General features: G+C 46.2%; 4 protein-coding genes across 5 annotated transcripts; all 4 read left to right on the top strand.

Moving 5' to 3' along the window:
- Nucleotides 1-5,639: 5,639 nt before the first annotated feature.
- On the top strand, nucleotides 5,640-7,565 carry LOC127312580 (putative F-box/FBD/LRR-repeat protein At1g78840). Its single transcript, XM_051343107.2, has 3 exons — nucleotides 5,640-6,621; nucleotides 6,757-6,891; nucleotides 7,025-7,565. The coding sequence occupies exons 1-3, from the start codon at nucleotides 5,671-5,673 to the stop codon at nucleotides 7,424-7,426; spliced, it is 1,488 nt and encodes a 495-aa protein (XP_051199067.1). The 5' UTR covers nucleotides 5,640-5,670; the 3' UTR covers nucleotides 7,427-7,565.
- A 25,522-nt stretch (nucleotides 7,566-33,087) lies between these two features.
- Nucleotides 33,088-41,105, top strand: LOC127312581 (putative F-box/FBD/LRR-repeat protein At1g78840). Its single transcript, XM_051343108.2, has 3 exons — nucleotides 33,088-34,083; nucleotides 34,190-34,324; nucleotides 34,439-41,105. The coding sequence occupies exons 1-3, from the start codon at nucleotides 33,121-33,123 to the stop codon at nucleotides 34,838-34,840; spliced, it is 1,500 nt and encodes a 499-aa protein (XP_051199068.1). The 5' UTR covers nucleotides 33,088-33,120; the 3' UTR covers nucleotides 34,841-41,105.
- A 1,670-nt stretch (nucleotides 41,106-42,775) lies between these two features.
- Nucleotides 42,776-45,818, top strand: LOC127312582 (uncharacterized). Of its 2 annotated transcripts, XM_051343109.1 has the most exons (11): nucleotides 42,776-42,931; nucleotides 43,043-43,136; nucleotides 43,243-43,292; nucleotides 43,366-43,415; nucleotides 43,511-43,619; nucleotides 43,697-43,757; nucleotides 43,848-43,900; nucleotides 44,284-44,376; nucleotides 44,772-44,835; nucleotides 45,029-45,136; nucleotides 45,230-45,818. In XM_051343109.1, exons 1-11 carry the CDS (start codon nucleotides 42,905-42,907, stop codon nucleotides 45,475-45,477), a joined length of 957 nt encoding a protein of 318 aa, XP_051199069.1. In that variant the 5' UTR covers nucleotides 42,776-42,904; the 3' UTR covers nucleotides 45,478-45,818. The 2 variants fall into 2 exon arrangements, with proteins under 2 accessions (XP_051199069.1, XP_071679431.1); XM_071823330.1 differs by lacking the exons at nucleotides 44,772-44,835; nucleotides 45,230-45,818 and having other exon boundaries at nucleotides 45,029-45,130.
- Nucleotides 45,819-51,408: 5,590 nt separating this feature from the next.
- Nucleotides 51,409-54,580, top strand: LOC127312583 (glycosylinositol phosphorylceramide mannosyl transferase 1). The gene is made up of 5 exons (XM_051343111.2): nucleotides 51,409-51,911; nucleotides 52,017-52,425; nucleotides 52,632-52,795; nucleotides 52,917-52,987; nucleotides 54,090-54,580. The coding sequence occupies exons 1-5, from the start codon at nucleotides 51,655-51,657 to the stop codon at nucleotides 54,248-54,250; spliced, it is 1,062 nt and encodes a 353-aa protein (XP_051199071.1). The 5' UTR covers nucleotides 51,409-51,654; the 3' UTR covers nucleotides 54,251-54,580.
- The last annotated feature ends 16,249 nt before the right edge of the window (nucleotides 54,581-70,829 follow it).

The following is a 70,829-nucleotide window of genomic DNA, read 5'->3' as shown; positions in this document are numbered from 1 at the left end:
CCCCTCCTATGGAAGGTTTTGGTTTCGGGTCTTATTCGAAGACTTGGACACCAACACTTGGGATCCACCTATATAATGAGGGGCCAAGGGAGGGGGCCGGCCACCCCAAGACCATAGCTTGGCCGCCCCCCTTGAGTGGCCGGCCACCCCCTCCCAAACCCTAGCTTTGCTCCTCCACTTCATATTGTCCGGTTTGCTTAGCGAAGCTCCGCCGGACTTCTACACCGCCACCGACACCACGCCGTCGTGCTGTCGGATTCAAGAGGAGCTACAACTTCCGCTGCCCGCTGGAACGGGGAGGTGGACGTCGTCTTCATCAACAACCGAACGTGTGACCGAGTACGGAGGTGCTGCCCGTTCGTGGCGCCGGAACCGATCGTGATCAAGATCTTCTACGCGCTTTTGCAAGCGGCAAGTGATCGTCTACCGCAGCAACAAGAGCCTCATCTTGTAGGCTTTGGAATCTCTTCAAGGGTGAGACTCGATACCCCCTCGTTGCTACCGTCTTCTAGATTGCATCTTGGCTTGGATTGCGTGTTCGCGGTAGGAAAATTTTTGTTTTCTATGCAACGTTATCCTACAGCCACGGGGCGCCGCCACAGTAGGGCGGCGCGGCCTACAGGGGGCCCGCGTGGCCCTGCTGTGTGGGCCCCCCGTGACGCCTCCTGACCTGCCCTTCCGCCTACTTAAGGTCTTCGTCGCGAAACCCCCAGTACCGAGAGCCACGATACGGAAAACCATCCAGAGCCGCCGCCGCCGCCAATCCCATCTCGGGGGATTCAGGAGATCGCCTCCGGCACCCTGCCGGAGAGGGGAATCATCTCCCGGAGGACTCTTCACCGCCATGGTCGCCTCCGGAGTGATGAGTGAGTAGTTCACCCCTGGACTATGGGTCCATAGCAGTAGCTAGATGGTCGTCTTCTCCTAATTGTGCTTCATTGTCGGGTCTTGTGAGCTGCCTAACATGATCAAGATCATCTATCTGTAATGCTACATGTTGTGTTTGTTGGGATCCGATGGATAGAGAATACTATGTTATGTTGATTATCAATCTATTACCTATGTGTTGTTTATGATCTTGCATACTCTCCGTTGTTAGTAGAGGCTCTAGCCAAGTTTTTGCTAGTAACTCCAAGAGGGAGTATTTATGCTCGATAGTGGGTTCATGCCTCCATTAAATCTGGGACAGTGACAGAAAGTTCTAAGGTTATGGATGTGCTGTTGCCACTAGGGATAAAACATCGATGCTACGTCTAAGGATGTAGTTGTTGATTACATTACGCACCATACTTAATGCAACTGTCTGTTGTTTGCAACTTAATACTGGAAGGAGTTCGGATGATAACCTGAAGGTGGACTTTTTAGGCATAGATGCATGCTGGATAGCGGTCTATGTACTTTGTCGTAATGCCCAATTAAATCTCACTATACTCATCATATCATGTATGTGCATGGTCATGCCCTCTTTATTTGTCAATTGCCCAACTGTAATTTGTTCACCCAACATGCTTATTCTTATCGGAGAGACGCCTCTAGTGAACTGTGGACCCCGGTCCATTCTTTTACATCGAATACAATCTACTGCAATACTTGTTCTACTGTTTTCTGCAAACAATCATCATCCACACTATACATCTAATCCTTTGTTACAGCAAGCCGGTGAGATTGACAACCTCACTGTTACGTTGGGAGAAAGTACTTTGGTTGTGTTGTGCAGGTTCCACGTTGGCACCGGAATCCCTGGTGTTGCGCCGCACTACACTTCACCGCCATCAACCTTCAACGTGCTTCTTGGCTCCTACTGGTTCGATAAACCTTGGTTTCTTACTGAGGGAAAACTTGCCGCTGTACGCATCACACCTTCCTCTTGGGGTTCCCAACGGACGCGTGCTGTACGCGTATCAGAAACCCCAAGAGGAAGGTATTATGAGCACAACAGAAAGTTTCCCCTCAGAAAGAAACCAAGGTTTAATCGACCAGTAGGATAAAGAAATCACTTATGAAGGTTGTTGTTGGCTGACTTTAGCAGGGCGCACTACCGATGTCAGCAACAACGTAGAACCTGCACACACCACAACCAAACTACTTTGTCCTAACTTAGAGTGAGGTTGCTAATCTCACTGGTTTTGCTGAAAACAGAGGATTGGACATATAGTGTGGAAAGAGATGTTTATTTGCAGTAAAATAAAGAGAACAATACTTGCAATAGATGGTTTTATCAGTGTAAAAGAAAGGACCGGAGTCCATAGTTCACTAGAGGTGTCTCTCCATAAAGATAAATAACATGATTGGTAAACAAATTATAGTTGGGCAATTGACAAAATAAAGACCATACATGACAAGATGATTACTATGAGATTCATTTGGGCATTACAACAAGATTCATAAACCGTAATCCAACTGCATCTATGACTAATAATTCACCCTCAGGATATCATCCGAACAACTTTGGGTATTAAGTTGCAAGCAACAAATTATTGCATTAACTAAAGTGTGTAAATTAAACAATAAAATTATCCTTGGATAAAGTATTGTTGATTCTCCCTAGTAGCAACAACACATATACAACCTTAGGAGTTATTGTCACTCTCCCAGATTTCTAGATGCATGAACCCACTATCGAGCATAAATACTCCCTCTTGGAGCCACAAACACATACTTGGCCAGAGCATCTACTAGAAACAGAGAGCATGCAAGATCACAAATAACATATAAAACATGTCTATAATCAACTCAATCATAGTATTCAATATTCATTGGATCCCAGCAAATACAACATGTAGCATTACATAAAGATGATCTTGATCATGTTAGGCAGCTCACAAGATCTAAACATGAAGCATAAGGAGGAGAAGACAACCATCTAGCTACTACTATGGACCCGTAGTCCAAAGATGAACTACTCACACATCACTTTGGAGGCGGGCATGGTGATGAAGAAGCATCCACTGATGATCTCCCTCTCCGGCAGGATGCCGGGAAGAGCTTCAGAATCCTCCGGAACTAGGGTCGACGATGGCGGCGACTACGAAACTTTTCATGGATGCAGGATCGGGTCTTTAGGTTTTCCCGAGGATGTAAATTTATAGGCAAAAGGGCAATGTCGGTGGGCGCCGAGGGGCCCACACCACCCCTAGCGCGGCCAGGGGCCGCGCCTAGGGGTGGTGTGGCCGCTTCCTGGATCTTCCCCGTCTCCCCTTTGGACTCTGTCTTCGTGACAACAAAATAGGAACTTCGTCTTTCGTTTCGTCCAATTCCGAGAATATTTCCAGAACAACTTTTACGAAATACAAAAACAGCAAAGAACAGAGGCCGACGCCATGGCATCTTGTTAATAGGTTATTTACAGAAAATGCATGAAAATGCCACGAAGTATAAACAAAACATATAGAAATTGGTGGAAAACAAGCATGAAGCATAAAAAATTATAGATACGTTTGCAACGTATCAGGCCTCCCGTCGACCACTGCCGGAATCTACAACTTTGTCCAGTGGCTACAATTAGTTTGAATGTTTTGTTTCTCCCGAGCGTGCAAGCTTTGTTTCTTGGTGGTCAGATGTTATGATGTTATTTTTGGGGAAGCCGTGTGTGCCTTGTATCACCGTTGTCTCTTGCACGCTCGTAGGCGCGATATGTATTGCTGAATATGGATTCATCCTGCGGGCACTGTTTCCATTCGAAAGCCATAGTCGCAAACAACTAAGTCCGCCATCATTGGCATCGACGCGGATGGTTGTTGCCTACGTGGGCTGGGTGGAGAATAGTCGTTCGCCATCGATGTCCACCCCATCATGCGTCTGTGCCGACTGATCATGCGTCCATGTCCCAACGCCACCTTCGCCGAGGAAGCCGTCGCCGAAAATTATGGCCTGGATATCGCCCTCATTGCGTCCCGTCCAATAGGCCTACAAATCACCGGACGTCAGACGAATGACACACGACAGAGCGAGGCACTGAGAGAGCAAACATACCGGGTCGTCCATTGTCGGGGCAGATGGTGTCATTTACCCAAACAGGGTGCGGGGCACTGGCATGCTCTCCTCCGGGACCTGTCGCATCTTCTGTGTTGCGGCCGGGCACGAGTCACCGCTCCTCGGCGTCCGGTTCAGGTCGGGAACCGGGTCCCCGTTGAAGTGCACTGGGGCGGGGCCGGAGGCGAACCGCGGCGCCGTGTGGACCTACGAGGGTGCATGCGTTCTAGGATGCAACTGGGAACTTACCGAGCTCACCGACGAGGCCGGGGGAGAGGCACCCACGATCATCTCTTGCTTGTCGAAGATCATGACCTCCGCTAGGCTCGGATGGAGGCCAGGATGGAGGCATACATGGGCGCTGGCTTTCACCTGCATCTGCCACGCCATTTGGGCAGCGGCCTGCGCCTGCTCGATGGCCGCCGCTGCTGCATTCCACTCCTTCAAATTCTTGCGCCTGCCGCGACGCTTCGTGGCCTGGACGTCTTTCTCCTCCTTCGACAACAGCTTCTTTGGCGCCTTCGGCTTAGCTTCCCGGCCGCCGGTGACGGCACGCTTTGAGTCGGCCGGAGATGCGTCTCCATTGGAGCTGTGGTGGTGGCTATGGGGGAGTCCGGGACGGTGGCTGCGAGGGTTCCCTCAGAATCCATGATGGCTGTAGCGACGAGGACGTCCATCGCAATTGGCTAGAGTGTAGCACCGGTCAACTGTGACTTTTCGGGCTGGGAATGGCCACTGGCGGGAATGTTAGCGGCGTCCCAGCCATTGACACGCGGGTCCTACGTGAGATTCGGCGGTTACTCAGCGCGTCCGCGGAGACGCAAACTCGACGCATATTTGGGTCAGGTTTGCGTCTCTGCCGACAACCCGACACTATGCGTCGGGCCGCTGGACCTGCTCCCAGATATATTTTTCGACCGCACAAACGCAAAAGGTCACTTAACATCGCCCCGTTGGAGATGCTCTCAACAACACGTGACAAAGCCGTCCGCGCAAGGACCCACGATGCACGCTGATGTAGAAAAAGGAACGTACACCGACACAAACCGACAGCTTGCACAAATCTTGGCATAACATATCCAAGGGCTAAGTAGATGGCTGAGATTTATTAAATCTTAGGCAACTTAGAATTAGCAATTCCCTAAATTAAAATCTTTAAAATTATCAAAGAGAGTAAGAGGTTATGCAGAGGCTGGATGTAATTGCTTCTTGAAGTAATAAAGCATCCTTTATCGAAAAAAAATTAAACAGAGTAAGAAGAAAATCTTTGGAATGTAAGTCTTGTATAAGTTAGAGCCCAATTAACTTGACGAATGTTAGATTTGCATCGTGATTTATACATACGAGAATTACATATGTATGTGCAATTATATATCCTTTACCATAGTTGCACGTGAATTACACATGAAATCAGGTTGATTCCCGATCGACCGGGCAGCATCCTATGTTCTTTTGTTGTTTTTGTGCCAAAAAGTGTGATCTAAAATTCAAATTGCTGTGGTGCTCAAACAAAATTTGAATCGTGTTCAATCGCCGCAAAAATTAATAAGAGAGCATTTTGTTTTCTTCCGGTGCCTATCGTTTTGAAGAACAAAAAAGAAAGTCTCCAACTCCATATTTGCCAACTGAAATAAAAGCAGAAAAACTGAAACAAACGCAGCCTCCTCTTTCAGTGTCTATTGAGGGCTGGCGGCGGCGATGGCCACCCGTAGAGCCAAGAAGCGAAAATGGCCCGAGGCCGAGTTGGACGCCGGCGTCACACCGCCGGCGAGCGAGAAGACCGAAGCCGGAGAAAGCCCTGACCAGATCAGCAACCTCCACCCCGACGTTCTCCGCCGCATCGTGTCGCTCCTCCCTACCAAGGACGGCGCCCGCACGCAGTCGCTGTCCACCCGGTGGCGCGGCCACTTCCGCTCCGCCCCGCTCAACCTCGGCGTGGAGCTCCGCCGCGAAGACGAGCCCGCCCCCTCCAGCCTCGTCTCGCGCATCCTCGCCGACCACCAGGCGCCTTGCCGCCGGCTCTCCCTTACCTGGTACGGCTACAAATCTGAGTTCGTCTCCACATTATTGAGCCGCTGGCTCCAGTCGCCAGCCCTCAATGGCCTCTCCGAGTTGGATCTGTGGCAAAAGCGAAAGAGACGTGACGAGGAACGTCGGGAACTGCCCAGGGAGGAGGACCCGTATGCCCTGCCGCTGTCCGTGCTCCGATTTTCGCCCACCCTGCGCATCCTCAGCATCAAGTGCACCGGCTGCATGATCCATTTCCCCTCTGTCGGTGATCTACATCTCCCCATCCTCAAGCAGCTCACCCTTAAAGGTGTCGTCGTCTCGGAGGGCGTCCTCCATGACGTTCTTGCTGGATGCTCTGTGCTGGAGAGCTTGGTGCTTAGCGAATTGGATGGTGTTCGTGCCGTTCGGATCAACTCTTCCACCCTTAGGAGCCTAGGTGTGTCGTCTGGTTGGAGAGATGAACCTGAGGAAGTATTGCAACAAGTGATTGTTGAGGATGCCCCTCTCCTAGAGAAGTTATTCCTATCTGGATTGGATGACCACTTATCAATCCATGTGCTTTGCGCGCCCAAACTGGATTTCTTGGGTTCTCTGCCAGAAGGGTTCTCTAAAGCCAAGCTCGAAACCACATTTGTTCAGGTAACCGCAACTTTTTATTTCTCTACAAAGGAGACATCTCATCATGTTTACTCAATCTTGCAAATCTTGTGCGATGACCATTCATGTGGCTTATGAATTTGTGTGCTAATCATTCATATTTCTTGCTTACTTTAGAGAACTGTTGTTGCCAGTTTGATGAGTGTGGTGCCAACAGTTAAAGTTTTGGTTTTGCGCATGTCACCTCCCAGTGTTGATGATGCCATTGACTTTGTGAAATTCTTTCCTTGCTTGGAGAAGTTATATGTCTTGGTGAGAATATTTTGCACTCCGTTTATTTTATAGGCCTCTTTATCCTATAGCTAGTTGCTTCGCTGTCTTCTTATGCAATTAGCCCATCAATCCCTACATTCAACCATATCTCTAACTACAAATCGTATTTCAGTTATACCGGGACAGGGCATCAAAAAGAGCACGTCATCATTTTCCACTTGGTTATATTGAATGTTTGGAGCTCCATCTCAAAAAAGTAATGCTGATAAATTATCACGGAACACCGAGAGATGTTGATTTTGCAAGGTTCTTTCTTTTGAATGCCAAAGTGCTAGAACATATGGAGTTTGCATCACGCATTTCAGGAAACCGGAAGAAATACATTTCTGAATGGATAGCTGCTCAACCCAGAAAGCTACAGCTGGATAACAGGGCTTCTGAAGGTGCTCAGTTCAATTTTATCCCTGATTCTGACTACTGTGATGGTATACATATTGGGCACATCCATGATCTTACTACTAGTGACCCCTTTGATAGATCATTATGTCGATGTGATAGCATCAATTTCCTTTGAGATACTTGCCTAACTTATTTCATGTTTTGGGGAGAATTTAGATCAGATCTGTAATATGTGACGTTTACTTTTGTTGGAACATCTGTGTTTCATTGCCCATTAATGTTGCTAAATCACATGCAGACTTCTACAATTTTCATTCAGTTCTCCCAATCCATTTTTATCTTTTAGACAAAATGGAGGTCTTTGGTTCATGTAATGGTTGTTCAATGTTATCTAGATAGCGTCGTATGTTCATCCAAATGACTTGGGAGACATAAGTATCATGGTTCTGGCTTTCTCAGCTAAATCAGATCCTCATCTGAGCTTGAAACTGCACACTTTGTTGCTACCTTCAGTCATTTAGGTGATTACCCACTTCCTGACACTTATTACCATTTCAGTTACATGCTTGATTTGTAAAATGATGGCCGTAAGTTTGGTGGTGGGCATGCATAAGTTTTTTCTTCTTGCAATTGCATATTCGTGTATTCTTCACTCCAGTGGTCACTGACTAAATGAAATTATGGAATGTGTTCCCTCCTTAGAAAGATAAAACCAGTGTGTAGGTGAAGTCTGCATCATTGGCAGAAAATGTAGAAATATCTAAGTCTATGGTATGATCCTAGCCTTATAGCGAAGCTTGTTGTATGTTATGCGAGAGTTGTCATCAATGCTTTTAGGTGATCGCCTTGTTGGGGCATGACTTAGTATTATGTTTGGAGACTCCCTGATTAGGTCTGAAACTAGAGCTCCCCAAACTCTAGCTCTCTCCCATTGTTGCATTGGATGGGTAGTGAATGAGTTTCCACCCTTTTGGTGGAGTGGGGAACTGGAGCATAGATTTTTGTAGGGTATTCTTGACTTGGCTTTGTTCAACTGTTGTTCATGTAATGTCCTAGCAGGTCAGCACCCCTTCACGTAGCCAATATTTTTCCCCACAACAATACTTTACTTTCTCCAAATCGGAAGCAGTAGAACCCACTCATGTCACCAAAAACCATAAAACTACTGTCCTATGTACATGTCTACGATCAAAGTGCTCCCTTAGCTAGAGTTGAGTACACTGATGGTGTGCCAAGGGAGGTAGAGGAGGTGGCTGTCTAGATCTTGCTGGCGTCGATGGTGACGATATAGTGGTGCAGCAGCCGTCAGTTGAAATAGGAGATTGAAAGATGAGACGAGTGGGTGCAAATTGCTCAATACAACCATAGAATTAGACACAATCATTTGTTTTTTTCCAGAAAATTGTACAGCATCAGGGACAAATCCAATTCGTTCATCAGACAGCCTGGGCTGTTCAACAAGATGGTGCCCAGCTCAAATATATTCCTGAAAGAGAGAGACCATACCAAACCTACCCTCCGCCGCCACCACTACCACAACTCCACAGTACTGATAGCCCCTTGCTTTGGTCCTGGAAAGCCGGCGGCTATGGCGGAGGCCGCAGGTGCAGCAGAAGCGGCGCCTCCCCCCGCAGCCTCCCCGATGAGATTGTGGTATGGGAGATCCTCGCCCGACTGCCCCCCAAAGCCCTCCTCTGTTGCCGCGCCGTCTGCCCCGCCTGGCGCCGCGCCACCTCCACCTGCCGCTTCCTCCTGGCACACCAGGCCGCCAGCCCACTCTCCCTCTGCTATGCGGCTTCAATCACCTCGGCGACATTGACGACAGATCCGTAGACATCACCCCCTTGGACCACCGGGCAGGGCTCACCACCGCCGACCAGCTGCAGTCCGTCGCGCGAGTTGGCCCGGTCTACTGGTTCTTCCGTGTGGAGGCCCCTGCGACGGCCTCCTTGTCCTCTCCATCAACTGCATGGGCTTGTGCATCTGCAACCCGACCACTCTTCAGTATGATCCCCTCCCGCTGCTCTATGGCATCCAGCCATTGGGAATGTACCTGCACGGCTGCACCCTCCTACCGGCCAGTACCGGCTACTGCTGAACAGCCATCATCTTGGGATGGTGATGTGCTTTCTACTGGTTAGATACGGCGACTGGCTAATTCAGCTTGACATCAATGGCAAGTTGGTTGCCAGTTTCCATAGCAAAGTCCTCTGGCCTACTCAACAACAGCTCAAAAAAACTCCTAGAGGGATATGTTGTCAAAAGCGTTTGACACTAGTGGATAAGTGGAGATGTCGCGAGTAGTCCGGTTAGGTGTGTGTGCTACCTCCCCGCGGAGGTAGCGGGGTTTACGCTCCGTAGGCATCTGTGCCTCGAGCGTGTTGTATCTTGGCCTTCTGGCCGCTCTTCTTGACTCCGATACGTCTATCCATGGCGTATCCTTAAAAAAAAACGCTTTGCCTTTTATCTGACAACTTTTTAGTGAGTTGGTGATTCGCCAAAAAAAGCTTTGCCTTTTATCTGACAACTTTTTAGTGAGCTGGTGATTCTGAATGGCCTAACTATCACTATCCGTATGATCTGTAGTGAGTGTGAACTGGGTCCAGTATGAGCTGCCTTGTTTCTTTAGGGTGACTTCTTTTGGGCTTCTGGACAGGCTTATAGGTTCCCCACAGCAGAAGCCCAAAAGATGTCTCCAGATTCTCCCCACCGAGAATCTCCCCAGAAGCCCATTTACATGCAGTGGAGAGAAGCTGGTATCGACCAGTTTCCCGAGCTTCTCCGCTCTGGCCCTAATCGTTTTCTTCAAATGGTCATGTTGTTTGCAGTATTTACACGAAAATGCCACCGCTGAGGCGAGCCAGGAAAGAAAACGAAACGAAACGAAACGCCCTCCCCGCTCGTGCTCCAGCTCGCCCTCGATCTCGCCACAGCCCGCGGCCGAGCCCCCCCCCCCGCCGTCGCCGACGCCAGATCCCGGCGGGGAACGGCCGGATCCCGCCCTCCCCGCCGCGGCTCACCAACCGCTCGTGCTCTGTCCCCGGCTCGTGCTCCAGCTCGCCCTCGAGCTCGCCGCCGCCCGCGGCCGAGCCCCTGCAGCCGCCGCCGAGCCCCCCACCGCCGCCACCCCTGCGCCGCCGTCGAACCCTGCGCGGCCGAGCCCCCTGCACCGCGCGTCCTCCAGCTCGTCCTCGAGCTCCTCTGCCCTGCCCCAGATCTAAGGGCATAATAGACATTTAACAATTTAGGGCAGCAAATAAGCTAAATAGCACAAGCCCAAAAGAAGTCTCCTAATAGTTTCTGTCCACAGCAGTTTCGCCCCACCAAAATCTATAAGCAGGCTTATGCAGAATCACAAGCCCAAAAGAAGTCACCCTTATTGATGCATATGAAGTTTATTACCAAGAAGCTTTGCGGGGAATGTACTTTTGGATCTAAAGGGACTACTATACGAGTCAATACTAATTTTGGTCTACGTCGTGTATCTGTTTTCTTCAACCGTAGATATATGCCTTTGCTTTTTTATCTAGCGTTCTTCCTTGAACTTACTAGTTACCAACCTACCTGCCTCTAAAGAATTTACTTTGCCTCTGTATCTATATATATGTCTTTTTTTCTTTTTTTTCAAGGAGATTGTCTAGTGGCCTTCTTAATGCTCAAGGCATAGTAATCTACATGTGTCCCCTGTTTCTATGTTTTGTTCTAGCTGACAAATGTAATGTGGCACTCAATGGTATCTGTTGACATCAAACTTGTACCTGTTTTTTAGAAAAACTTGGAGCACTTCTCCTAACTTGATGCATGCAACATAGTTAATGTTTTCTTCATGTATCCATTGCATCTGGTTAAGTTTGGAAACTATGCTCACCACTATAGCAGGGCTCCACACAATGCAGACATGCTTATATTTATCTCCCTGGCAAAAATTGATGTACTAGGCATTTATCTCCTTGCAGACCCTAGTTAGGTAAGAAATCATCGCCCATGGATAAATCACTTATAGGTGCAAATTTATATATTCAGATAGTTGGATAAATCAAGAACACAACAACTCTAATCAGGAATTTGATAGTCAATATTTTGCACATGCCCTTTGTTGTAGTTGAAGATGAAAAGAGGGAGCATTTCCTCTTTGTTGACTTGCAAGGTGCATCTGATTTTTGGAAGAAGGTTGGAGAACTACTTGTTGATAACTTAAAGGGTTGCATCATAAGTCAATATCTCAATGAAACGCTCTGTTATGATTTATTTTTCTTCATGATTCTGTTGCATCTGGTGAGGTCGTAGGTCTTATGGAGACTAATAAGCTCACTGTTATAGCGGGAGTTCTATTTATCTTGTTCAGAGGAGTTTTAGCATTCATATAGAAATGACTTGTACTACAGCCAGAAAACAAAATCTTGGAGTACCTTCTTTTGCTTCCATCCTTACACAGTTTTTCTGTTTCATTGTTTGGGAGTTATTTTCACTTTACCTGCTAACCATGGTAAGGCTTCATGCTAAACGTGATATGATAAGAACACATGAGCTTTGTCATGGCCAGGCTCTGGTCTGTCCATCCAGTTCATGGAGGCAAGGCGAAGAATAAGGGAAGGGACTGAAGATGAGGAAAGGAGAAAGTTTTTTAAACTGAAGGCCTCAGCCCTGCTTTAAATTAATAAAGCGCCAACACACCATACAAAGTCAGGATACATCACGAGCAACCGCTCCCACACCGTACAAAACGAAACACAGGTCCCCAAACCTAACAAGAGCTACAGTTCAAGGATGTAATACAGCACCAGATAAGATAAAGTTCAACACCACAAGAAGCACCATCCCCCTGGTACAAAGCAGATAAAGGAAACTCGGCGACATCAGGAGCCCGCCTGCACCACCAGATCCGCATGCATCCGCCTAAGAGAGTCCATCGCCGCATCCACGAGGCCTCTATCCTTCCACTTCACCAGCATCCTCCATTGCTGCATGTAGATAATCATTTTGAACAAGGCGTCAGCTGGTTTGCTAATGATAACGCCTTCCATAGTTAGCTTATTACGAATATTCCATAAGGCCCAAGCTAACGCCGCAAAGGAGAACCAAACTACTCGTCTATACGCCCCAGTCAAGCCATGAGAGATAGCAAGGAAATCGCCTGCCCCTGCAGGGTTCCAGGAGCAATGCAGGAGCTCCCTAACTCCCGCCCATAAGAAGCGAGCCAATGGACACTTGAAAAGGATATGATCGCAGTCCTCAGGCTCACCACAGAGAGAACAAAGCCCATTAGACGGGCCTCTCCGTTTGGCCACCTGCATAGAGCAATGCAGTTTACCCCAAAGGAGTTGCCACAAGAATACCCTTATCCTCGGAGGCACCCTCGTCCGCCAGACTTCTCTAAAGTGCGTAACCGCCGCTCCCTGCGACAGCCGGCAGTATAGGGACTTAGCAGAGAAGTCACCAGAAGCCTCCAAGCGCCACGAAACCACGTCGTCATCGGCGCTGGCCTGGGTAAAGTCTAGCTCCCTAGTGACATTGTCCCATTCAACCGTCTCGGCAAGGGAAAAAGGGCGCCTAAACCGCAAGCGCCAACCCGGGCCGTCCCTAGCCCCCAGCACCGTAATGAACGGTGAGTCACAACAGCTGAACAGCACCGGATACCTATCTCTGAGCGGAGCGGTGCCCAGCCACCAATCCAGCCAGAAGAACGTCCGTTTCCCATTGCGGACGCAATGCTTGGCGCCAAGCTTAAAATACCACTTGACTCTCTGGATGGAGTTCCAGAATTGCGAGCCCTTGGTGGGTACCAACGGCGAGAAGAGGTCATGCTCCCCGAGGTACTTGGCTCTGATGAGATCCGCCCAAAGCCCATCCGCATTGTGGTAGAGCTTCCAAACCCATTTGAGCATAAGCGCGATGTTCATATGCCTAGTGTTGAGGATACCCAAACCCCCAACCTCCTTAGGTCGGCACACCGTTGCCCAATCAACCATGTGGTACTTGCGCTTATCCCCCACCCCTTCCCAAAAGAAGCGGGAGCGAACCTTGTCAAAAGCCGCATGCGTCGAGTCAAAGAGCATGAACAAGCTCATTGCAAACAACGGGAGGCTAGACAAGCAAGAATTCGTCAGCTCCAGGCGCCCCGCCGAAGCCAAGAAAATTCCCCGCCAAGGGTCAACCCGTTTGGCCACTTTCGACGTCAGGAAATCCCAGTCCGAGGCGCGAAGCGTTTTGTTACTCAAAGGCAGACCCAGGTATTTGATGGGGAATTTCCCCAAGCGGCAATTCAGGAGCCGAGCCACCCGCTCCTGCTCCTGGGGTGTGGTCCCAACCACAACAACCTCACTTTTAGCAAGATTGATCTTAAGTCCAGACATCAGCTCAAAACTAAGCAAAACAAGCTTAAGATTGGCAATACCCTCATCTGACGGCTCAATCATCACCATAGTGTCGTCCGCATACTGCAGGTGAGTGACTCCCCCAGGAATCAAGTGCCGCACCAGGCCCACAATGTGACCAGCCTCCTTAGCCCGTGACAGCATGGCTGCCAAGGCATCGACCATGAAGTCGAAGAGGATGGGCGACAGCGGGTCTCCCTGCCTGACCCCACGCGCGTTCCGGAAGAAAGGGCCGATTTCCCCATTGACGTTCACCGCCGTTTGGCCACCTGAGACCAGCTGCATCAAGCGGTGAACCATAGTGGCTGAGAACCCTTTCCGACCAAGAACTTCGCGCAGAAAATCCCAGTCCACGCGGTCATAAGCCTTCTCAAAATCAAGCTTCAAGAAGAGCCCCCCTAGCCTTTTAACCCGCAGTTCGTGAGCAATCTCATGCAGGGCCAACACTCCCTCGTGAAGGGCCCTGCCCCTGATAAAAGCAGTCTGTGAGCGGTCAATCGTCCTATGTGCTAACGGCGCGAGGCGAGACGCATAAGCCTTAGAGACAAACTTAAAAAAAACATTGATAAGGGCGATCGGTCGGAATTGCTTAACGGAGTCAGCCCCTTTAACTTTGGGAATCAAGGAAAGGATCCCAAAATTCAGCCGTGAGATATCCACCCTCCCTAGGGCAAAATCATTCAGAATCTGGAAAACCAGGGGTCGCAGGTTTCCCCAGAACCTCAGAAAGAAGGCCACAGGCAAACCATCCGGTCCAGGAGCCGAATCCACCTTCATATCATGAAGGACGGCATCCAGCTCCTCTATGGTAAACGATCTCTCCAACTCCCAGTTTTCAGCAACGGAGATACGTTTGGAGGCTGGCCAGAGGTCTTGAGCAAGGGTGAAAGCCCTAGCCTCGCCGGCTGTGCCCATCAGCTGGCGATAGAAGTCGTACACGTGTCCCATGATAGCCTTCTGATCCGAAAGCTCGCCCTGTTCCGAGATCAGGCGAGGAATTCCGCACTTTCGACGCCGCCCATTAGCGATGGCATGGAAATACGCCGTACACGCGTCCCCTTTGAGCAGCCATTGAATGCGGCTCCGCTGGCGCCAATATTCCTCCTCTAAGGAGTCAAGCATAACCACTTGGTCCTCCAGGTGATAGCGGAAGGCCCATCCTTCCTCGTCCAGCCCGGAGGAGTCAGCCAGCACATCCAGTGCCGCAACCTGAGCTAAAAGCCCAGCCTTACGGTCCCGCTTCTCCTTCCCGAGGTTTGCCCCCCAACCCTTGAGGAACTGACGCGACAACCTGGCCACACACATCCAGAGGTCAATCGAACCCCTATGAGGACCAAAGTCAGTCAAAAAGGATTCCAGTTTACCCTTAACTAGATCCAGGAAACCCGGGACCCCAAACCACCAAGTCTGGAACATGAACCTAGCTGGCCCGCATCGCTCATCCTCTCCACTATTAAGAAGAAGAGGGGTGTGATCCGAGCCAATGCGGGTGATCGCCGTCAAGGAGCAGAGTGGGAACCAAGCCTCCCAGGCCGGGGACACAAAAACTCTGTCCAGCACACATCTCACCGGCGACAACTGCTTGTTCGTCCAGGTGTACCGCGCCCCAACCCTTGCCACCTCCCTAAGTGACAAGTTAGCAATGATGTCATTAAACCTATGGACCCTGGGCCAGTTAATATTGGCATTATTCTTATCCCCAGCCCGGCGAATAAGATTAAAGTCCCCACCCAAAACCACCGGGTCCTGATAAGAGCTAACTTCCCTTGTCAGCTCTTCCAAGAACTCGTCAGTACGCCGGTGGTCTGCTGGTCCGTAAACCAGCACAAACCACCACTTCTTGTTAGACCTCCGCTGGAGGATATGAGCGCTGAGGTAGAAGGTACCCTTCCTCCACACCCCAACTTCAAAGGTCTCGTCCCTGAACCCTAGCAACAGGCCTCCCGAGTGCCCTGTCGCTGGCAGCCAATTCCAATTAAATTGGCCACCGACCTCTAACCTGCGTAACTCAGAGGCCGAGAACTCCTGCCTAATCGTCTCTTGGAGACCCACAAAATCAACTTTCTCCGACCGCAGATAATCAAGCATTTGGGTGCGTCTCCCAGTCGCCCCGAAGCCCCGGATATTATAAATGAGACCTCGCATCGCTACCCGGCGCGCGTACCCCGTCCCTTACGGGTTGACAGCATTGGCCGCTTTGCGTACGCACGCTTGGGCTTGCTTCGGGTCGAAGGACCAACCCCTTCCGGGTCCGTCGTCGCCATAGGGCCCTCCTCCGGCGACACAACTTGCACCTCGGCCTCCCTAGCCGCGGCAAGTTGCTCTTCCCTCTCCTTCTTGAGGGCCGCAGCCGCAATGGAAGCCTGGGCGAGCTCCCTTGCTCGCACCAAGTCCAAGATCTCACACGGTGAGCCCCTGCTCGGGTTGAAGAGGATGCAGCTATCCACAAGCACATTCGAAAGCCTAGCATCAGGGAGAGAATCAAGGGAAGTGGAGTGAGGCGTACCTGAGTCGAGGTTCTTGTCTGCAGCCAGCCTCTTGGCCTTCTCCAGCACCGAGAGGTTGACCGACGCCTTGTTGTGCCTTGAGCTCTTCCTCACGGACAGCATGTTGTCCTTCCCCTTCTTCTTGTGCGCCCTCGAATACGTTGCCGCCGTCGTCGACTTCTCCCCCACCGCAGACACCGCCGACACCACCGACACCACCTCACCATCCTCAGGAAGCACCTTCAGCCTCCTGCCTTGAGTTACTTGAAGCCAAATTTTGATGCTGGGTTCCATCCGGTTAATTATGCTGAGAGCGACAGCGCGGAAGTGCAAGCACCACACGAGTTACCTGAATATATTGCCAATGCTCATGTCCCACACTGTTTGCTTGTAGAACACAAGCACCAGGCCAATTGTGTGGCACTACAATTGTATAAGCACGCTGATCATTTTTCACTGCATACATACTTCTTACGTGCCATTGTTAGCGTAGGTAATTACTGCCAGCTGCTCACATTCAGGCAGGCCGCTAATTGTTCGGCGGCAGGGAAGTGATAAGCTGGTGAGCTCATGCCTTGTTACATTATTTTTTTTCTGCTCCTTTAACTAAACCGGTGAGTATATATGCAATGCAGATTGCATATAAGCAAGTCTCTTTGCCTTGGTTAATTAAACTGTACGGGAAGATGCTGAACGGCCAGACGGTGTGCTTCGAGCCTTTGATGGATGTATCATTCTTCCTGCCTTGTTCTCTTGGGTCTAAGAGCATCTCCGGTAGCGTCTCCCAAACAGCGCTGGATTGAGGTTTGAGCGACGTGTTTCGTTCGTGCCGCGTTTGGGGACGTCGCTCCCCAGTCACGTCCCCCAAAGGCTGCCCCCAAACATTAAAATACTTTTTTTTGTTTTTTTGCATTTTTATTTCAATAAAAAGAAGAAACATTCCACAAACTAATACATAATTGGAAACGTGGTTTACACGAATACATAGTTTGGAACATGATTTTCCACAAACTAATACATAGTTTGAACCATGATTGATATAAATATAAAATATTGCAAAATAACTAAACCTAACTAGGCCGAGCATCGAAGGTTTCGTGTGTTCGTTGCCAAGAAAGAACACTCGAGGGCACATCCAATCACCCAAACTGGAAAATCCAGCAGGTGAGGGTGCCCCCGTTGGTTCTTCCGAGGAAGAACAACCAGAAACCTCCGTGCATATATTCGCTGCGAAGAAACAACACTCATCAGTCGTCGTCCTCCTCGGCGCTGTCGCCGTGGTAGTTTCGGCGGCAACGCGTCTCGTCGAACACCTTGACGCTCATGTCCCTGTCGTCAAAGTAGGAGAACACGAGGACGAAGCCGGCTTCGAGGCGGTGGTAGCGCGCGAACTTCTCCCAGCCGATGTGGAGGTACATCTTGCCGCGCGCGTTGTAGATCATGTCCACGATCCACCGGCAGCAGCTGCAGTCATCCTCCCGCAGATGCAGCAAGCCCGGGCGCTCGTCGCCGGCGACGAAGTCGGCGAAGGTGTCCGGCAGTCTCTGGATGTCGTGTGGGTCGCCCTTGAGAATGACGATGAACTCGAACAGCACGAGCCCCTCCTCGTCCTGCATGTCCGACGATGAGGACGACGACGGCGTCGCAGGCGACAGCGAGCGTGCAGCTCTGCCGCAGCCGCGACCACGACCGTAGGGCTATTGCATTCCTATTGTTGTTAAAGCAACTAAATGTTCTTACATGATTCTTCATTTTTGTGATCTTTGTTAGCTATGTTTTTCAAGTGGTTATATGGTACACATGACTCTTTGTTTATCTCGCTGTGAATGGAGGCCTCTCAGGCCATGAGGCTCCTATTTTTGCTAATAATGAGCATTGATGCCATAAATCTTGCTATTAGTAACTGATAGTTTCTATGCTAAATTCTCTGTTGTATGAAATAATAGAAAATACTAATTCACCAGATACTAATAACAACATATACTAATAGTAGGAAACATTCTTATCTACTTTTGCTCAAATTAGTTCTTAATCATTGTTGTTCAGTGTGGTAGTAGGAGAGCCTATTCGGGTTGATCAAAGCGGTAGCAGAGCAAAGAGGCCTAAACCAGAAGCAAATCAGGCTCATTAACCCGAGGAAACATCATTGGAAGCCATCTGAAGACTGGGAAGGATTCCACCCACAGAATGCCATCTCCCTCTACATGGTGAACCTCCCTGGAACTGTAGATTTCCGAAAAGCCATGTTGGTGTTAATGATAAATGTATTCAGAACAGTTGCACCGCCCCATTTGTATGAAAATTTATAGATACTAGCACAATTACCTTATAAGAACTTTTATATATGACATTATGTGTTGCCTTGGTCAATAATATACCTTCAGGCCATCTGTCTCTTACTCTCAAATAAATTTTCTAAATGCATATTACACAGTTATGGACTTAACACATGATTTTCTCTTGCCAATCTAACGATGAATCCAGTAGAATATTTTTTATCGTTTTTTATATTTGCTTGCCCGCCGTAGACGGGCAAGGGCGCGGCAAGCCATGCCTTCCTACCTAGTTCAGAATATTTTATCATTATATCATCAAGTAGTTTTGTTGCAGCCCCCAAAGTAATGGACATGAAGGTACCTCCAGCAGCTGAATTCAGAAGGTTTCTTATAAAATCATCTTTGTATTTAACCCAAGAATCAATACTATTTCTAGGCAAAGATAGCAACCAATCTTTAGCTCTTCCTCTCAAAGAGAAAGGAAACAATTTCAGTTTTATAATGTCACCATCTACATCTTTATACTTTTGCATCTCACAAAGGTCAATAAAATTATTAAGGTGAGAAGCGACATCTTCAGTACTAACACCAGAAAATTGCTCTTTCATAACAAGATTTAATAAAGCAAACTTAATTTTATAGAAAGCTGCTTCAGAAGCATATAAAACAATAGATGTACAAATAAAATCATTAAAGCCATTAAAGTTTACTAATACTAATTTGGATCATCAAATTTCGTTCAAGCTATCACTCGTATGTTTACTTTTTTATGCTTTAAATACCTTTTTGATATCTAAAGTAGGATTTAATATATAGCATAACTCTATGCATTAGTAGTATTTTCACCGTAGTAATAAGAAAATATTATCATCTGAATTGATAAGTGATTTATTTTTTAGTTCATACACTAGTACATAACGACCCTAAAAAACGCTCCATCGATAACGAGTATGAATAAAATGCACATATGTAACGAGGCTCACCAAAAAATGGGCGGCCACGAGCCACCCATACCGCCCATAGTCAATAATGGATTATCACTACTGATGTGGGTCACCCACATCAACCACAACACTCGTCGCCCACTCTCCGCAACCTAGACACAATGAGGAGGCGACACTGATGCGACCTCGCTAACATAGGCATCCCAAATGGGCCTGCCGAAGATAGTACCCGGGGTTTACTGAAGGCCCACTACCCGAAGAATAAGAAGATTCGGAAGCCCAAGATATTATTAAGAGAAACTAGAGTTGTAATAGGAAGTGTTATTTGTAATCTTGCGGGATGAGTTAGAAACCATCCCGGACTCTGTAACTTGTACAACACGAATCCCTCGGCTCCGCCTCCTATATAAAGGGGGAGTCGAGGGACGAGGAAGGCATCGAATCATTGTTTACGAACCCTAGTTTTCATAATCGTCGAGTACTTTTCGGCTGAAACCTTCGAGATCTACTTGCCCTCTACTTCTAACTAAACCCTAGCCTATAATCCATAGGCATTGACAAGTTGATACCTTGTCAATTGGCGCCGTCTGTGGGAACTAGAGGCGCAAGGATCTGATCTCGATGGCACGCTCAAGATCTTCGACATCATCAACTGCAAGCAACGCAATGGATCGAGGTAAGCAGATCGCTGCTGGTCCTGTCGATTTTGTTCCTCACCCACCCTCCCCTTTGGATGCATATGCGTATCTGGCGGAGCCTATGGAGATGACGTTCGGAAGGTTTCGCTTTCGTGTCGAGAAGGAAGGATCGTATCGTGTCGAAATTCCGATTTCGTCGGGATCATCGGCGGTCGATTCCGATTTTTCAAGCTATACACCGTCAACCGAATCAGGAGAAGAAGAAACTTCATCGTCGCGCTACATCAGCATCAGGGCAAGAGAGAAACTCGCCAAGATCTTCAGCGACATGTCGTTTGAGTCATCTGCGGACTCATATATAAGCGATGGCTCAAGCAGTGTCGACAGTTACGACTTCATCGACAAATCTACTACAGTGGGCAAGGTCTTCACCAATCTCAACGATGGTGTCACCAAACCCAACACAGATCTGAATACAAAATATCATCAGATTTATGCCATTGGAGAGACAAGCAATGATCAAGAGCAAACATCTAAGGCTTTCGACGATCTGGGAAATCCATACGTCGATCCCTCCGATCTACGACGAGGCTTGGGCAATAAATACGTCAGACCACAGCCACGACACAGAGTTCAACTCCCGCAAGCAGCATGGGATAGAGCCGCGAGAGCTATAGATGGCTCAGAACCAATGGCTACCACAGCCACGCCAGAGGAATTACAAGCATATCAATATAGGCTCGCACGAGCGGCAAGGGAATTGGAAAAACAGACAGTTGAGTTAAACAGAAGAAAGGAGGCAGCTTCTGCATCCAGCAGGAGAAGAGCAGAGCTAAGCCGACAATCTAGAACTTCGGGTGATAGCCACAGGGAGGCTCGGAACAGAGCGAGATCAAGGTTACAACACATACCCGAAGCAGAAAGAGAACACCTTGTCCAAAACCTCGACATGTCCTTTATGTCAATAGACACAAGAGGAAACATCATCCCTAAGACACTAGAGGCTGGGTATATGGCGACACATGCTTTTATCCTCGCATCTAAACCACCTCCAGGAGATCCAAGGGAAACATTGTACAACATGGCAATAGCAGGAGTTGGAGCCATGGGGACGGCGTTCGTATCAACACCTCCCGAAGGAACAGCAAGGCAAAATAGTCCACGACCTGCGGCGGTAGTAGCAGCAGCTCCTGAAGGACCAAGTGGAGCAAGAGATACGGCAGCACAAGCAAGGGTCGACAGAGCGCGACAAGGCAGAAGAGAACATCGGCAGTCCCCAGAATTAAACGACGAGGATATGTGCGGTTTGCCGTGTTTCACGAGGAGAGTGCGGAAAACTCGAGTACCTTCGGGATTCAAGTTGCCTGATAATTTCAAAAAATTCGACGGCCTTCAAGATCCAGAAGATTGGCTAGTTGATTATCTCGAGACGGTAAAACTCACAGGTGGAACCAGAGCAACAGCCATGCAAAGCATCCAGGTGCATTTGAGTGGAGCCGCACGATCTTGGATAAAGAAACTCCCTCCAGGATCTATCGACAGTTGGGAAAGCTTCGAGGACGTGTTCGTCAAGAACTTCAGGTCCATATGCAAAAAACCTGCGTCGTTAGAAGAATTGAGAGCATGTCGACAAAAGCCAGACGAGCCAATGAGAAAATATATCCAAAGGTGGAACATCATCAAAAACTCGGCAGAAAATATATCTGACGAAAGAGCGATAGATGCGTTTGTCGCAGGAATCAGGCGTGGAGATTTTGTCGAGGACTTGGGAAGGACCAACCCAAAGACAGTATCCGCTTTAATGGAAATAGCAAACAGATGGGCAGATGGAGAAGATGCTGTCCACAACAAACGGCACAGGTCGCCAGAGGAAGACCATGGTCGAAACTATCAATCGAGGCGACGATTTCCTCGACAATACCCGAACTATGATGCTCCAGGACAAATTTCGGCAGGTTTTCGGGCAAACATAGGAGGAAACAACAGAGATGATTATCAGAGAAGCAATGAGCAGCGAGGCGATAATAGGGACGATTCTCGAAACAACAGGCAAAATAGCGGGCCTAGGTTCCCGAGGCCTTTCGTGTCTCCTGAAGAGATGATGAATGGGCCATGTCAGATGCACTTTTTTCTTGACAGCAACGGGAAAAGACAGTCAGGTCATCTGCAGAAAGATTGTCGCAATTTCCAGGCAATGTTAAGGTGGGCGGAGCACGCTAACGCTCGGGCAGTACAGAGAAATCCTCGAGAACCCAGGAGCGAGATTCACTTGCCACCTCCCCCCGCGATTACAGAGGACAATCGACATCAGCTCAGAATAGCGGCAGCACCTCCACCACCACCTTACGTTGATCCTAACTCCAACGGAGCGGTGTCGATGATTCAGAAGGGAAGGCCATCCAATAGAGCTCAGAAAGTAATCTCGCGACAGGTGTTCATGGCAGAAAAAATGCCTCCACCCACAGTCGAGTATCTTAATTGGTCAGGGCAAGATATTGGCTTCACCATAGTAGATCATCCGCAGCAAGTTCCCCGACCAGGACAGTCAGCACTTATCTTACCAGCAGTTATTGCGGGATTTGATGTCTCTCGAGTGTTCATAGACGGCGGCAGCAGCTTAAACCTTATGTATGCAGATACATTGAGGAAGATGAACATATCCCTAGCAAACTTGAAGCCAACAGACACGAGGTTCCATGGTATCACACCGGAAAAACCAAGTTATCCATTGGGGAAAATCAATCTCGACGTTCAGTTTGGAACCCGAGAGAATTATAGAATCGAGAGGCTGGAATTTGAAGTTGTGGATTTTCCATCGCAGTACCACGCTCTGTTGGGACGACCAGCATATGCTAGATTTATGGCGGTGCCACACTATACCTACTTGTTGTGGAGGATGCCTGAACCAAAGGGACCTATCACAGTCAAAGGAAGCTTCGCCTTAGCCGATAAGTGCGATAAGGATTTTCATCGGATATCAGAGACTTTCGGGATGCAAGCTGAGTATTTGGCGTCAAGGAGTATGACTGACTACGACGTGCTGCCAGACGTTGGAAGGCCAAATAAAGAATCAACTTTCAATACCGAGAAAAATTCTAAAGAGGTACAGATTCACCCGACAGACCCGAAAAAGACGACATCCATTGCAACAAATATGGATCTCGCATAGGAAAGCGCGCTCGTCAAGTTCCTCCGTGACCACTGGAAAATCTTCGCATGGTGTCCAGCTGACATGCCAGGAGTACCCAGGGAACTTGCCGATCACCACCTCAACTTGGATCCTCTCGCGAGACCAATCAAACAACCCTTGCGGCGTTTTTCGGAACCAAACCGCAAAGCTATGCTATCAGAAATAGATCGACTCAAGGATGCTGGTTTTATCAAAGAGATATCTACAGAAGCCACATGGGTATCTAACCCAGTGATGGTGCCGAAAAAACACACGACAGTCCTTCGCATGTGCGTCGACTTTACGTGTCTCAATAAACATTGTCCTAAGGATCACTTTCCCCTCCCAAGGATCGATCAAATCATCGACTCCACGGCAGGATGTGAACGTCTTTCCTTCTTGGATGCATACTCTGGTTATAACCAGATCAGACTGAAAGAAGACGATGAGGCCAAAACAGCGTTCATAACACCCTACGGCGTGTTTTGCTACAGAACAATGCCCTTTGGTCTAAAAAACGTGGGAGCAACATATCAGAGGATGATGCAGAAGTGTTTGGCGACACAGATTGGGAAAAACGTGCAAGTATACATCGACGATGTCGTCATAACGTCAAAAAAGGGGGCAACGCTGATCGAGGATCTCAAGGAAACCTTCGACAACCTCGACAAATTCTGCCTCAAGTTGAACCCGACGAAGTGTTCTTTTGGCGTTCCAGCAGGAGAACTTCTAGGGTTTCTAGTTTCAGCAAGAGGAATTGTAGCAAATCCCGACAAAATACAAGCTATCGTAACAATGAGGAAGCCAACAAAGTTGAAAGAAATACAGCAGCTAACTGGGCGAGACGCAGCTTTGAGCAGATTCGTCGCCAGGCTGGGAGAAAAAGCGTTACCATTTTACGCTCTGATAAAGCAAGGAGAGAAATTCCAGTGGAACGAAGAGGCCGACAGAGCTTTCGAGGATTTGAAGCGCACAATCTCGACACCACCAATCTTGGTGGCGCCGAAGGAAAAGGAACCTCTCCTGCTGTATATTGCAGCCACGCCCCAAGTGGTTAGCACGGTGCTAGTTGTTGAAAGAGAAGAAGAAGGAAAACTCCATGGAGTGCAAAGGCCAGTATACTTCATCAGTGAAGTTTTATCGCCTTCCAAACAGCGGTACCCGCAGTACCAGAAACTAGCATATGGAGTAATTACAACAGCAAGGAAGTTGCGCCACTATTTTTCGGCACACCCGATAATAGTAGTCAACGAAGCACCTCTTTCAAATATACTAAACAATCCAGAAGCTACAGGGCGTGTCTCCCTTTGGGGAATAGAACTCTCCCCTCGGGACATCACGTATGAAAAAAGAAAGGCGATCAAGTCGCAAGTCCTGCCAGATTTCATTGCAGAGTGGATGGAGCTACAAAACACGAGACCCCCAGATTTGTCGAGAACCTAGACCATGAACTTCGATGGATCCAAGAGAGCAGAAGGAGCTGGCGCAGGAGTAGTACTTATATCACCTGAAGGCGACAAATTGAAATACGTCCTTCGGATGACGTTCCCTAACGCATCCAACAATGAAGCAGAATATGAATCCCTCATACACGGGATGAAGATGGCGAAAGCTTGCGGTGCAACTCGACTAAAAATCTTTGGCGACTCACAATTGGTGGCTCAGCAGGTTATGAACCAATGTGACGCAGTCAACGATAGCATGATGGCATACAAAGAGGTGTACAATGAGCTAGAGAAGCTGTTTGATGGATGCGAGGTAAATCACATCAGTAGATTAAGCAATGATGAAGCCGACGTTCTCGCAAACATCGGGTCGCAGTGCCTCCCAATCCCACCAGGAGCATTTTGGGAAGAAATAGCGGAGAGATACACGAAGCCAAAAAAGGTGCAGAAAAAAGCAAAGGAAGGAAAAACTTCGGCGCCCCTCAAAGAAACCACGGAGGATGAAGAGGACCAAGAACTTGTGATGATGGTAGCAGTTCCTTGGATGCAAGCGTATATATCATATATCCTCAGGAAAGAAATACCAGACGATCCAGTTGAGGCCAGGCGAATTATTCGACGATCCAAAGCTTTCACAGTAATCAAAGGGGAGTTATACAAGCGAAATATTTCAGGCGTTCTGCAAAGGTGTGTTACACCCGAAGAAGGAAGAATAATTCTGAAGGACGTACACGAAGGAATATGTGGCCACCACGCAAGTAGTCGAGCTATTGCAGCCAAGGTTTTTCGAGCAGGATTCTATTGGTTGACAGCAATCGAGGATGCCAAGGAAATAGTACGAACCTGCGACGCGTGCCAAAGGTTTGCCGCAAAACCTCACTCTCCAGCGGCAGAACTAACACCAATACCATTGTCATGGCCCTTTGCCCAATGGGGACTCGATATGGTGGGCAAGTTGCACAAAGCTTCGCCAGGAGGATATGAGTACTTACTGGTCGCTGTCGACAAATTCACCAAGTGGGTAGAAGCGAAGCCAATAAATTCACCAGATGCAGCGTCGGCAATAAAGTTCGTGAAAGGCCTCGTTTTTCATTTCGGGGTGCCTCATAGCATTGTTACAGATAATGGTTCAAACTTCACATCCAAGGAATTCAAGGAATACTGCGTAGAAGTAGGCATTAAATTGCACTTTGCGTCAGTTGGACACCCGCAAACTAACGGACAAGTCGAGAAAGCCAATGGTATCATCTGCAACGGCCTCAAAAAGCGCCTGCTAGGACCGCTTGAAAAAGCTCGACATACGTGGCCAGAGGAATTGCCAAGTGTTTTGTGGAGCATCCGAACAACACCAAATACGGAGACACAAGAAACTCCGTTTTTTTCTCGTCCACGGAGCCGAAGCAGTACTACCAATTGAAATAGAGCATGGTTCTCCAAGGGTAATAGAGTATGACGAAGAAACATCACAAAAAGCTCGGGAGGATGATATGGACGCACTCGACGAAGCTCGCGATGAAGTACTTTCACGAGTCACCAAATACCAGCAAGACCTCAAAAACTACCACAGTCGACGGTTAAGACCAAGATCTTTTCAAGTTGGGGATTTGGTCTTGCGGTTAAATCAAAAAAGTACTGAGAAGCTCGAATCACCATGGTTGGGGCCTTACGTTGTCACGGAAGTCATCGACGGAGGCGCATACAGGATCAAGGACAAGAAGACAGGGGCTCCAGAGAAAAACCCCTGGAATGTAGCACAGCTCAGGCGGTTCTACGCCTAGAGTCGAAATATAGTCCTTCTCTGTAAAAATACAATGTACTGAAACGCCCGCGAGTTTTCAGACGCACTCTTTTCCTTTTCGGGGCACCGAGTGGGGCCGGAAAGGTTTTTAATGAGGCGGGCTCGCGGTGATGCAATATAATAAAGATAGTGGAGATATATTTCTTATCCTTGGACACGCTCGGGGGCTCAACGCCTTCAAGTCTCAAAATACGTACAATATAGACAAATTAGACTTACCAACATATTTCGCCTTGGTACACTAAATACCTCGCCAAATATCGGAAGCTAACAAATTATAAATATAGTGTACACGTCAAAAAACTTATTGCTTTGGTCCAAGAAACCTCGTAACAAAAATATAGAATTTCGACATTAAGATACTCGGAGGCTTGCAACCTATTTGATGAAAAAAATAAAGATATCTCCTTACGGCAAGAGGAAGAATCTTCGAGATGGAAAAAACAATACAAACTCTAGCCAGAAGGCTCGGGGGCTCCAACAATATAGAGCACTTTACAATATACAACAAATTTCTTCGGAAATAAAAAAGAAATCAAAAGAGATACAGACATAATGTTTTCCAATATGGTACAAAATCAGTCAAAGCCTAAAATATTATCTATGGACAAGCCTCTGTTTGATTTATGAGCAGCATAGGACCCCTTGACGAAGAATTCTGAGTCCATCCGAAGAAGCTCATCTATCATTGACTCAGCCACAGGAGTTACCATCTCATTGATTGTGTCAATATCATTTTTTCGCCGCGATTTCTTGGCCAGGCAATCAGCAACAATCTTCGTCAGGTCTAATTTTGGATGGCAAATATTTATCATAATCATGGCAAACCTTGCTCCAGCAGTCAATTGAGCTCGCACAAAATTATGAATGCGGGGAGCATCTCTGAATACCTCCAGCAACTCAGGAAGAGTTTTGGGTACTTCATTCCGAGGAAACAAAGTCTTGTAAACAAGGGTTAATGTTGTCGTGCAAAAATTGAGAAATTCGCGTACTTGGCAAGCACGATCTTGGAACCTGACAATTTGCTGGGTTCGTTCAGGAGTGGCCCAGAATAAACAGCCATGGTTAAGGGAAAGATTGACAAGAAGATTTGTTCTCTCGTTTACTCTTCGATCTTCGGCGTCAGCATCAAGAACCGAGCCTATTAAGTGACAAGGCAAGAAATTTGAAGGGGGGCACAGTAAAATAAAGAAGAGGCATTGTGAGGTTGGAAAAACATACCTAACATATCTGTGCTAGCCTCCAACATTAGCTCGAGCATGCTATTTTCTCAGGTAGTGGCTTCCTTTGCTTCCAATACAGCAGTATCCTTGGCAGCCATAGCCTCTTTGGCTTGCTGGAGAGCAAGTTTTTCTTGTTCGAATGCTTTCCGAGACTGTTCCATCATTGCCAGAGTTTGTTTCTTCATGGATTGAAGATGTTGTCGAAGTTCTTGCAAATCCTCCGAGAAATGTTTGCTCGAAGAACCTTCAAGAGGGTCGTTATCAACTAGCATTTTCTTCGAGAAGGAAGAAGCAGGTGAAGCATCGGCAGTGCAAGGATTGGTTGAATAGTTATCAAATATTAACTGGAAAAGAAAGCGCCAGGATCAATGATAGTGCCAGAAGGAATTTCATTAATTTCTAGAAAAATTTACATAGACATTACAAAAGAAGTTTCTCCAAAAGGACTACCAGGATAATTGTCGCCACAGCTAGATTGGCGACAAGGGCAAAAGAGACAGAGAAAGAAAAAAACAAAGAGGCATGCAACTAGACCTCCGGCCTCGATGAACTAGGAGTTGAAGATGGCTTGATCCCGAGATAGGCCAGAATTTTCTTCGTATTGGGTTTGGCTGCCTTGATCAAAGACCGCCATCTTGCTTGCTCTATCTGCTCGGTGTCACCAACTTTTATCCAGTCAGCAGTTTGTTGGCTGTCAGCGACCAAGGCAACAGTGCTCTCGACAGCAATTTTCATGTTCTCCTGGCGCATTTTCAGCCCAAGGTCTTCTGATGGATTGAAGCTCTGGGCAAGGACAAGGAAAGTCTTGGGCTCCTCTTTCTTCGGGAAGAAGTAGGGGAATAGTTTTGACAATCCTGCGTCAGCATTCATCACGCCTTCACGAATTTCGGATCCATGAAGCTCCAAATAAGAAAGTGTGTCCAGGAGAGGATCATTGTCGGGATTCTCTAGCTCAAACTCTTGGTTTGTTTGGCCTGCAACAGGGAATAAACGTCGGTCAAAAGCAAGAAAAAAGCAGGTCCCATAAAAAATAGAAGAGATCGATAACATTACCTTGAAAGCGCCGGTTTTGCGATTTCAGGCGCTTGAGGATCCCCTGCTCACGAGTGGCCTGTGCGGCTTTGTGCTCGTTTAAAGCAGTTTCAGCATCTTCAAGTTTCTTCTGCAGTTCCTCGACACTAGCAGCTTTTGCCTTGGCTTCATTAGCCTCTGTTTTGGCTTCGCTAGCAATAAGTTCGGCTTTCTTGCGGGCCGCTTCACTTTGCTCCAGTTTTTGAGCAAGAGTGTCGGCGACCTTGTTGGCCTCTGCAAGTTTCTCTGTCGAAATAGAAAAGAAAGGTCAAAATTGCGACAAAAAACAGGAGCAGGAAGTCAGAAACAACGACAGCAAAAAAGTTATTACCTTCAGTTCTGCTGGCATACTCACGGTACCCAATGAATTGGGATCCGATGCGAATAAGCTCTTTGATCATGGGCTGTCAACAAAGAACAAAGAAAGAGAAACATCGGTATGGAAAAAGAGTGAAGGTGTAAAAAAGCAAATAGAGGAAATATAGATATTGGTAAGAAAGTTAAAAAACTTACATCATCCAAGAGTGGAGTAGAAGAGCTACCCAATTGAGGGGCAGGCTCAATGATCGTTTCGATCCTTGTCCTTTTTGGTGAAGGAGCAAGGGGGCTCGATGGCAGAGTAGTGGTGACGACGTTTTGTTGAGGAGGCGAGGATTCTTCTCCTTCAACTAGCGTATCCGAGGCAAGTAAAGTATGTGACGTGCTCGTCCGAGGAGCCACGTCACAAGTTGGTACTTCTTCCTCATCATCGCTGTGATTAAAAATCGACAGCATAAAAAGCAGGATAAGACAAAAATTTCGAGTACAGAAATAAGGGAAAATAAAAGTGACTCACGAGCTGACGAGGGATTCGAGATATGGATCATAAGCTGCCTTCTGTCGTGAAGGATCAACTTCTTCGGCTTTGGAGATGCCGGAATCTTCGACATCATTCCTCTTCCTTTTGCCTTTTGGAGAAACAGCGGGAGGAGGAGATTGTGCAGACGCAGTACCTTCGGAAGATCCCGCAGATTTTCGAGAATCCACGGGTTCATTCACAAAAGACAGAGCTTCTTGATTGTCATCAGTGGCAATGGCCCTTTCTTCGACTTCTCCACCTTCAGGAAGAGGAGGAAGCGAGACAAGATCTGGATGATTCTGTGCAAAATAAAGCAGGGAGAGATGTCAGAAATGAAGTTACAAAAAAGATAGCAAAGCAACAACAAGACAGTAGACAAAGATTACCTCGGGAAGTGGATTGGCGGCGCTGAATGGCGTCACACGGCAAGAAGAAGGGACAACATCTTTTTTGCTGAGAGATGAAATTTTTCGGACAAGTCTTTCTAAATCCTTGACCTCCAAATTCACTGACAGCCGATCCACGTCCTCGTCGCCAGCATATTTCCATAGAGGATACTTGCGAGCCTGAAGCGGCTGCACTCTAGTCCTAAGAAAGTATGCAGTAATTTGGACACCCGATAACTCTTTGCCGCGAGTATTTTGCAACTCGTGGATACGAGCCATCAAGTTTTCTGTCGACACCTTTTCTTCTTCGGTGGCCTCCGCGTCCCAGGAGCGGCGGCGAAAGATTTTCTCGGCGCCATCAAAAGGAGGGATGTTGTCCTCCGCACATCCATGGTTCTCCTCCTGAATGTACAACCACTTCTTGCGCCATCCTTGAACTGAGTCAGGAAGCTTGACGTCGAAGTAGTCGACAGTGGGCCGAACAGAAATCACAACGCCGCCTATATTATAGGCGACATTGGGCGAGCCATTCCGGCGGCAGAAGAAAATGCGCTTCCATAGTGCCCAGTTAGGCTGGACGCCAAGGAAGGCCTCGCACAGAGTGATGAAAATAGAGATATGGAGGATTGAATTTGGCGTGAGGTGGTGGAGTTGCAGACCGTAGATAAAAAGAAGTCCACGGAGAAAAGGATGAATGGGGACGGAAAGACCGCGGATGAGGTGGTCGACAAAACTTACCCGGTACCCCATTGGAGGGGTTGGGTAGCTTTCCTCACTGGGGAAGCACAATGCCTTGGGTTTCTTGCTGATCCCCAGCTTCCTCAGCATGTTGACGTCTTGAGTGGAAATTTTCGATCTTTCCCACTCCGCCGCCCCAAGATCCATGGCGGCCATGGAGGACTCCGGCGTGCTGTGCCTTGTCAATCGACGAGGTGGCATTAACAATGGCGCAGGATTCGCAGCTGGGAGGCAAGGAACTTAGGAGGCTGTGGATCGCAGGAGAAATTTGCAGCTGAGAGAAGGAGGACGGCGCGAGCGGAACTGCCCAAGGAGGAAGAAGACGAACTTATATAGGGGTGCGGTGAAACGACGAACCGTTGGATAAGGAACATGTGTGACAGATGATAGCCACGTGGCAACAAGGGTAAAAAAGTAATTCAACGTTACGGAAGTTACGGTGCGTGCGCCAGAAAAAGCGGAGGACGTGTGTCCCCCACTTGCACGACGTGTCAAGATAGTGGATTAATTGGGCCCGCATGGCAGCGAGAAAAGACTTGTCGCAAATTTTTGACAAGCAATCGTGGCTGTGGTCAGCAACAATGTCATCTTGCCAGAAGAAAAAATTCGACTCAACAGCTTCATAAAAGGCGACACGGAAAAATAATGTAGAGCCTTTGATCAAATACAAGTTTTTGATCAAATGCTCGGGGGCTACTTTGGAAAAAAGGAAAGGATCCAGAAGGACAAGATGGAAATGGCGTGAGCCTATGACCAAAGCCTCGGGGGCTACTCCCATCGGGAGCGCTGTTCGCGCACCCGAGAAATTATAAAACTTCGGGAGATAAAAGAAAATATATCGGCATAAGGCGTGGAGCCTACACCCAAGTACAAATCCTTGGCTGTAGCCTCGGGGGCTACTCCCATCGGGAACGCTGCTCGCGTGCCCGATGAAATTATAAAAAAGAAAGAAAGAAAGAGGAAAAAGAAAGATAGAAGAGCAAAAGAGTATATTTCGAGTTATAATTAACTCTACATATACTCCCATCGGGAGAGCAATATAAGTCATCTTTGACTCGATAAAATGTGCCATTCCAACAGCCGAAAAAGCACTCGACAATATATTCTCAGAACGCCAAAGTTGCGATCAATTTCTGAATGCCGCGAATTTGCGAAGGTAAGACCCCAGAGATCCGTTACGGCTTTGGGCGTGGCATCGCCAAAGACTGCGCTCTGCTACTTTTATCCGTATCAACAGATACGAAGAAAAATCCTAACGGACGCGTTAGGTACCCGATAAATTTTACTGGGACTCGACAGAATGGTAAGACCTTAAGCGGCGCCTGTCGAAGTTTACACTGGTATCCCGAGGTCATGTCCAGGGACGTGATCTTGAAGTAGGTTTTTGCGGATTGCCACTAGAGCAGTTAACTAGTACCTGATCCGTCAGATGAACTAGCCCCAACTACCATTATCCCTGTACAATATAGATGTTTATGAGAAGAAATATAGAAAAGTCAAATCTGTCGAATAAAGATAAACAATGGAGATTTTCCTTGACCCTACGATTCAAGCAAAATCTCGGGGGCTACTGACATAGGCATCCCAAATGGGCCTGCCGAAGATAGTACCCGGGGTTTACTGAAGGTCCACTACCCGAAGAATAAGAAGATTCGGAAGCCCAAGATATTATTAAGAGAAACTAGAGTTGTAATAGGAAGTGTTATTTGTAATCTTGCGGGATGAGTTAGAAACCATCCCGGACTCTGTAACTTGTACAACACGAATCCCTCGGCTCCGCCTCCTATATAAAGGGGGAGTCGAGGGACGAGGAAGGCATCGAATCATTGTTTACGAATCCTAGTTTTCATAATCGTCGAGTACTTTTCGGCTGAAACCTTCGAGATCTACTTGCCCTCTACTTCCAACTAAACCCTAGCCTATAATCCATAGGCATTGACAAGTTGATACCTTGTCACTCGCTCTCTCCGCACCAACCATCTCTCCCTCACCCCCTCCCCCGAGAAACAAATTCGAGCGCTCGTTCTGTGGACTTCGTGAGCAGGAATTATCCTTTACCACCCATGACCCTATTTTTTATATGTATGTTTCTTCTAACCAAAATGATCGTCTTTCCAACCAATATATAGGTATATATAAGTCATCGTGTATGCAATTTCAGATTCAGACCATATTCTATTGTTCTTCTATAAACCTAGTGCAATGTGCAACATATGTGTATGTCCAAGCGTAAACATAGAACTCTTGTAAATCTGTTGCAAAGTGAAAACTCCCGCAAAGCACGATGAAATGAGCGTTAATTATATACTTCCTTCAATTCATATTACACGATGTTAAAATAGATGTATGAATTGAAGGAAGTATTTCTAAGTAAAACAAATGACCCTTAATTTGAAGAAAAAAAATATCCCCAACACCAAAACCTTTGCACCGGAGCCAATTCCCTCGAACTGACGCCCGCTCTTCCCCGACTGGCGGCGGCGATGGCCACCCGCGGCGGAGCCAAAAAGCGAAAATGCCGCAAGGACGAGTTGGACGCCGGCGTCACACCGCCGGCGAGCGAGAAGCCTGAAGACGGAGAAAGCCCCGATTTGATCAGCAACCTCCACCCCGACGTTCTCCGCCGCATCGTGTCGCTCCTCCCCACCAAGGACGGCGCCCGCAGCCAGTCCCTGTCCACCCGGTGGCGCGACCTCTTCCGCTCCGCGCCGCTCAACCTCGGCGTGGAGCTCCGCCGCGACGACGAGCCCGCCCCCTCCAGCCTCGTCTCGCGGATCCTCGCCGACCACCGCGCGCCCTGCCGCCGGCTCTCATTGACCTGGTACGGCTACAAATCTGGCTTCGTCTCCCCACTATTGAGCCACTGGCTCCAGTCGCCAGCCCTCAATGGCCTCGCCGAGTTCGATCTGTGGCAAAACCGCAAGGAAAATGGTAAGGAATATTGGCGAGTGCCCAGAGAGGACCCGTATATGCTGCCGCTGTCCGTGCTCCGGTTTTCGCCCACCCTCCGCATCCTCAGCATCAAGTGCACCGGCTACATGATCCGTTTCCCCTCCATGGCCACCCTGGCCGGCGATGTACATTTCCCCCACCTCAAACAGCTCACCTTCAAAGGTCTCATCATCTCGGAGGGTGACCTCCATGGCGTTATTTCTGGGTGCCCTGTGCTACAGAGCTTGGTGCTTAGTGAATTAGATGGTGTCCGTGGCATTCGCATCAACTCGTCCACCCTTCGGAGGCTAGGTGTGTGCACTGATTTGAGAGATGCACCAGAGGAAATGTTGCAGGAAGTGATTATTGAGGACGCCCCTCTCCTAGAAAAGTTGCTCTTATCTGGAACAGACGAAGAGCTATCAATTCGTGTGATTTGCGCACCCAAACTGGACTTCTTGGGTTCTCTGCCAGAAGGGTTCTCTAAAACCAAGCTGGAAACCACATTTTTTCAGGTAATCACAACTTTTCATTTCTCCATTAAGGATGCCTCTCGTCGTGTTTACTCGATATGCCTTATGAATTTGTGTGCTAATCATTCATATATCCTGCTTAATTCAGAGAACTTCTGTTGCCAGCCTGATGAGTGTGGTGCGAACAGTCAAAGTTTTGATTTTGCGCATGTCACCTCCCAGTGCTGATGATGCCATTGACTTCGTCACCTTCTTTCCTTGCTTGGAGAAGTTATATGCCGTGGTGAGAATTATTTGCTGTTGATTTATTTTATAGCTAGTTGATTCACTGTTTTCATATATGCCACCAATCCATATGTAGAATCATCTCTGAAACTAAGGATATGTCATATTTCAGTTATATAGGGATGTGGCATCAAAAAGAGCACGTCATCATTTTCCACTTGATTATATCGAATGCTTTGAGCTCCATCTCAAGAAAATAGTGCTGATAAATTATCATGGAACAAAGAGAGATGTAGATTTTGCAAGGTTTTGTCTTTTGAATGCAAGGGTGCTACAACATATGGAGTTCGCAACACGCCTTCCAAGCCATAGAAAGAAATGCGATCCTAAATGGTTAGATGATCAACTCACAAAGTTACAGCTGGATAATATAGCTTCTCAAGGTATACAGATTAATTTTGCTGGTGATTCTTACTTCGGTGATGAGATACATATTGGCGACATCCATAATTTAGCTGCTGCTGATCCCTTTGATAGATCGCTATGTCGATGCCATACTGTTGATTTCCTTTGACATATTTTTGCCTTAGTTATTTCATGGTCTCAAGAATTTAGATGAAGTATGTAATATTTAACGTTATGTTTGTTGCGACAACTGTGTTTCCTTGGCATCTGCAGCTTCTTCGACACAGCAGATTCATTAGCATCAGGCATCAGCAGACCCTTCAAACCATATATAAGATGGGTAATTTCAGCGTTGCCATAGTACTGGGTAGAGCTGTTTGACATTTTAACTTTGTTGTGGCCAGTAAAGTCAAAATCCATGGTATTTTTACATTTTCTTCATTCGAATTATTGTTTTAGAAAGGGAATCAAGTGATTAAGCTGAAATATCGGTCTCATATATGCGAGCAAGATTAGGGAAAAATCACAACTTCCACCTTTAACCAGTTAGCGTTTACCCTTTTCTTATGGTCTGCACCTTTTGTCCTTGCTCTGATTTTTTTTTCTCTGGTATTGCATCACTCCTGCTCTAATAATATGAGATTCATGCTTGATGTACTTTGGGAGTTTCCCTGGGTAATGCAGCGATGCAATTAATATGCAAAAAAATTCGCAGATTCACCTGCTTTCACAGTAATTTCGTTTACAACACCTGTATGGTTAAGCCATCTTGATGTAGTAGCAGACGAAGGCGAGCAAGGCTGTCAATAAAGAGGTGCGAACTAATATTTACAAGATTTTGTCATGGGGACCAATGAATTCGCGGTGCAACTAGTTTTTCTGCAACATTTAGATACCATCATTGTAAGGCTGACTTGCAACATTTAGATACCATCTAGAAAAGTTGGACAGCTAGTTCCAAGCCCGGGAAAAGGAGGAGGGGCCACACTTATTTTGTTTTACTTGGATATTTTTGTACCCAAGTTATTTGAAGCATAGTATGCGCCACAAATTTTACCCATGTTACTAGATCAGTCATAGGTTGGTCGATAAGTTCATGACAAAACACAGAATTGGTCTCTGTTTTTTCTAATTTGACGTTGACAGAAGTTCAGAACGTACATATCCTTTCTTGAGTTTTTGGTCATGATGTGATGATCAGCTAGTAGATACAATAGAAAATGTGTAATACCAAGCAATAATAAAAATAGAACGCCTGCAGTGTATGCATTAGGCAATTGTACATGGACACCGTTTTGCTGTTCTGTTACACACGATTCTCTCTTTTTGTTCCCTCTAGGAAATATTTTGCTAGCAACTACGGATACATTCTTTTGCATAAACAGGCATAAATCATTTCTCCATTGTCGGTGAGGTAGATGCATTGGCTTCAAACATCTATAGTTGTGCTTCAGTAGCTTTAGTTACTCCTGTCTTTTTTGTCTTTGCACCTTGTACCTTGGCGTTCGTACCTACATGATAAAGTTGTGTCTGAATTATCATTAGCCTATAGCAAAGTTGTTCTCTGAATTATCATTAGCGTATAGCAAAGTTGTTCTCTGAACCTACCTTCTCTGCTTTTTTCTGTTCCTCTTCCTTTTTGGTAGATCAAAGACCAAGTGTAGTGACATGTTCCTTTACATCATGAACAATAGAACAATTCAATAATGTGCTTGTACTTGTGTAAAAAATCATCATGGACATCAATTGTTCCTGAGAAGCCTTGCCTGTGCACACTTTGATCAAACTGCAATACATTAAAGAAAAGAGAATCACTATCAACTCTGATATTGTTCCGCTTCACGCTCAACACTTTCTTCACGTTCAACTCTTGTTCTTTATTTCTTCATTTTTTGGGTTGTCTACTCATTCTCTGCTTAGTTCCTTCTCTCAGTCTCTTTTTAGTTCCTTCTTAATTGTGTTTCGTAATTCTCATTCTTATTTTTCTTTTTCTTTTTCTATTTTCTTTCCCCCCTTTTTCCTTAGTGCCCAGTCTCTTTTTAATTCCTTCTTATTTCTCTTTCTTAATTCTACTTTTTAATTCTGTTTCTTCTCTTTTCCTTAGTTTCTCCAGTCATTCTCTGTTTATGTCCTTCTCTCAGTCTCTGTTTGATTCCTTCTTATTTCTTTTTCTTAATTATCTTTCTTTCCCTTTTCCTTAGTGTTAAATCTCTGTTTAATTCCTTCTTATTTCTCTTTCTTAATTCTCTTTCTTATTTCCCTTTTCCTTAGTGTTTAATCTATGTTTAATTCCTTCTTATTTCTCTTTCTTAGTTCTATTTCTTCGTTTCTCCAAGTTTCTCTCTCTTTCCCGAGTCTTTCTTCAATTTTCTCATTTTTGTGCCATCCTCTTTGCTAGGTCCTTCATTCTTAAGTTCATCTCTTGTCTCTGTACGGAGTTTAATCTCAGTTCTTCTTTCTTCATTTTCCAAGCTGTCTCTTTCAGTCTTTTTTTTTTCTCATTTATCTCAGTTTCTCTATGTCCCCAGTCTTGTCATTATTACTTTCTGTCTCTGCAGATGCTCTCTTTGTTCTTTCCTTTTTTTAATTATAAGACACCGCTGTAGTTCGAAGGCTGGATTAGAAGTAGACTGAGACATCACTATTTCTCGTGTGTATGTCGAATGGGGCAGTTCAGTGCCCAATGACACCAAACAAATAATATACGAGTGGTTTGATGCCTTATTGGGGTATGCATCTCTGTTTCATATCTGCCGCTTGGCATTTTTAGTAAGCATGGAGACATAAGTATGATGGTTCTGGCTTTCTCAGCAAAGTCAGATCCTCATCTGAGCTTGGAACTGCACATTTTCTTGGTACCTTCAGTCATTTGGGTCCTTACCCACTTCATGCTTCACCTTGGCTCTGACCATTTCAGTTACGTGCTTGATTTACAAAATGGTGGCCGTAAATTTGATGGCGGGGATACATAACTTTTTTTCTCGCAATCGCATATTCGTGTTTTCTTCACTCCAAAAGGAAATTATAGAATGTCTTCCCTGCTTGGAAAGATAAGACCAGTGTGTAGGTGAAGTCTGCATAGTTGGCAGAAAATGTAGAAATATCTAAGTCCAGACACCATAATTTTTTGTCCAGAAAATTGCACAGAAGCAGGGACAATCCAACTCTTCACCAGAGAGCCTGGGCTAAGCCCAACCCGTTGAAGGAGATGGTGTCCAGCCCAAATACATTCCCTGAAAAGACGACGACACTACCCTCCGCCGCCACCACTACCACAACTCGACACTAGACCACCACTTCCACTTGCTTTGCTCCTGGAAAGCCGGCGACTATGGCGGAGGCCGTCTGTCCCGCCTGGCGCCCGCGCCACCTCCACCCGCCGCTTCCTCCTGGCACACCATGGCCGCCAGCCCACTCTCCCGCTGCTATGCGGCTTCAACAACCTCGGCGGCATTGACAACAGATCCGTAGACATCACCCCCTTGGACCAGCGGACAGGGCTCGCAGCCGACGACCGGCTGCAGTCCGCCGCGCGAGTTGGCCCGGTCTACTGGTTCTTCCGCGTGGAGGCTTCCTGCGACGGACTCCTCAACTGCATGGGCTTGTGCATCTGCAACCCGGCCACTCGTCAGTATGCCCCCCTTCTGCTGCTCTATGGCATCCAGTCATTGGGAATGTTGATATCTGGGTGTTGGAGGACTACCAAAGTGAGGTCTGGACCTGCAAGCACCGGGCTGAATTGCCGGTTGCACAGCTCACGCTGCAGTTTGGAGAGTTCAACAGTACATGTGGTGTGGTGGTTTCGTCTCAGGATGGTGATGTGCTTCTACTGGTTAGATTTGGCGACTGGCTAATTCAGCTTGACATCAATGGCAAGTTGGTTACCAGTTTCCATAGCAAAGTCCTATGGCCTACTCAACATCAGCTCAAACAAACTCTTGTTTCACATACCTTCTTTTCGAGACTACAGGGATATATTGTCAACGCTTTACCTTTTATCTGACAACTTAGTGAGTTGATGATTCTAAATAGCCTAACCGTCACTATCTGCATGATATGTAGTGTGTGTGAACTGGGTCCACTATGAGCTGCCTTGTTTCTTTGTTGATGCATATGAAGCTATTATCAAGAAGCTTTGCGGGGAATGTATGCTTATTTAGAAATCCTTTCGGATCTAAAGGGCCTACTCTATGTGTCAATACTAATTTTGGTGTATGTGCCAACTAATCTGTGTCGTGTAACTGTTTTCTTCAACTGTAGATGTGGCTTTGCCTTTTTATCTAGTGTTCTTCTTTGAACTTTCAGTTACCAACCTACCTGTGCCTCTAAAGAATCTACTTTGCCTCTGTATCTATATGTCTTTTCTCTTTCTTTATAGGAGATTGTCTAGTGGCCTTCTTAATGCTCAAGGCATAGTAATCTACATGTGTCCCGTGTTTCTATATTTTGTTCTAGCTGACAATGTAATGTGGCACACAATGGTATTTGTGGACGTCAAAGTTGTACCGGCTTTTTATATAAACTTGGAGCACTTCTCCTAACTTGATGCATGCACCATAGTTAATTTTTTCTTCATGTATCCATTGCATCTGGTTATGTTTGGAGACTAAGCTCACCACTATAGTAGGACTCCACACAATGCAGACATGCTTATATTTATCTCCTTGGAAAAAATTGCTGCAGTATGCAACTAATGTTTATCTCCTTGCAGACACTAGTTAGGTAAGAAATCATCACCCATGGATAAATCAGTTATAGGTGCAAAATTGTATATCTTGATAATTGGATAAATCAAGAATACAGCAACTCTAATCAGAAATTTGATAGTCGATATTTTGCATTTACCCTTTGTTGTAGTTGATGATGAAAAGAGGGAGGATTTCCTCTTTGTTGACTTGCAAGGTGCATCTGATTTTTAGAAGAAGGATGGAGAACTACCCGATAACTTAAAGGGTTGCATCATAAGTCAATATCTCAATGAAATGCTGCGTTATGATTTAGTTTTCTTCATGATACTATTGCATGTGGTTAGGTAGGTCTTATGGAGACTAATAGGCTCACCTTTATAGCAAGAGTTATATTTGTCTTGTTCCGAGGAGCTGTAGCATTCATGTAGAAAAGACTTGTACTCCTGAAAAAAAATCTTGGGAGTACATTCTTCTGCTTCCATCCTCGCACTGTTTTTCTGTTTCATTGTTTGGGAATTCACTTTACCTGCTAACCATGGTAAGGCTTCATGCGATATGATAAGCACACAGGAGCTCTGTCATGGCCAGGCTCTGGTCTGGCCATCCAGTTCCTGGTGGCAGGGCGAAGAATAAGGCCAGGACTGAGGATGAGCAATGGAGAAAGCAGATTAAGCCTCTTGCCTTGAGTTGCTTGAAGCTAAATTTTGATGCTGGGTTTGATCCGGTTATGCGGGGAGCGACAGGGCGGGAGTGGAATCACCACGAGTTTACCTGAATATATTGTCAATGCTTAGGTTCAACGCTGTTTACTTGTAGAACACAAGCAGCATGCCAATTGTGTGGGACTACAACAGTTAAGCACTCTGATCATTTGTCACTGCATACATACTTCTTAGGTGCCATTGTTATCGTTGGTAATTACTCCTAGCTGTTCACATTCAGTCAGGCCGGCCAATTGTTTGGCGACAGGAATTGATAAGCAAGTCTCTTTACCTTGGTGAATTAAACTGTACGGGGAGATGGTGAACGGACAGACGTTGTGCTTCGAGCCTTGGATTGGTCATTCTTTCTGCCTTCTCGTTGAGGAAGGCGAATGACGGTTTGCTTCGATGGGGGCGTCGCTACTGGCCCGGTAACCTCGCTCCTCAGCAGGTTCCAGATGGAGAATGGCACGTTCGGGTTCAGCTCTCCGGGATCTGCGCATGGAGAGGGGCCATTTGTACTTGACGTGTTGTTTTGCTTCATTAGTTTCAGTTTGCAGCGACGATTACTTGCCAAGGAAACACGTGTTTTTCTTTGAGGGAAGGAACATGCGTTTTAGTTTGGACAAAACGCACTGTTTGTCTATGAACTTGACTTGGAGAATGTAGTGGGCTGGCCACTAATTAGGCAGGCTGTGCGTGCGGAGTCAAAGAGGGTAACCATGGAAGCAATACTTTATTTAAGATGTGTTGACTGAATGGTTAGCAAGCTATCGGTCGCCTGTGTAGAGGGCCTCTATTTGATGCAAACAGCACAGCGTAGCAGCCAGAGCCTGCTTGAAGAAACGCCGCCGACGATTTGCAGCAGCCCTATGAGAATTGAGAAGAAGTGGAAGGAGTCGCTACAACAGTGAGGGCAGTGGGAAATGTTCTAGAAAGTTGACGTGAGCACTCAAACTGTTTGGCAAACTGGTTGTGAACCTCTGGTAATGGAAATTCTAGAGTGCCTCTAGGATGATGTGAGAACGTTTATACATACTAATGTACTAATAGTAACTACAACAGTGAGGGCTGATCATCTTGCAAAGCATGTGTACCTGGAGTGTTCATTGGATATATCCGGAAAAATGTTGCTAAACAAGCAGTGAGGTGTTCAAAAAAATTGTTACTTGGATCAAAAGTTTTTTGTTTTGTTTTGTTTGGTATGTAATCTCTTGTGGCAAATCGATTGTGGTTATCGGAGATGCTATCACGAATAAAAAAAAATACGTGCACACGGTACGAGTACCTATAGGTATTTTACTGAAGGAGGGGATATTTATACTAGCTAGTACACGGATGCCCATGTGCACATTATGATATCATTTAACTTCATGAAAGCACCAAGAGCATGGTTGTTGCATCAAATGGTATCAAACGTTAATACGTTATAGTAGTTGTTCCTATTTAAGCACAAGAGGAGAGATTGGGCATGATCATAATTTGCATAGAAGCCATCATGCGCATTTGAGACCAGAGTATAGCATACCCATTGCTAGCTTCATATTAGCATACACACCATTTCAATGTACACAAACACTGCACTTAGTTGGAACCGTGTTTGCATTGCCATTGAATTTATATATGTCATAGGATTTGGAAGCATCTGGAATTTTGATTCTCCAATCTAGCTTCAAGGTCGATGTCGCAGCGACCAAGGTGGCCAGTTAAATATGGAAACTTCTCCATCATTATGGAAAATCCGCCTGGAAAATAAAAGTTCTTTCCCCGTTTGGAAAAGACCGACCTGTGTAGTGGTGTGTGTGCATAATTGGCATGGCAATGCTCTTATGAAGCCTGAGCAGACTTTTTACATCAAATCCAGGATTACAAGTGGGGTGAGCTATTGCAACGTAGTTTTACTTTACATATGGAACAAAAAAAATACAAAAAAGGTACATCATTGTCTGATCAATTTTCACATAACAACTTTTCTTTGTGTGTGTGTGCGTGTGTGATGAAAATATTGCTCTTTAGCAGAAATGAGTGTTCCATCAGATACAGTCATACAACAATTTTCATGTACTAATTTTTTTAGGGATACGTAACAACTTTGCTTTTGGGGTGTTGGTCCATCTCGAGAAGTTGGGCATCGATACCATTTTTTTCCGAGAGTGCGCCAATAGCGCACCATATTTTTGTAGTAGAGACCAGAGAAAAGTTCATTTACAAGATACCCAAGGCCATATTTCTGTAGTAGAGAGGAAAGTTCATTTACAAAGATACCCAAGGCCTTGCGAACAAGAGACTAGGTTACACACCCTCTGGACCCAAAGCATATTCTCTCCTAGTGTTTGGGACACCTGCACGCACCTTGAACTATTGTTTGACTTCATCCAACACACGGTTAGCTAACTCCTGCGCCGAGCATTGGTGGTTGATATTTTGAAAGGTCCTTGTGTTTCTCTGCTTCCAAATTGACAAGCAAAAGAGGGTGATAATTGCATTGAAATTCTTCCTTTTCTTGTTCTGAAACTCTTCCTTTCCTGCAACTCCAAAACAGTTGTAGGTTCAGGTACAGTTGCCGAGCATCTGATGGGCTCAAAACGATTATGAAAAGAAATCTGATAGGCCCAATGTTTGCTTCGTCTCGCCAGTTCAACGAATTGGGCTGAATTCCATCGGTGATAGGCCCAATAGCCCAGACCAGCCCAGCATCGGTCACACCTAGCAGGCTACCCGCGCCGCCTCGCCGGTCGTTCCTCCTTGCTCGCCGTCATCTCCAATCAGGCGGCGCTCACACCACCACCGTCGGCCTCCGCCGCGCCGCCTCTTCTCCTGCGCTGCGCTCGGCTCCTCGACGCCATGGGCAAGGCCTCCAAAGACAAGAGGGTACGCGGCCTCTGTCTCCTTCTCAGCCAGCTTCTCCCCTCCCCGTCCCCCTTCTCGCTTAGCTGCTTCTTACCGTGTGTGCGATTGGGCGGTTGGCCGTCGGGTTCGCAGGACATCTACTACCGGAAGGCCAAGGAGGAGGGGTGGAGAGCTCGCAGCGCCTTCAAGCTCCTGCAGATCGACCAGGAGTTCAACATCTTCCACGGTCTCGTCTCAACCCAATCAAGCTTGCTCGCCTTCTTGCCACTGACTTGCACTATAAACAACATCAAATTGACGAGGTGTTTGCGCTTTGGTGTTCGTGTGTGCAGGAGTGAAGCGTGTCGTTGATCTCTGCGCTGCTCCTGGGAGCTGGAGCCAGGTATTTGAATTGTCAGTTGCCCATCCATACCCCCATCTGTTCCTTTGATTGTTTATCCAATTGGCTCGTACAGGTCTTGAGCCGCAATTTGTATGTTCCAGCAAAGCTAACATCTGATGGGAAGTAAGTACAAGTGATGCTCAGCATGCCACCTTCTGTTTAACATAATTCCATTCTTCACATCTGATTGTTTATTTTTCACCGTGTTGATGTACTAGAGAGGGTGACCTTCCTCTCATTGTCGCGATCGATTTGCAACCGATGGCTCCGATAGAAGGTGTTATACAAGTGCAGGGCGACATCACTAATGCTCGGACAGCGGAAGTGGTGAGATTGATAGACACAAAGATAAGTTCTCTGTTATGGAATTTTTGTTTCTGTAACAAATTTACATATGCTGTCAGGTTATTAGGCACTTTGATGGATGCAAAGCAGACTTGGTTGTCTGTGATGGCGCCCCTGATGGTACGAATTGATTGCTACACAAGTGGTCTTTGCCTCTGTTTCATTTGTTTATGGTACTTCTGTTTCTTACGTCGCTTCGGATGGTTGCAGTTACCGGCCTTCATGACATGGATGAGTTTGTCCAGTCCCAGCTTATATTGGCGGTTGGTACATTATCTCTGTCTTCCTATATCAACTTTGATCACAGATACTTTTTCGAAGCAGCTTGCAGTGTCCATAAGATGCAGGGTTAATAAATAATTCTTATCTTAACCATGCACTTTATGTTCAACAGTTTACCTTAAAATCCTTACTTTAGGCGCAATAGTTTCTTTGTATTTTTTTGTTTTCAGTATTTGACCATTTTATTCCACTTCTAGATAATTCATTGCTGTTTATGTTGTGAACAACCTGATGTAATACCCTGGTTCCACTATCTTATTATATATCTACTACTAGTTACAGTTTTTTTCGGCTCAGTTTTAGATTCGTCTTGCAAGTCAGCTTGTTTATTTTGCTAATTTGTGTATATATGTGTTGCTTGTAGGCACTGACAATTGTGACTCATGTACTCAAAGTTGGTGGAAAATTTGTTGCCAAGATTTTCCGCGGTAAAGATACAAGTCTCCTGTATTGCCAGGTATTGGTCGTTGCTGATTTGCACTTGTGTACAGTTAGGAATTCACATAAGTAGTTTAGAAACCTGTTGATCGATCTAGGTGAATCATCAGCTTTTGTGTGCCTTTTTCTGTATATAATTGTATTGTTATTATGTTCTTCCACAATTACCATCCACAGAATATTTTGGTGATTAGAATTGAAATTCACCTGTAGTTAATTAATGCAGTCTATATTGCTCTCTAGATGGTTGCCTCCGGTGTTTTCTTCATTTTGACTTGGCAGTGTAGTCGTAATATGGTTACACTTTGCTCACTGTTGAATAGAAGTGGCATTTAACTTAAGGATTTGGTTAAGATGTTTGCATGAGGTGCTTCTGTGGAAAAGGTATTATTAACTGTAAAATGCTTTATGCAGTTAAAGCTGTTCTTCTCACAAGTTACATTTGCAAAGCCGAAGAGTAGCCGCAACTCAAGTATTGGTAAGCCTTCATCTCTTAAATGGAGAATAGACTGACATGTACCTTTTGCTTATCCTCCCCTGTGGGCACGTCATTATAGTCATTACTATATTCTGAGCAGTTTTGCTGTCTTTTTCTGGTCTACATTTTCTGGTTGATGGGAACTGATTTTTAATAATACGGCCTCATAGTCATCTTTATACTTGTCAAACAGAGGCTTTTGCAGTCTGCGAAAACTACGCTCCTCCTGAGGGGTTCAAGGAGAAAGACCTGTATCACCTTCTAGAGAAAGTGGGGACTCCTTCAGGGGCCGATGATTTGGGTATGAGACCTGTGTGCTCTAGTCATGCTACTAACAACAGGATCAGCATTTGGTTCATGATGCTGACTTCTATGTGCTATTTTTCATGGTCAGACTGCAGAAGTGGCTGGTTGGAGGGACCAAACAAGGTCTATATCCCGTTCCTGGCCTGCGGCGACCTCAGCGGCTACGACTCGGACCGTTCGTACCCGCTTCCGAGCACGGAAGGCGGCGGCTCCTACCAGAGCCTGGACCCGGTCCAGCCTCCAATCGCCCCGCCGTACAAGACCGCGCTGGAGATGAAGAAGGCGTCCAGCCACGGCGCGGTAGCAGATACCGGCAAATCATCCCTTGACTCCTGAAGCTGCAATATAGGCAGGGTTTGGGCGCATGTAGCTGCTGCCCACCACATGGACATGTGGGCAAGCGACGGCGATGTTCAACACATGGGTTGCAGAGAGAAGATGCCAGAGTCTAGGCTGAATTAATTTCGGTTATTCGTCTGATCTGTAAACAAACTTATCATCTGTCAGCACACGTCGCAGAGATGAGAAGATGTTGAAGTTTAAGCTGAGTTTAGTTATTCGTCCGATCTGAAAATACATGTATCGTCCTCTACACCAACTTAGATCATGTAAAATACATATGATGTCTCTCTCATACACCGAACCCTTGCTTGGCAATATTGCGGTTCCAGATCGCAGATCGTACTTGTGACTTTGTTTCGTTCTGGAACGACTTTTGGGGTTTACAGTTCTGCATCTTCTGGATCGTGTTCTCAGCTTGTTCTGCTGCTACGGCTGATGGGGCTTTACTATTCTGCGTCTTCTTCTGGATCGTGCGTGCACCCAGCTTGTTCTCATAGCTGTTTGGTTTTACTATTCCGCATCTTCTGGGAGAGTGTCCCCATCTTCTCGTTTTATAGAACCTGTGGACGTCAGGTGGCGACGCCTCGGGTCTCCGCTGTCGAGTGTGGATTGCAGGCAGCATACGGATGCTTCCTCACTCCATCAATCAGTATATTGCAAGTAGTATTAGCAGCCCGGGTGATCCGAAATTTCGTCACGGCGTACGTTGTCTCACGTGGCGTCGTGCGGATTGCACGTTGCGCCCAGCCTTCATCCTCAAATCACCACATGGTGAGTTCATGGCGGCCTGATCCAGCCGATCGGGTGGATTTTTTTAGTTCCTCCTGTCAGTGTTCGCATCGACTCTGGCCATGCATATCAAAGGGGAACAACTTGCGACGACTTAAAAGAGTGATGATGTGTTCAAGAGATGCATTTTTGTGTTGTTGGAAATTGAGGTAAAGAAGGTAAAAAATGATTTGATATTAACACGCCCACGTCTCTTAATCAGACACCGGAGAACGATGGGGACTACCCGACCATTACTAAACCAATGCTAGCGCATCAAGGTGTGCCAAAACCGTGAGCATCAGGATGTGGAGTCTGGTGATAGAGTCGTGTCGTGTTCCGTGTTATATAGGGTGAGAAAAGCTCTCACCGTCACATACATAGAGGTATACATATTTGGGCGGTGTACTACACCGTACATCTACGTATATGTTATAAATTCTAACACTCAAGTTAAGATTATGCTTAAATTCATGTAGATTCTTAACTCGCAATCAGTGGCGGAGCCACACTAGAGCAGTGTAGTCAATTGACTACACTGTTTTTAGGTTCATAGGCAAAAAATCATGCAAAAAAATAATTAAAAAATCATATAAATGCATGTATTTGACTACACAAGTTTAAACTGACTACACATGATTTTTGTCCTGGCTCCGCCACTGCTCGCAATGTCTTGGTAAAACCATCAACAACTTGGTCCTTGCTAGATACAAATCAAATATCCAACTCGTTCTCTGAAGCAGTGGAAATTAATATTTATATATTTTGTGAGTGCATAAAAAAACAGGATTTGCAGACACGTATGTTGTGCCTAAGTTATCACACCATAGGCAGGGTTTTGTTGAAGTTTGACTCCAAGCTCATGTAACATCGCTTCAACCCACATGAGTTTAGTTGTTACATTAGCCAAAATCTTATACTCAGCTTCAGAACTTGACTGAGAAAACATAACTTGCTTCTTAGCTCACCATGAGACTAAATTTGGTCCAACAAAGATGGCAAAACCTCCAGTAGAGCGTCTATCATCAAGACATCCAGCCCAATCAACATTCAAAAAGGAGCTCAAAAGAGTAGAAGGTGACTTCTGAAAAGTAATACCAAGATTTACGTTGTCCTTTGACATATCTCAAGATTCTTTCAACTGTTGGACCACCACCAGTGTGTTGTTGTTGGAGCATGAACATATTGAAAAATTTTGTTAACAGGAAAGGGAAAGTCGAGACGTGTCAAGATAAGATATTGCAAGGCACCAACGATGCTACGATATTGAGTACTATCTTCAGAACTAAGAGGCTCACCCTCACTGAGAGAGAGTTTTTCACTGGATGATAGATGCGCGGACACCAACTTACATATGTGCTTATTGAATTTATGCAGCAGTCTGAAGCATGTTTTTTCTGAGTTAATATTAAATCATTTCGTACCTTCTTTACCTCAGTTTCCAATAAAAAAATGCAAACCACCAAGATTTTCAATTGTAAAATCATCATTAAGGTCTTTGCGCCCAACCCTCATCCTCCTCACCACCACATGGTGAGTTCATGGCAACCTTGAGTTGAGCATCGGGAGACTTTTTTAGTTCCTCCTGTCAGTGTTCGCATCGGCTCTGGCCATATAAACGGGAAACTTGCGACGACTTAAGAGAGTGATGGGGACTACTTGAACCTGCGAGCATTGCTGCCGTACTGGACATTGGCACGTCCACGCTTATTAATCATACACCGGACAACGATGGGGACTACTTGAACCTGTGAACATTACTAAACCTTTATGAACGCATCAATGTGTGCATCAGGATATAGAGTACAGTGATAGAGTCGTGCCGCCAACGAAAGGGGTATTTTGACTAGTACATAAGTTCAACATCCGATCGTGATTATACAGGCAACATTTTATCTATAGACAATAAATGGGAAACCCAGAAATAAATTTTGAATAGTACAAATAGATTAGTTACCGTTCAAACCATGAATTTGGACAGTCTACCATTCATTCCTCGATCGGATCGGATCGACGGCCAATCCGCGGAAGAAGACATAAACACAAGGAAGTAAAGCAACGTTTAGAAACCTGTCATGTGTAGTTGCAAACTTGCAACAGGAAAAACAGCTCCAAATGTTCAAGGGCAATGTAAATTGGTTACCACAAACGTGAAAACGTGAAAGAGGTCGTCTAAAGATTAAAACTGAACCCTAGTTCTTACCCTCAAATGTTGACTTTCGGACTTTTAGCCCATCTAGAAGTCATCTAAAATACCCTATTTAAGCACTTTTTAACACTTTTTTTACTCATAGAGAATTGCTTTGATCTGTCATGTGGGGCCCACCATCTGTCCGATGCGGCGCGGTGAGTCATATGCCATTTTGCGGTGAAAAGTGGTTCATGCATACTCGTGTGTTATCTAGCCAAGCACAACCAGCTCACCCTCTGTCCCGGTTTACAGGGCCTACGCGTATCCCAAGATCATCAATTTAACCAATATAATATAAGATTTACACTACAAAAATTATATTATTAAAAAGTACAACATCTGAAGTTTCTAATGATATATATTTTGTACTATATATCTTGTGTTATGTTGGTTGAATTGGTGACCTAGAGATACGCGTATGACCTATAAACCGGGACGGAGGGTGAGCTGGTTGACTCAACTCGCCACATAGGAGTGAATATGGAATCCACTTTATAGAACGGGAAAAAACTTTGGAGGGGGTAACAAGTGAAACAAGTTTACTTAAATGGGATGTTTATTTAGAGAAATTTCCGCTACATCGGGTAATATATGTCACAACCTCCATTTTGATGGGTATATACATGTGGTTGCTGGTCCTTTCATGCAAGCGGCGTACAACCTCCTCTAGCTCCCCCTCCCGTGTCGGCATACGACCATTACTGTCTCTTGACTCTGCATACGCTCCCCCGTGCCCTACCCATACCTGTTCAACTACCCATAGACGGAGCTATGTGTAAGTAGGGGGCCACCGCCCCCTCCCCGCCACCTAAAGATTTGGAAGTATCACTGAAGAAAGAATAGGGGCCTAGATGAAAAAATGTAGTTATTTACCCCTATCATACGATAGCTCTGTCAATGCCCCTACCAGCGAAATATTTACATCAAATAGCTAATGTAGTTGCTAGGTGATCAGGACGGCGGTCACCGACGATGTCGCTAATTGGATTTTTTAGAAAGCCAAGCTGAGATTTCATGATGTCAATTTGCACCACCAGACCCCCAAAGATGAAAGTAGCAAACAAACTCCTGGTAGATAAAAGATCTGAGGCAATAAATGAAGAAACCAATGGCCTTTGAAATGACCGTGAATTTGAAAACACGATCACAAAGGTGGATGATGCGGAGACTAGCTCCATCAGATCCAAGGAAGGAGTGGAGAGCCACACCAACATTAGCTAGATCTAGCCTAAATTTTGCATGGCCAAAGGAGATCACAAGATGGAAACCAACTTCGGAGGAAGGGTGGATCGGGCAGAGAAAGTGGAACATACCTTGTGTGAAAGATAGGTTCTATGGGTGAAATCCAACGCAGCAGAGAAGGCCTCACGATCCATTCTTGATGCACCCTAGAGGGAGAATCCATGGATCGCCTGACGTGGTGGAAGAGTCGCCGGAGGTGGAGAAGGAGGAGGAGGAGGAGTCCCCATTTTTTTAGCGCCACTTAATACTGTATTTTATGGAAACATACTACTTCATGGTAGTGTTATATGAATAGTAATTCAGAGGAAAGCTGAACCATTAATCGTATCTTTTAATCGGAGAAAATATTACTAGCTTCTTCTACGATATCTTTTAAAAATATAATTCTTCTACCCGTGTCGTTTGTACTACTGACTTCTTCTAGCATACCTTTGATACAGATCTTTAGTCTCAATAGAAATTTTCCGATGGTAATTGTCCAACAATAATTTTTGAATGGTGCGGAATAATTCCACGGTAATTTCCATGTGGTATTTCTTCAACGGTGCATGAAGCTCGCATCACTATCATCCTACATGATTACTACCATTGCTCTCATGTGTACATCGTGATTTTTGTCCATACTACCCTCTCTTTTTTATCGCTTCAAGATCATTCTACGGGCGCAAGAAAATAATAATATTGAACCATGGTGCCAAAGTAATACTTTTACATTACTTCGGCAATGTTCCACGATACCAATTTTGCACAGCTTCAAGCCCAGTAGTGAATTATAGCAGTAATGGAATCTCGCCACCGACGTGGGATCTAAAGCTGGGTAACTTGTGTCTCTCCATTCCGGTCGCTCCCCACCTTATGCCATACTCTCTCTTCTGGCCGTGAGGTATCCCCCATGATGTATCCGTCGGTAACACAACCAATTTTAACCCAAAGGATATATGGAACTACCCAATTTTAACCCTTTTTTGTTACATGCATTTATTTAAGGCAATAGGGAGGCCCCGGTTCCATTTCATCAATAAAACCAAACAAGGTTCAAAAAAGGGGAACTCGCTAAAAATTTGAACCTAAATTTGAATAGGATGTTTTTATGTGCATTTAAAGTCTCAATTATATGTTCACAATTCTATGTGCATTTAGACGGAGTGGACAACTTAGTGGATTCATAAGTACAATTATTTTAAGTCGATTCAGGCAGTTTGTAGTTGCTGGACCATGCTGCGCTAAAATTATTTCATCATATTTTGAATTTGAAACAGTCATAAAAGGATAAAGGAATGGATGTGACTATTTCTCGGTTGACTGAGAACTAACTTCGTTCTCAGTTAGATGATGTCATCAAATCTTGGTTGAAACTTATGTTACAACTTATGACTAGAACGAATCACGATAAAAATTAACTGTGTAGAACTTAACTGTGCACAAAATCAGTTTCTAGCTAACGAAGAACTAGCAAATCCCGAAAAGAAAAGGTAACCAACAAAACAAGACTATCACGATCCCTAGCGAACCCACATCTCATTATATAGCCTATATAAAAGGAGAAAAGAAATAACAATCGCGGAATCTATAATTTCATTATCATGTTATACTTATAGTTTTGTCTTTTGCATCGTGGCCCTCGCATGATTCCAGGAGATCTCCCCGAAGAAAAAGAAAGAGATTCGAGGAATTTCTTTTTGTTGCGATGGCAGCTGCTCGAGCTGACCACCCTGTGTACGGTACTAGTACCAACCACTGCTATAGCTTGCGAGCTTCTCAGCTCAAGGTGCTCGTCAGCTCCACTGGCGCCGAGCTGAAATTGACCAAGTACTCCGGTGTCACCATCGCCAATCAGGTGGTGATCACTGGACGTACGCTAAAGCTTGCTCCCTCGCCGGGACAGCTCGCCATTTCGGTTGCTGCTCCCTTCCTTCTCCCGCTCCTGCGCGCGGCTGCTCCCGCGACGCCGTCTTCTTGAGGACCGCTGCATGCCTATGCTGCCGGGGATGGCCAAGCTGCTGCTGCAGCTAAAGGCCGCCGCGGTGTCGGCGTACAGGAGGAACGGCAACCGGCGCCGCCACCCCGTCTCGCCCCTGCCCTCTCGCCACCCGTCCGGCGCCGGAGCCGGCAGATTGGGCCCCTGCTTCGTCGCGGGCCTCCTCGCCCTCGCCGCCGCCGCCACCCTCACGCTCGGCCTCGCCCTCCACCGCGCCGACCCCGACGCCGACGCCCCCGCCTCGTCACGGTGAGTAGCGGCCGATAACCATTGACCAGCCACACGTACGCCACCTGCTCGACTAATTACCGGCGTCCGCGGTAGCTAATGCTCTTCGTCTGTCCTCTCCCGCAGCGGCGCCGGCGACGGCAGCGGCTACGCGGTGGTGATCAACACGTGGAAGCGCTACGACCTCATGAAGAGGGCCGTCGCGCACTACTCGGGCTGCGCCGGCGTCGACGCCGTCCACGTCGTGTGGAGCGAGCCGCAGGATCCGCCCGAGGCCCTGCGCCAGAGCGTCCTCAACTGCAGCCGCCTGCTCAGGGACGGCGGCGCCGCGGAGGTGCGATTCGTGGTCAACAAGCAGGACAGCCTCAACAACAGGTTCAGGCCGATCCCGGAGCTCAGGACCGACGCCGTCTTCTCCGTCGACGACGACCTCATCGTGCCGTGCTCCACGCTGCGCTTCGCCTTCAACGTCTGGCGGAGCGCGCCCTCTGCCATGGTGGGCTTTGTGCCTCGGATTCACTGGCTTGCTGACCCGGTACGAATACTATTTCTGTTATATTTCTGGTCTGTTGTAGTTGCGTCATTAATCCAAAAAGCGAGTAGTAATTCTGTATTCTAGTGTGTCATGAACGAAACTTGTATTTTCTATGATTCGAAGGAGCAAATTCTAAGTTGATTTTGAACTAGACATAGATATTATGACGAAGTTAATTATGCTAACTGGATTAATTTCCTCTGCAGGGTAGCAATACTAAGGAATACAGATATGCAAGCTGGTGGTCAGTCTGGAGGACAGGGACATATAGTATGGTTCTTTCCAAAGCAAGTTTTTTCCATAGGAAGTACTTGGATTTGTACACCAACCAGATGCCACCGTCTATTCGCGATTACGTGACAAAGAACCGGTATGACTCTATATTACTGCATCTCCATTTTTAGAAAGTTTTTCTTCAGTTAATTATGCATTACTATGTTGAAATGATACCCTATGTAGTATTCATTAAGGTTTCCGCCAATGCCTGACAGGAATTGTGAGGATATCGCTATGTCTTTTCTTGTCGCAAATGTAACTGGAGCTCCACCAATATGGGTCAAAGGTCTGTACTGGCACACAAGTCAAAATCTTCCATGCAACCGTCTAAAATACTTATATTTCCTTATTTAGTTGAATTAGTTCACACCTTTTTCACACTTAATGAGGAAGGGCCCAGCCCAATAGGGACAGCACACCCCCCACTTTAAGTGCTGTTAAGATCTTCACATTGGTTCTCAGTATTGATGAATGACATGTTTGAGTATTAATAGTGATGCTCAGTTTTCCTTTCTTTAGACTGTCAGTCTTGATGTTTTTTGTCTGACCATTTCCAAATGGATTATAAGCAAAAATAGTGATCTATGGACCACATCCTGCTATACTCATGCAAACCAACAATTTAGGAGTATTAGTTATGCGCTGACAGTATGTCAGCTGTGGTTATCTCTCCAAATGTTACTCAGTAGTTGCCATTATTTTTTACTTTTCCTGCATATCAAATTTCTAATTCAAGTTCTCCAGATGGTTCTAGTCGAGTACCTTTTTTCGGGGAAAAGGAGATTCTATTAAGCCATAGCGAAATTACAATCACCAGGCACCGCACCGGTGATTTCCCCAGTGTAATTCCTGAACCACAAAGTGCCGACTTACAACGCACTAATCACTTGAGGCTTTCAGAAATTGAGCTTGACCATGTAGTTAAAATATCTTAATTCTTAGCTGGATGCTATCAAAATGTGATGTTAATCATTACATGCACTTCTGTTTCAATATGTATAGCTCAAGTTACTTTCATTTTCCTCGGAATTCCTGATTAAACTGTATTACATATTTACAGTACCTCTACCCATCTCTCTAGGCCTCTGGTGTAGTAAGAAAGTAGCAAATTTCTGTAGCTCGTCTCAAGATTATTATTGCTGCTTCTGTATGCTTGTCAGTTACTTTTAGTATGACTTCAAGTGTCTTGCTTGAGTTAGCGACTACCACGTGGAACCAATAAAAAACTCAATGCAATAAACAAATAGAGCAAATAACAGTAATGCATATTGACATCAATGCAGAAAACCCAAAAGAACTAACCACGTAAACATAATAGGACATTGTGTAATATTATGTCATTGTTATCAGGAGGTCACACTCATGCCACATTATCGATATTACTGCAGGAAGGATATTTGAGATCGGATCGACCGGCATCAGCAGTTCAAAAGGCCATATTTTGCAGAGATCAAGATGTCTCAGTGAATTTTCTTCCATGTATGGCCATATGCCACTGGTAGCGACTACAGTCAAGGCTGTGGATGGCCGAAGTAGCTGGCTTTGGTGATACGGTTTGCAATCCGGTATTGGCGCTCTTTTTACCATCCCTTAGGTGCTGCCTAGCACACATTGTCAGGCTAGTGTACTTGTGCATAGTTCATCAGCTCCTAAGAACACAGGTTGTGATTATACACGGGGAATACAAGATTTATAGTGCACACTGCAGAAATATGGCTCCTTGTAAATTATGTGCAGGATGGAAAGCTGAAACTGTTTGAGCCACTCCTTTTGTTAAACCCTTTGTATTAATGGATGGACAGATACCCTGTAACATATAAACGGCAGCATGCATCAATCGATGCAGATGCAGCGGGAGGCTTCCCTCCTTTTTTGATCTTGATACTTTGTCTAGGCAAGAACCATACAGATTATTATGTTTCTCAGCTGATAGATGAGTGACATGACTGCTGAAGGAATTGGCCAGTTCCTGAACTTGGTCGCATCCTTTCAGAACAACATGCCCGTCCTGATTCTGAAGATGAGGTAACATGGCACTTGACTGGTTCAGGAGAGTACAGCGCCAAATCTGCTTACACAGCACTCTTCCATGGCACCACAAAATCTCCTTATCACGCTTCCATACGGAAATGCTGGGCACCCCTGAAATGCAGAATTTTTTGCCCGGCTTGCTTCTCTTGACAGATGTTGGACTGCTGAACTTTGCATGCGACATGATCTGGCTGACGAGACGAGGACAGTTGCGTTATCTGCGGCCAGGAAACGGAGTCGATCTCACATCTGTTGACACAATGCTCTTGTTCACAGCAGATTTGGCACAATATCCTTTCAAAGTTAAATATCCAAGCTTGCATGCCAAGTTCGGATGAAGACTTCAACCAATGGTTCAGCTCTGCCGTCCTCAACCTGGAACCTGCAAAGCAAAGAGGTGCCAAGTCTTCACCCTCTGGAGGATCTGGAAATGTCGCGATGATGCAATTTTCAAAGACATTAATCCAAACTGGCAGGACCTAGTGTTGCCTCTTTTGGAAGAGGCAAAGCTCTGGATGGTCGCAGGTGCCAAAGCAAACTACCTCTCCACGCCAGGCCACCTGACGCTGCTTAGCCTAAATCCTTCTGGCCTTGTACGATTCTTTCAGTTATATTTTCCTCTTCTTTGATCTTTGCTTTGTAGCCTGGCTACGTGTTTGTACCACCCGTTTTTTGACGGTTTTCTTCTAATCTAATATACTACAAAATGTGTGTTGAGAAAAAAAAAAAGGAGGGACATGACTGTTTGACTGATGACTAGTTGACTAGAGGTGCTAACAAACATTGCCATGAAACAACGACCTCTGCGCGTTGATTTTCTACAAACATACTTGCAGGAATCTTCAATTTTACAGGAATCGCAAGCCATCTTCTGAGAAACACGTACCGGTTTTAGGGCATGTGCAATGGTTGATAAGGCTGTCTTATCTTAACCCTGCCACGTAATCTAGATATAACAAAAAAACATGATGTACAATGGGTTGTTTTTTAGTCTTATCTTTAGTAACGAGACATCCTAAATTTGTGGTGAGAGAGATTGTGCTAAGAGATCATCTCTTAGCTAAGAGAAGGCAAAGTCTTTTTTCATCTTTCTCTTTTCTCCACATCAGCGTTTATCCCACGTGGCACTGCTAAGATATCACCATTGTACATGCCCTTACACGCGCCGTTGCTAGTATTGTTCCCTACCCGGAGCTAGTTCAGTTCCAGATTACAGTTGGGAGACACACGTAAAGGCTGGACAAAAGCTCGCCCCCTACGTCCAGCCTTAGACACACGCGCGCACCGTACTATAGTACTAAGAGCAGGAGATAAAATCTAGCAACGGAATGTCTTCCTTAACTGCACTCGTAGTAGGCTCGCAGATTTTTTGAAAACACATGTCTAGCTAGAAAAAGGGAGAGGAATTATCTAGTCTGATGTATGCTCTTAACGATGTACCTAGAATGGAATCTTGTAGCAGAGCACATATATATGTTCTCATCGACAGAAGCAACAAGTGAGTCCGTGTTGAGAGGGTGGACGTACGACAGGCGCACGATCCTTCGCACTAGCCCTGCATATCGTATGCTTTGCCACTGTTTCGCAATGCAAGTAATGCGTGGCGTGCAAATGCCTTTCTTAATGAGGCAAGTCATTTCAGATTTATTTGCTTGGTCTTTCCTGCATCCATGCGTGGAGCCTCTCTTCCCTCCAATCGATCTCATTCCCTCTCTACTTACAGTAATGATACACCTATAAAAATCATTTACGGAAATCATCTACGGACTCGCATCGTGCACAGCAGCGTGGAGGGAGGTTTCCGATTTTTACGGGAGGAATTTTTGTAACCAAAAGAGTCCATAAGTCTAGGATTATTGCTCTACATATGTACACGAGTCGTGTGTTGATCTTGTAGCAGAGCACACATATACTTCTCATCGATCGATCTTCTGATCTCGGCAAAAGCATCAAGCGCAGGATGGAGATGGGCACGCGCACGGCGGCCCGCGTCCTCGCTCTAGCCCTGTTGCTGTCTCTGCTCGTATCTGCGCACTATAAGAGCATGTCTACATGTAACATAGTTAATGCAACCACGTTGAGACAAGTACTTGATCAATATTGCGCAAAGCGCATATCCAGGCAAGAATCTATGGGATGGTAGAGAAAGGAAAGGCCTAAGAGCATCTCCAGTTGCGTCTCCCAAAGCGCCCCCAAAGCTTTTTGGGGCGTGCCAGACGCGGCTCAATACGATGTCCGGCACCCCGAGGCCATCCCCGCTCCACAGGGGACACTCCAGGCTAGCCGAACAGAGCGAGAAGCGAGGCAGGTACCCAGTTATCGGTGATGAAAGAGGAAGATCTATATCCCGTGTTTTGTGTGTTTGATGACAACACTTGAATGAATTTAACCGTGCGCAAAGATTGTTCTTGTTAGATTTGCAAGTGCACGGTGCCCTCGCTGAACACGTCATGATCAGAGGATTGAAGTGTAGCTTATAGTTTTTCTGGTTTTGTGTGTGTGTCGCGAGGTAACATGGTTGGAGAGGAAAAGAGGAAAAATCAGTTTCAGCCAAAGCGGTACTACCGGTACCAGTAGCGGTAGTACTGCTACCCTACCGGTACCGCTCCGCTGTACCGCTCTGGAGGTCTTACACTGAAATGTCCCACAGAATAAGTTACGGTACCTCTACGGTACCTTGAGCGGTAGTACCGCTTGAGAGCGGTAGTACCGCCTCGGTACCGCTTAGGTATCGTAACATAAGTTACGGCACTACCGCTGTGGTACCGCTTGGGATCCAGTACTCCCAGAGGCCATTGTGGTACCTCAAGCGGTACCGCAAGTGGTAGTACCGCTGTGTGTCCACGTGGATAAGTTCTATGGGGATTTCGAATCCAGAGAGGTAGTACCGCTTACCAAAGCGGTAGTACCGCTTAGCCAGAATCTGAACATAACGGTTGGATTAGGGCCCCTTCTTCCCCAGCTCGTTTTTAGCTCTTCTCTTCTTCTCTCCTACATTGTTCCTGAGGTCAAGCTTAGTGGATCTCCCCACCTACCCAATCAATCTTGCCCATACTTTGAGGAGTGGTGGAGGAGGCCCCGATCTATCGATCTACCAATAGAGTTTTCACCGATTCGTGTTAGTCCTTAGTGGATCTTGTTGGTAGGGTTCCTATGGTGGGATCTTGGAAGAAGTGCACCTATGGAGGCTATCTTGGTGTTGTGCTAGCCCCATAGGTTGTTGGGAGTCTCCTAGTGTTGTGGAGCTCGCCCCAACCTTGTGAAGGAACCACCGCCTCGACCGGTGCCTTAGTGGAGAAGGGGGAGCCCCTTTGTGGAGCTCTCTCGAGGAAGAAAGTGAGGCCTTCCTTCGTGGTGTGGCCGCCTAGTCTCTTGTGTGAGGCTAGCACCTCCTCAACATAGACATACTCCCTTTTGTGGGAGGAACTGTGGGAAACAAACCTCGCCTCGTCTCCGCGCCCTCCGGTTGTCCTGCTCCTTACTCTTACTATCATGCTTGGTTCCTTTACTTGTTGCACTTGTCTAGGATCATACTAGGATCATCTTGAGCATCAAAGCTATCACCTTTACTTCCATTGCACTAGAAATTGAAAAAGGCTAAAACTTTGCGTAGCGCCCATTCACCCCCTCTCTTGTTCGCTACGATCCATTCAATTGGTATCAGAGAAAGGTTTCTTGCTCGGGCTTTACCGCCTAAGAAATGGCCGAACAAGGGACGGTTGTGAATGGATCCCTTCCCGGTGAGCAATCACCTCCACCATCAATTGCCGATAGCACTCCGGCTACTTTGGATGACCTCAACAAATTGGAGTCATCCACTGTATCTCAAATGAAGGCTATGATGATGGAGTTGATTGCTCCGAAACCAAACCCCATCATAGATCCTAAGGGAAGTGTCAATGTTCCTCCACAACAAGTCAACACCCTTCCACTTGTTGGTTTTGTCGCGCAATCGACAAAACCACCTCGAGAAGGGGAACTTGAGGATGTTGGCACTTCATCAAAAGGGAAGGATGAACCTCCGGTTGCGGGACAATTAGTAAGTAATCATGCGGTGCCTCCACCAAGTGATTACACCGTGAATGTCCCAATACCTATGCCTCATATTTTGACTCATGGTTCACCACTGCTACTTGAATCTAATAGCTTTGAAGATTGGCAATTCTTAATGCGTTCTCATGGGCGCAGCGCTTCTACCGAGCTTTGGCGCATCATCGAGGAGGGTTATGCACCATGAGATCCAAAGAACTTGACAAGAAGAGAGGTGGTGGATGGCCAACTCAACGCCACCGCCATCAACATGATCCACATGGCCGTCACGCCCAAGGACCACGCTCATATCCGCTCACTCAAGACCGCCAAGGAAGCATGGGATAAACTCGACAAGCTCTTCCTCAGAAATGAGAGCATCCAAAGCTCTCATTTCTATGAAGTGAACAAAATGGCCGACAACTTCATCATGAAAGAAGAAGAATCGCCCGAAGAGATGTACCGGCGCCTTATCGCTCTCGCCGTACAAATGCAAGATCTTGGAGCAACGTTTGTGGATGACCCTTGGATCAAGAGAATGTTCTACAATGCTCTCCTTACTTATGAAGAAGTAAAGTTGACGGCCATCCGCCAAAACGCCTCCTTCCGCGCTATGACATCCGATGAAGTTCTTATCGAAGTCATCGCTTTGGACATATCCAAGAAGAATGCGGAAGATCTTGTTGCGCGCCCACAACACCCGCAAGCCTAACCTTGTGTTGAAGATGAAGGAGCATGAAGCTAGTGAGAGCGATGAGGATCCCATTGAGTGGGGTCCGGATGATCTCAAGGCCAACTAACACATGGCTCTTGCCGCCAAGAGTTTTTGGAGTGGAAACAAGACACGAAGATCAAGGTAAAGGAGATACTTTCCTCATGATTCTACAAGACACTCCTCCAAGAGCCCAAGGGAGGATCAAAAGGGGAGATCATGCTACAATTGCGGCGACAAAAGTCATTTTGTTGCGGATTGTATCTTTGAGAGAAGGGAAGACAATGGTGGAAGGCTCGTTCGAAAGAGCAAGTTCAAATCCCTCTCCAAAGGTTTCTCCAAGTTCTCCTCCAACTCCGATGACACCAAGGTCTCCCTCACCAAGAAGCCTAGAGCCTTAATTATTCGTGAAGAATACTCCTCCGATGAAGGTGATGAGCGTGAAGACAAGGGTTCGAACAAGAGGGAAGAGGGAGTGGCCGCCATCGCCATTTCCACTCCCTCCATCTCCCTCTTCGACTCTCCAAATGAGAAACTCATCACCAACAACTCTTGTTGCCTAGTGGCAAAGGTATTGGTGGAGGTAGAATCCCTTTCCGAACCTACACCTTCCTGTAATGCTATATCTATTGTGGGTTTGGATGCTCCCTTCACTAAAATGCTAGGGGATCAAGACCGTACGGTGGAAAAGGTAAGGCTTGAGAAGGAGGCGGAATTAGAGCTTATATCTCTCACTCAAACTCATGAGAAAGAGTTGTGTATGCGCATGTCACTTGAAGCTAGTGCTATTGTTCTTGAAGACTCCAACAATTCTTTCATCTCCCAACTCATCAAGGACCGAGATTATACTCTTGATTGTGTGGATGAGCTCAAGACGAAGAAGCGTTATCTTGAAGAAAGCCATGAATCGTTGCTTGAGGATGTTGCAACCCTCACCAAGAACTTCAAATCCTTGGAAAGCAAGTTTGAGCTCCTATCCGAGATGAGGAGGCATCCTCAAGAAGAAGTATACAAGAAGAAAGAAGATGAAGGTCTCAATTCATGTTGTGATAAGCTCCTTGATGAAGTTTGTTCTTTGAGAAGACATAATGCAAGATTCTTGGAAGTCATTTCTATCCAAGAGGAAGCTTTGGATGAGTACTATCGCTTGAGTAGAGAGAAGGTGCCATGTTGTGATCATGAAGAAGAGATTACCACTCTAAAGAGACACAAGGCCAAGCTCAAGGAAGTGAATGATATGCAAAATGAGTCCTTGATGGAGTGGGTTCGCTTGAGCAAGGAAAATGTTACTTGTTGTAACCATGAGGAAGAAATTGCCTCTCTAAAGAGGAGCAAGGCCAACCTTATGGTGATCAAGTCCATGCAAGATGAAGCGTTGAAAGAGTACCATCTCGCAAGCAAGGACCACATTTGTTGCAACCATGAAGACGACATTGCCAGCTTAGAAGGACACAAGCGTTTGCTCTTGAAAAGGAACTCTCTTCTAGAAGAAGCATTATCGGAACAATTCCGGGTGAATAAGGAGAAAGAGGTTCAAGTATTTGACATCACTCACCCTCTCCCGGATCATGAAGATGAAGTCAACCGTTTGAAGTCCAAAATTGAAAGTCTCCAAATCCAAGCCCAATTCTTGGAAGGAGTCATTGAAACTAGAGTCGAAGCCAATAGGGATCTTGTAATGAAGGAGAAGTGGCTATAAAGCCAAAGAAGAAGAGAGGAAGAAAGATCAAGATAAAGAGGAACATCATTATAGGACCCATTGAAAAATGGGTTCCTATATCCAAGTCTTGATCCATGAAGGACCTTGCTTTCGGTGGTGCTTATTGAGTGGTTGATGTTGAAGCCACGAGTCTTATGACCGGAAGCAAGGAATTTGTTGTTGTTGTCCTCGAGCCATCTCTTTCTAATATCTCTCATGGCGACAACACGAGCAAGCTCAAAGGTATTGGGCCTTGACAAGGTGGTGGTAACATCCTACCTTGTCAAGACCCTTGTTTACAAAATTCTTTTCGTTCATCGTTTCACACGCTTGGGTCTTTGTAGCTCTTACAATGAACATGTGGTGGTTCTCTTGTGGAGCTAGTCTCTCCGAGAGGCCACAGTCTCGGACTAATAGAAAATGCTTCCTTTGTAGAGATCGTGTTTGTAGGGATTGCGTTAAAGGAAATTGCATGGGGTTCCTCACAAGGCCAAGACAACCATATCTATCACAAGTTCAAGAGTAAGTGTCAATGGACCATGATGAAGCTTTTCAATCAAGTTCAACGCAAGTTCTACACCATGATCCTCGCAATAAGGAACAACAATGGAATGGAGTTAAAGTTCTACATCTTGGATGTCTTCCTTGGCAAAGAAGGAATCCAACATATGCTCCTAGCCATTTTCTTTCCCCAACACCATGGGGTTGCCGGAAGAGAATGTCAAACTTTAGTGAAGACACTCAAACATGATGATGGAGTATGAGTCTATTGTGTGCTTGTGGAATTGTGTGATGGGACTTTTGATGAAGATGATAGTTCTTTGGAGGGGCGAAGTGCTTCTTGTGAGAAAGGAGATGCAATTCCCCCAGTTACCGTAGGAAGGATGGGTGTTGGCACTCGCCGACCTCAAAAGCTACCTTCTACGAGTGTCGGGGAAGGACGAAGTTCCACCTATGTGGAGCCATCTACACCACAAGGCCAAGCTTCTTCCGTTGAACAACCGAGTGAGAGTCCACCTCTTCCACAACCTCAAGTTCGGCATCAACAACAATGAGGGTCAAGGCAGGGACCTAAACCATGATGAAGATCAAGGGACCTCACAAGTATCTATCCCTATGGTCCATTCTCGCCGGTGTGCAAAAGCGTCAAGGCTCCTTCATAACTCAAGAAAAGTACGTTCAAGACATTCTCAAGAGCAAGATATGTAAGGGGCCAACGGTATAGGACCCCCAAAGTACCTAAAGTGTCAACACTCCCTTGATGAGGCCGACAAGGAAATGGTCTCATGCTCTACCGGTCAACGATAAGGTTTGCTTCTCTCCCTTTGTGCTTTTCATCCGGACATTGCGTCGAGAGTGGGTATTCACATACCACTTTTGTGCCATATGTCTAGATGGAAATCACGCATGAACATAGGGGGAGTGCGGTTTAAACTTGTTGAGCTATCCCTCCCCCCATAATGCATAAAGAAACCCAAAACATTCTCTATTTGTCAACTAAGTGACTAATGAGCTTCATGTTGAGTATGGCCGTGAGTCCTAGATACATCTATGCGACCTCACACCACTATACTCTCACACGGTGGCCTCGGCCATCAACCTCCTCTTTGAAGAGCTTTTCTTTTTTGTTCTTCTTGTTTTCTTTGATTTTCTTTTGGTTTTGTTTTTCCCTTTTTGCTTTTGGTTTTTCTTTTCTCCATGTTGTTTGTGGGAGATTCACCCTAGCTTGGATTTTCATGCTTTGATTCTTGCAAGCTTGGTTGAGTAGTACCTTAACAGATCCGACATCTAAACCTAAGCCAATACCTACCTCTTGAGCCAATTCAGTCTAAAAGCACAAGTCTACACCAAAATCTGAGTGTTTTGGAGTTTTGGAGGCCAGTACTACCGGTCCTCAGGCCGGTACTACCGCTCCGGTGCAGTAACCTGACGACTGTCAGGAGTTTGCCCCAGAGCGGTACTACCGCCCGAGGTACTAAGCAAGTATCGGTAAGCGGTACTACCGCTCATATGAGCGGTACTAGCGCTTGCGCTTTTGACTTAGGGTACCGGGTGGGACGAGTTTCTTCCCAACTCATCACTTTTCCCCACCCACCTCGAGTCAAAACGCCCCCAAGCTCCAAGACCTCGAGGAGACCGGCCCCGACCTCCTCCTCCGGCCATCCCCTGCCAAATCTCCTCCGTGGAGTAGCTTCCTCACCCTCTTCTCCGCCATGTCCCCTGGTATGGGCTCTAATATCTCTCTCTAGGGTGTGTTGAACTCCCTATATGCATAGGTTAGGGTTTGATGGGGTTTGTGGTGGAGAAACCTTGTTGGAAGCTCTTCATGTACGGGGATACTAGCTAGCAACATTGTGTGAGACTATGAACTTCATTACCATGAATGTCGACATAAACTAGATGTGCTGAGCTTGAGCGGTAGTACCGCTCGTTCACGGGCGGTACTACCGGTCCAAGCGGTACTACCGGTTCAGGTTGCGGTACTACCGCTATGACTAGTTTCACCTATGATGCTTGTTAGTGTCCTCCTTGATCTTTAACTCCATGGCTTGTGCACTTATCCCCTATTCCCTCCCAAACCTATGATGTTCACAGGTTCATCCAAGCCCCGTGGTGGCGCCAAGGTCAAGCCTCCTACTCGTCGTCATCGAGAGGAAGAAGAGCATGAAGAGATTGTTCCAACAAGAACTACCAAGCGCCAGAGGGATGCAGTAGCGGCAGCTAGCAAAAGGACCACCCCGGGTCCTCGAAAGTCTATGACCGATCTCAAGAAAGCTCAATTCTTACAAGTACGAGGAGCCAATCCGTATTTGTTGCCAATGAACTCTCTTCAATGCCCCAATCATTTCTTCTACCATGCCGACCAAGAGAGGATTTACAATGAAGTCTATGGGGCTAAGGAATTCAACTGTTTCCCTCAATACTCCATCAACATGGAAAAACTCCAATCCAAGCCTGAATACTTTGGGGAAGCACTTGAGATATGCGAAGAGCAAGGGCTTATTCCTTTGATGACCTTCTCCCACAACTTCTCCAAGGAAGTGATATGCAAGTTCTATGCCACCGTGGTGTTTCTTGAGGATGAAGGTGGCTTCCACACATTAAAGTGGATGACCAAGGAGTTCGTGATGGAGGCCACGTGGGAGAAATTTGCTAGGGGCATTGGCTATGATCTTCCCGACAATGAAACCAACTTCTTCCGGATTCACCTTCAACCCAAGCCAATGGCCAAGGAGAAGATGGCCAACCTCTACATCCCCGGAAGGATGTTGTGTGGAAGTGCCTATCACCTTCTTCCCGTCTACGACATCATGAACCGCATCTAACATAGCACCATCAACCCTAAGCACACCAACCATGATGAGGTGCATGGGTTTCTTGTGAACCTCCTTGTGCGCACCGATGAGATGAAGGGTAGCGGCAAGCAGTTGGATGTCATGGACTACATTTGGCATGAGATGCATGACTGTGCTTTCCTCCGCAAGCTTCCTCAATATGCGCCAGACATCATGAGGCTCATTGTCCTCAAATGGGATCAAGCTGGCCGTTGGGATCTCATGAAGCAATGTCGCCCCCTCACTGTTCACAAGGAGAAGAGCCCTCTCGTCAAGAAGCACGATCCTCCGAGGTATGGCAAGAATGCACCCAAGGACACCGAGGAGGAGGAAGCCGATAGTGATGACTCCGACTTCATTCCCAACTCCGTCAAGACCAAAGGCCTCTTCGCCAAGCTCACCGCTCGCCTCAAGAAGTCCTTTTGCTTCAAGGAGGACCTCCAAAACAAGATGTACCAAGCCAACCATGACAACAAGAAGATCCGCCAACACCAAAAGGCAATGATGAGGCACATGGGGCTTCCCGTTTCCGAGGGATCCGAGGACAACATCACTCCTCTCGGAGAATGGAAGTCCAAGTACACTTGGTCAAGTTCCGAGGACTCCATCCCCGAGCGCGTTGTTTGTCCCTCTCCACCACCTCATGGCAAGGGCCAAGTTGAAGATGAAGACAAAGATGAAAAGGATGAGGACGAGGAGATGGAGGATGATGAGGAGGAGGGCAACGAGGAAGACGAGGAGGATGATGATGACGAGTGATCCCCTTGGGACGTTAGTATGATTCTTCTCCCTTTTTGGTGTTTCGATGCCAAAGGGGGAGAAGTTGATCTATTAGGACGGGAATTTGCATGGGGATGCCAAGGGCTTGGTGGTTCATTTTGGTTTTTCGGCCTGGGCATCATATCTTATCCCTAGTTATTCGGAACTTTATTCGTATGCGTGCTTGCTACTCTATTTGTGGATCTTCCGATCCCCCGGTTTGTATTAAGACTTATTCGTGGTAGCCTATTGATCTTCGTTATTTATCTCTTGTTGGCTACACCTATTTTATGGAGGCACTTATTGTGAGTTTGGTTTTTCTCAAGGCAAAGGTATGACAAATCCACCCAAAGCTCCTTGCATGATGTCAACACCCGGATTTTTAAGTCCAGATGCCTATTATGCCATACATCGCAATCCCAGGAATATTGTTTTTGCGAGACATAATAGATTGATATCACAGAACATCATTCATTACAACATCATAATAGTCTTACAACAAAAGGATCACATGATCCAGCCTCATTACAACACTTGATCTAATGATCAATTACATATCACATAGCGGGAATACGTAGTAGAGGTCCATCTGTTCCACAGGCAACTGTTGACGTCAGGAGTAGTCCTAGTTGCCGTAGACGTCCTGCTGTCCTTCATCTTGGTACTGGGGCTCACCTTTATAGTCTGGCCATTTGAATAGCCAGGGACAAAGCCATGAGTACTTTAAAGTACTCGCAAACTAATACTAGTGTAAGCACTATCAACTATATCAATGAGGTTCTAAGCTCTAAGTTCATTTGCATAAAGCCGATTTTATTTCACAAGCATTTAGTAAACAAAGACTCCTCATTTGCCTAACTTAACTCAAGTGGGAACATTAGTGTCATTCCCACAACTCTGTTGTGATTCAAAGTCAAAGTCACCTTTCCAACTCCAGTCACAAGTCACCATTCATATTTTGGAAAAGTTCTGATGACGGAACAGTATGGCCTTTCCAACTGTCCATGACCACGGACGCGGCTATTCGAATAGGTTTACACTATGCAGAGGTCGTACACTTGTGCCATAATAATTGTAATAGTCCGTCAGGGGTATCTGGCCCTGATTTATCGCACTCAGTGCGCTAACTACCAATCATAACCTTTCATTTACATACCCTAGTATAGGCACCTCTCCCCATGAGCTTGGCCTCCCGGTGATAGCAAACCGCCAACTCGGGAACTGCACAGGGCTTGGGTAGGACATTCACCTCATTTCACGTCATTTCACTTTTAATGGAGGCAGCCTCGGCATAACCCCTATGACGCTTGTTCAGAGGGAACCCATACTAAAATACATAAGTTTCCAGTTAAGCCTTACCCAGATTCAGGTATTGTCGGGGTACTTGAAATTGGAATGGTATCGCATCCGAACCCAACCATCAGTTTTTGGTAAAATTCAACATGTCATTCAAGTCACCTTCACCTTCAAAATCTTTCAATAGAATGACTCATCATTCCAAGGTTTTCAAAATCAAAGATTCACATGTTCCCAGCTAGAGTAGTCAACTTTAATTTTAGCACTAGCAACTAGTCATGATGGGTGCTAACTAGCTTGTAGCTCTCTAGGCTAACTTTGATGTTCTTGTACTACTCCATATCTAGACTCAAGTTAACTATAAAAGTAAACCTTGATAAACAAAGTAAAAGCCTTGTAAGATAAAAACTAGGACTTGGAAAGTAAAGCACAAAGTAGTATGGTAGTGGTGCCTTGCTCAAGTAGAGCTTGCACTTGGGTAACTTGCAAGAGTATAGCTTGCCTTGATTGGGGTACTGATCAAAGTTCTCTTCTTCTTCTTGGTAGAAAACCTCCTCTTCCCGGTATTCCTCGGTGCTAGCGTCTATAAACGGATACGAGGTATACAATCACCAAACAATCCTTAAGTGCTAGGCTAAGCGCACAAATGATTCACACAACTATTCTAGCATCACATCCTTATTCACAAGGTGGTTGGTTTGGTTTTCTTCTAAGAAATAATTTCCTCTCATTGAAAATTCTATTAGGGTTTCTATTTAGTTCTTTGGAGAAATAATTTCCTCTCATTTAATACTGTTAAGATTTAATCTCCTCAAATAACAAAGTATGAACACATGTTGACCAAGGTCAACACTTCACACTTATCATTTGAGAAACATGATTTAAATGAGGTACTATACCTCATGCAATTTAAATCCTACTTTGATTTAATATCCTCAAGTAAGCAATGATGAGACCATGCAACTAAGGTCATCACTTTACTTCACCTTACTTGGGAATATGATTTAAATGAGATGCTACATCCCATAGATTTGAAATTCCAAAATTGAAATGATTTAAAATGAGCTAGAAATGACTACATAGCCATTATTTGAATCTAGCTCATGATCATATGAGGAAACCATGCCATATTTTTGCATAATCAAATAGACAATATGAAATGTGATTTATGAGAGTTGGAATTAACTCAAAATAACTTATGGTTGATTTTTAAAAATTGTTTGAAATCTGCAAGGTTACTGATTTGTTATTTTTGGTGTAGATGATCTAAGAAGAATTAGGGTTTGAGACCAGTGGGGTTCGATGGAGAATTTTATAGGCTTTCCAACCATATAAAGTTCATCAAATTTGGTTGAGTAGATTTGATTCTATTCAATTTTGAAACTATCATCTGCAAGCAATTTGAAATAATTCGATTTATTTGAATTCAAACGGTGGGCTTGCGCGGGAAAGAGAATGGGCTAGAAGGGGGAAAAAGAACTGGGCCGGCCCAGCTACGCGTCCAGCGCGAGCAGGCCGCCTGACAAGCGGCCCCACCTGTCAGTGGGTTATTTAACCCGAAACGGTACACAGTGCGTGAGCCGTTGGATTGTAATAAGATCGAACTGTCCATATCCATCCCTGTCAGCGACGGAGGTCCGGCGAGAGCTAACCCTAACTCCGGTGACGGTAGGGGGTAGGAGGTTCACCTAGGGGCTGCTGGTTGTCGGCGAGGATGCTGAGAGGTTGAGGAAGCTCCGGTGACTCGACTGGTACCGGCGGCAGGGACGGAGGTGCGCTGCAACTCCTTCTCCCCTTGCTACTGGTCCGGTGGGGCTCCGGCGACGAATTGGACTAGCTAAGAGCTAAATTGGCACTAGGCGTGGCTACTGGCGCTTCTACGGAGTGAGGAGAGTGAGACTGCGTGCTTAGATCGAGCGAAGGATGCCTCTATTTATAGGGCGAGGGGGTGGCCATGGCGAGCGTAAGCAGTGACGATCGGGGGCTATGCTCCGGCGAGCTAGGGGCAGGGGCATGGTGCTAGGATGTGATGGCATGTAACTCACACGTTCGTTGGGAACCCCAAGAGGAAGGTATGATGCGCACAGCAGCAAGTTTTCCCTCAGAAAGAAACCAAGGTTTATCGAACCAGGAGGAGCCAAGAAGCACGTTAAAGGTTGATGGCGGCGGGATGTAGTGCGGCGCAACACCAGAGATTCCGGCGCCAATGTGGAACCTGCACAACACAACCAAAGTACTTTGCCCCAACGAAACAGTGAGGTTGTCAATCTCACTGGCTTGCTGTAACAAAGGAATAGATGTATAGTGTGGATGATGATTGTTTGCAGAAAACAGTAAAACAAGTATTGCATCAGATTGTATTCGATGTAAAAGAATGGACCGGGGTCCACAGTTCACTAGAGGTGTCTCTCCCATAAGATAAATAGCATGTTGGGTGAACAAATTACAGTCAGGCAATTGACAAATAGAGAGGGCATGACCATGCACATACATGATATGATGAGTATTGTGAGATTTAATTGGGCATTACGACAAAGTACATAGACCGCTATCCAGCATGCATCTATGCCTAAAAAGTCCACCTTCAGGTTATCATCCGAACCCCTTCCAGTATTAAGTTGCAAATAACAGACAATTGCATTAAGTATGGTGCGTAATTGTTGCGGTCAGAAACCCACCGGCGAGCAGCGACGGGCAACACAGTAGAGCCGGGAGGCTCCCAGGACTGCGGCTGGCCCTGGTCCCTCGAGCGACGGCCCGCAAAGCCTCGGCACGCACATCCGATGCTGGTGCAAGGGCGTGCCACCTGACCTATACCTGGTCAGGAAGGTGATGGATTTGCTTCGCTTAGTTTCCTGCATGGCATACACATAAACATTAAATACGAGCCTCGATCGGCTCTCAGGTTGTCCTGTGAATCGGCTCAAGGAGCCGATCCACCCATGATCCGTATGAGGTATACGATCACATGGTGGTCCTGCTTGATCAATATAGAGGTAAAATGACCTACGACGATTTAGGGTTTTCACCACATAATCAGAACATCCTACACGTGATTGAGCCTGGCAGCCACGCACGGTAATAATAAACCGACCCTAGACAAGGCCTAAAAACCAACATGAAGTTGATCCCCGGAACATCTCATCTAGGGTTAGCAAACTACACCCTACGTGCTACTAGATCCTTCAACCCGTTTGCAAGGCCTAACTATGCAGATATTAAACTAATCCTTGAAAAACAAGGAGCAATCATAACGGATCGGATCTACTAAATAATGATCAAGCGGGGTGCCGCCCTTACACCTAAGATAGGTGTTAGGGCGGCTAGACGTCTAAGGGTCGCATGAACGAAAGCATATGATACGATGAAACAATGCTAACCCTAACACATCTATGATAACTACGTTGCTCGCCATCAACAAGGCTTCAGCGCGAGCAACGCATGAACAACAAATAAACGTTACTGCCTAGACCGCAAGATGCGATCTAGGCAGCATGATGCTTACCCGGAAGAAACCCTCAAAACAAGGGGCTGGCGATGCGCCTAGATTGGTTTGTGATGAACGTGATTGTTGTTTATTTCATAAACCCTAGATACATATTTATAGTCCGTAGACTTTCTAATGTGGGAATAATCCCAACCGTGCACGAACCAAATTCTATCTAACCGACACGTATCCTACTATATTTACAGATACACGGGCAAACTAGCCCAAACTTTGTATACAAGGCCGATTCATGTATTTCTTCCAAGTATATTCTTCAAGCCCATCTTAATCGCGGCCCACCTCTGATCCGGTCAAATTCTGGTGATAACACATGCCCCCCTGGTTTTGGAAGTGACAATTCCAAAATCACTCTGTTTTTCCCTATCTTCGTCGTGTCAAATCGGGGCAGAACAGAACCGCCACGGTATCCCTTCATCATGATACCTTGCCTTCTCAACTTCTCCGCATGATTTGATGGTTTTGGCACCACATCCTCGGGAACCGCTGCAGCATTGAATCATCTCCACTATATCGCCTCTATTTTAACCGCATCCTGCAGTTCACCTCTTCATCCCCTTCGCATTAGCACTCCAAAAGTCCCCCTCTGCCACCATGTCTTCTTCCTCCTCTGCCTCATCGGGTCTTTCCTCCCAGTCCTCCCCCTCCCGCGAGCCGACGCCGGAGTGGGACCCGGAGGAGGCCCACGAGGCCCACATTCGCCGCGCCATAGAAGACGGGGACGAGTCCAGTCACGACTTCTCCGTCTGGTCTGAGGACGAC

The sequence above is a fragment of the Lolium perenne genome, chromosome 7 (genome assembly GCF_019359855.2).
Source record: "Lolium perenne isolate Kyuss_39 chromosome 7, Kyuss_2.0, whole genome shotgun sequence".
Classification (NCBI taxonomy): Eukaryota; Viridiplantae; Streptophyta; class Magnoliopsida; order Poales; family Poaceae; genus Lolium; species Lolium perenne.
The sequence above is the reverse complement of the archived record's forward strand: the minus strand, read 5'-3'. Positions and strand labels throughout refer to the sequence as shown.

Bases quoted from the DNA above. Each gene is read 5' to 3' on its own strand.
- LOC127312580 (XM_051343107.2), top strand. From the start codon at position 5,671: ATGGCCACCCGTAGAGCCAAGAAGCGAAAATGGCCCGAGGCCGAGTTG. The intron at 6,622-6,756 runs GTAACCGCAACT...TGCTTACTTTAG, and splicing joins TCGAAACCACATTTGTTCAG to AGAACTGTTGTTGCCAGTTT. The intron at 6,892-7,024 runs GTGAGAATATTT...ATCGTATTTCAG, and splicing joins TGGAGAAGTTATATGTCTTG to TTATACCGGGACAGGGCATC.
- LOC127312581 (XM_051343108.2), top strand. From the start codon at position 33,121: ATGGCCACCCGCGGCGGAGCCAAAAAGCGAAAATGCCGCAAGGACGAG. The intron at 34,084-34,189 runs GTAATCACAACT...TGCTTAATTCAG, and splicing joins TGGAAACCACATTTTTTCAG to AGAACTTCTGTTGCCAGCCT. The intron at 34,325-34,438 runs GTGAGAATTATT...GTCATATTTCAG, and splicing joins TGGAGAAGTTATATGCCGTG to TTATATAGGGATGTGGCATC.
- LOC127312582 (XM_051343109.1), top strand. From the start codon at position 42,905: ATGGGCAAGGCCTCCAAAGACAAGAGG. The intron at 43,620-43,696 runs GTGAGATTGATA...ATATGCTGTCAG, and splicing joins ATGCTCGGACAGCGGAAGTG to GTTATTAGGCACTTTGATGG. The intron at 43,901-44,283 runs GTTGGTACATTA...TGTTGCTTGTAG, and splicing joins AGTCCCAGCTTATATTGGCG to GCACTGACAATTGTGACTCA.
- LOC127312583 (XM_051343111.2), top strand. From the start codon at position 51,655: ATGCCTATGCTGCCGGGGATGGCCAAGCTGCTGCTGCAGCTAAAGGCC. The intron at 51,912-52,016 runs GTGAGTAGCGGC...CCTCTCCCGCAG, and splicing joins GACGCCCCCGCCTCGTCACG to CGGCGCCGGCGACGGCAGCG. The intron at 52,796-52,916 runs GTATGACTCTAT...AATGCCTGACAG, and splicing joins GATTACGTGACAAAGAACCG to GAATTGTGAGGATATCGCTA.